Source organism: Scomber scombrus, chromosome 1 (assembly GCF_963691925.1).
Source record: "Scomber scombrus chromosome 1, fScoSco1.1, whole genome shotgun sequence".
Classification (NCBI taxonomy): Eukaryota; Metazoa; Chordata; class Actinopteri; order Scombriformes; family Scombridae; genus Scomber; species Scomber scombrus.
In genome coordinates this window covers 20,869,488-20,941,576 of record NC_084970.1, presented here as the reverse complement: position 1 = coordinate 20,941,576, position 72,089 = coordinate 20,869,488, and the positions used below count along the sequence as shown (strand labels likewise).

Below are 72,089 nucleotides of genomic sequence, written 5' to 3'. Positions count from 1 at the left end.
TACAATAAATCATTATGGAAAGCATGGCACCCAGCCAATGGCTTTTATATCTGTTAGGGCAATTGTAGCTCACTAGAATCCAGTTTATTAGTTGTTATTTTGATTTGAATGCTGTATTTTTGTTCATATTAGGGCCTTGAAGGAATGGTCACTCAATATTTCCAGAATGAACCGCTCAGTCTGTTGCCTGTTTATTTATTTTAAACCAAGCTTGTTAACTAGGCACAAGTGCAGGAAAGGTCACCATGGTGATCAAAGTTAACTCACATTTTAACTTTATATTGTTATGTATGTTTAGTGTGCTCATTACTGTTGATTAATAAACAACAGGGGGAAAAAAGTGAACCCTTACACACTGCTGATATCCTGACCCTTCACAGTGTCCTCTGATAATTCTTTCTTTACCAAACTTTTAAACTGTAAATCTATTTTTCATTCATAAAAACCTCATCAGCCATTAATAATGGGTGATCAATCATCAATGAAGGTTTCAGAGAGCAGAGAGGTTTTTTTTATTTTTTTATTTTTATTTTTTTAAGTTTTACAATATTTGTTAATGAATCCTATGGTGGTTTATATTACATAAAACAGGAAAACATAAAGGCCATAATGATTTCAATAAAATTTTACTGAATGTGAAGAATGCAACAACAAATTTGAAGGTAATTTTTTAATAAAAAAGGGTCAAATTTGTTTTTCTCAAATGCAAAAATTGGTCTGAATAAATTAAATAAATTAAAGACCTGATCAGTATGTGAGGGTTAAGTCACTTTTCCAGTAAGTTCACTTAATGGGACACTGTACATTTCAGAAGCAGTTTAGATCACCATGGTAACTATGGCTGTGTTGCTAACCTACACCACAGCGGGTTTTGTTTAGAGGATCAGATAAAAATGTGCACATATTGCTTCTAAACCAATCATCTCTCTGGATAGTTATTACTTCAACAGAGACTTGCAGAATTCCAGCTGAATTCATATTAAACGACAACTGTGGTCATCTCTTCATCTTCCAGTAAAGTTTTGTTCCAAATGCTCACTAAAACTGGCAGATAAGTAGCTGACTATAGCTATTTGTTGCATATTAATTGGAAATTGGATATTTTCTTCATAGAATAATCTTTTTAATCCAAAAAAGAAGATATTCTGCTCACCGGAAGCACTATATGGTAAAGTGCAGACCAAAATAATTAAGTTTAGAGTATGTGTAAATTTGGATTTTAAAGACTGCAGCTGGACTGCAGCTGGATCCTCAGTAAGACTTCTTATTGTTACAATGTACCATGGGTTTAAAATGAATACATGTGTTTTATAATGGCTTAGCCCCATTTTCTATAATTTATTGTACATAAGTTTCTTATCAAAAATGTTGTCAATTGGCTTCATGAAATACACAGTGTTGCTTTACAATCTAAATTTAGCAATGATTTCTCCTTCTTCGTTCTAATTATTTAAAAATGTTTTTATTCAAACTGAGTAAAAATGAGTGTGGCGGGAAGCTTTGACTGCAAAACTGTTGATATTACTTGTTTGTACTTGATAGTTGCATGTATTTTAAAGAAGCTAATGTCTTGCAACATGAAGACAAAAGGAAGATCCTTGAATGGAAAAAAAGATTATCAAAGCTTCTGTGGCCCCTGCATAAACAAAAGCATCAAAGAGGGTGTACAAGCACATGGGAGATGAGACATTTTTATCTATCATTATAATTCATTAAGAAGTCATGTAATTGCACCAATGTATTTATTTTATTTTATTTGAATGCTTAAAGATTTTTGTATTGCTGTAACCAACCATTAAAAGGATTTGAAAATATCCAAATGAAAACTGTATCGCTGATAGGATAAGTGGAGCATCTTAAATGCAATATACAATATGTAATGCATGATATGTAACATGGCAATAAAAAACAATAAAGCCCATAATAGCCAATTCCACTGAAATCTCTATGAAGAAGCTACAGGTATTTACATTGGACTGTGAGCAAATTTCTGATCTGCCACAAGGGGGTATTTCCAATGAACCACATTCGAGACATTTCAACAGTAATAACTTTTTATTAAATCATGCCAAAATGATGAGATATTATTATTATTAAATGTGCAACATACAGACATTTCAGACCACTGTTCTTTATTTTATTTGTGTTTTAAACATAATCCAGGCTGTTATGGATCATACAGAAACTAACTTTAAATTGAGCTTTTTCTAAATATCAAAAGTATAAATACACAAAATAACAAACATACAACAAACAATGTGTATGAAATAAGCGGAACCTTTGGTAAATGGGATGTGGGCTCCCCCACTCCTATTCATTTAGCTAGTAAGTGGCCCTCACTAGTCCTTCTCTTATCTCTGAATAAAGCGAATCAGTGTGGCTGGCTGAGCAGTCAAAACAGAGAGCCAGGGAAGCACCTGGCCTTACACGGCTATCTGATTAGAGGAGGGTGCAGGCCAGGCTGGACCAGAGCAGGCAGTGGCAGCGGCAGAGCAGATCTGGAGTAAAATGAACAAAACCAGGCTAATTCTATTGCACCACGACCTCCCTTAGAGGCACTGAGCAGCAGGTTCAAATCAAAGCAATGCCATAGCACAGACCAACAGTCTCTTATCAACCCTGGAGTCACAAATGAGGACTTCAGCAGTTGAAAAACTATAGCTTCACTCGTTCGGAACAGCTGATTTGTGTTCTCTGAAGCATGTATTTCATGATTAAGCTGCTTTTATCTATGGTGTCCCAAAGCTCCCAAATTGGTTTACGAAAAAGAGTCCTCTCACATATTTTATTTGATTTGAAAAACCCCCCACAAATGTTGAGAACGACACAGTAGAGTGAAGGTATTAGTGAGTCAGTTCTGCACACAAAAAAATAAGGATTACAAAAAGGTTTGGAGTGTCTTCTGCTTTTATCTGTTTCAACTTATTTAGAAAGAATGTCTTGTATGACAAAATGAAAGGTCCAAACAGGATGGGCCATATATACATGTAGTATTCATACAGCATAGAGAGGCTTGCACCTCCCAGGGGTGATCACGATGAAAAATGTGCAAACGTGTTAAGAAGAAGTTTGGTTATTGACAAGAATTAGATTCAAAATAAGTGTAATGTACAGCATGCTGCCGTCATCTTGATACATTTGGATGTCATAAATGACTGGAAGCAAGAATTAAAAGCAGGTAAACTGAAGTCAATCATTTATTTCTTTACTTGTAACACATTTTACCATGAAAAGAAAAACAACTAAGCAGAGGTTAAACCATTGCAGGTTCAATGCGAACAAAGGTGAGAAATATAAAGATACAGTACTTAATGCATGCTGTCATTAATAGAAAAAGCACCATTCTAAGTCATGACCTTTTGGGCCCATTATAAACATTATTTAAGGGATAGCATGAGGAAATCTAATCGGTACAGGGGCACCTGAAAACAGCAGCCTGTTGTGCAAACAGAAATGGTTTATTATTACAGTGTTAGTCCTGAACAACTATGAAGCTGTTTAAAAGCATGGTCAAGCCCATTAGCCAGTTTTTGGTCTGTTTGGGGAAAAAATTGACCATTTGTGAGCAAAGTGCACACACAGTGCAATGTAAGTGCAGAGCTGGCGAGTGCAGGTCTGAGTAATGCAAATGTAAAATCTGGGCATGATTTGCACTGGTGGGAAGACTGACAGCAGCCAAAAATGTTTTTGTAACCACATCATATTTGTCATTTTTTCAGCTGCATATTAATTACATTACAAGTCCATTAGAAAAGGTTTCATAAAAAAAGAATGGATTTTTCATTGCTCTTTTTCTTTCTTTCTTTTTTTCTTTCTCGCTTTTTTTCTTTCTTTCTTTCTGGACAGGTCTCCTTGGGCCTTTGAACTCTACGGGCCTCGGCAGCTCTAGGTTTAATGTGTGTCAACTGGTTTGTGCTAATTTAATTGAACATGTGTTTGAGAATTATCACCACTAAAGCACAATGTTAACTGACTGGATATGGACCTTCAAGTGGGTCATGCTTTATCAAAGTCAGACTTTATTCACCAGCTATATGTGTACAAGGAAATTGTTCTGTTGCAGTTGTCAGAGCAGCAAAAGTGAAGAAATATAATAGCAATAAGTGTAAAAAAATGGATGATATACCTTAAAGAACAGAAATATATTTTAAAAAAACATAGTTAAATGGGTGAAATTGTAATAGACAGCATACAACAATATACAAATACACAAATACTGTATACGTTTCAGAGGGAAGTAAGGTTTTGTGGGAGCATCATATGTAAATGGTGTGCATATAATGTTGTCAAATGAGTCCAGTGCAATGAGCACTTTAGATAAATACACAGTGCAAGCATTCATAGAGTGTAACTGTATTTTATTTTTACTACTTGATCGGGTCTGTCACTCTGAAGTTATCTGCCTGACTCTGTGGTGTGCTTGATAACTTAAGAATAAAGATATGACTTACACAGTGGTAGATTTAACTGATGCTTTATATCATAGCAACTTTTTGCATACAAATGACAGCTCAAATAGTTTTTTTTAATTACATGACAAACAGCAAAAATATGCTGTTGTTAATAGGACACTACTCAGCTTGATTTATTCAAAACAATACACCCTAAAATGATAAATAAATAATGAAATAACGTTGACACAGTAGCATAGCAGTATGTAGGAAAAATGGTATAGGTTTCATTGTACTCAATTAATTAAATTAATTGCTTTTGACTTTTCTGTGTGTATTAACAGAGGCGTGGACCTTAACCACCTGTCTCTAACACAGTAAGTCGAACATGCATTTGAACATTTGCTCACTTGTCTATTCTCTGCTGACACATGTATCTGTCTTGTCTCATTTGCCACCTATACAGCTTATACGACTGCACCGCTCATGTGGCCACACCCTGTTACACAACAGTTGAGCGGCTGTGAATGAACAGGGTCGTCGCAGAGTGAGCAGTTCAGTGAATTTGAACAGTGAAAATACAACGGCTGTATAAGACAAGAACATCAGAAATGATATGTCCATAGCTTAGTTGTGAGCATTTGGCTCAGTAACCTACAAATGAGGTCTCCCCTGGGGGCTCTGGGCCTGAAGTCCTAAAGGCATGTTCTAAATGTTGACACACGTGTGATACGTGAAGCTCTGCTATGAATGAACTAAGATATTTTACAGCTTAGTCTTTATACACACACCTACTGGAGAGCTTTCAGGATATTCAAATCTTGTGGTCATCATGCAGCTTTCAAACACTGTCAGCTGATGAATAACCACTGTTACAGTTGAGGTACTGTCGTAACATACTGCTGCAGAAATAAGCCTGGACAGCTCACTTCAGAGGTCTTAGACACAGCTGCCTTTTGATGATTAATAATTTGTTTTTGAGGGAACGGCCAACACCCAGGAGAATAGAGGTGATATAACAACTACTGCTTAGACAAGTGGCTACCAAACTATTACCAGGAAGTACATATCTGACACACTGTGCACTAAAAAGTGGGACAGTTAAATGAACATGGTGACATGAAAATGTATTGACAGACAGTCCTATATTTAAATCATACTCCTCCCTGTGCTTCTCTCGCACCCAAACGTGCACAGACAGGTGTTAAAAGGTAATGATGGATGTCCTCCTAGGGGCAGTCGTTCATCTTCATAGATCCCTTTCTTTTGAAGGATTGGTGTCAAAACACTGGCTTCTAATGGATGACTTGTTCAGACAGGACTGCAGTTGTGTTTTTGACTGGGATTTCTGTCTATAACTGTTTGAACTCTCAATTGTAAATCTGCCTGACTGTACCTTTCTACACATTTGTTGAATGTGTGAATATTTTGAACACCTAGCAGGTGTTGTTAGAAATGCATGTCTCTTATCTGAACTGGTTGTTTTTTTGGAAAATATGATAACATATTTCTGTCAGGTATGATTTGGCAGATGACAGATCAGAGTTTTGATAGATTTTAAAATGACATATAAGGTCACATTTGCAATTAATCCATAGCATGGTACATAATAAATATACCATAGTGCTAAAGAGAAAGGTTTGTGAAGAAAAACGTATTAGTGCACTTTAAAGAATCTACAATTGGTTTATATATATGTGCAGACAATTATACCCAAGTCCAAATAACAAGTTTAGACTTGTTATTTAGACTCATTATGTTTGTTTCCTCACACCCAATCTGCATGTAGGCCTGCTTTTAACACTCCCCTCCTCTCCTGTTTGATTTTGCCAGTCCTGTGAAGTCAGCTGCTGCCTTTAAGTGCTGTTACAAATATTGCATTCCTGAACTGAATGCATGCGAGTATGGTGACGAAGAAGTGAACATGATCAGAAAATAAAGAATTCCCCTTTTCATCGCACTTAGTAGAAGGTGTCTTGAGGGAAAATGACAACAGAGAAACCATGTCAGCAACATGATTGATAGTCTTTGGGGACTTAAATTAAACATTAATCTTTTTTCATCAGCAACAGGTCATATGGAAGTTATCAAGTATACTCATGTAAAACTACAAATACAATTTTCCTCAACATTTAAGTGGTAATCATGACTAGGAGTCTTGTAATCTACCTTCACTATATCCAAGTTGGTACTACACAATATTTAGCAAATAGATTGAGAAGCTTAAAGTCTGACAAAGACCATTATTAAATGTAACTATGAAGCTAATTTGTAAAATGCACACTCGTCTTTTAAACACACATGACCAACACTGCCTATATCATACAACTGTGTCTCAATGGTAGACAATTCATTTAGTGTGTAAATGATGTTCATAATTGGTCTGGATGTCTTGAGATGATGTCAACACTTAATTAGTAAATTAAACCACGGAAATCCCTGAATTTATTACTTTACATCGCACATTGTGCAAATGCACAAATGCAACAATAGTTTTAGATTAGATTAGATTAGATTAGATTAGATTAGATTATATTAGTTTAGATTAGATTAGATTAGATTATTTTATTTTGAATGTGTAAAACAAGAAAAAACAAAACAAAAACAAAAACAAAAACAACATATTAAAAAAAAAGAAAGCACAATGGTCTCACTGAAAACAGTGAACTTACACCTAACAGAAAACGGAAAACATGATGCAATGCACTTTCAACAACATCCGAAAGGGAGTGGGAAGAAGTCAAAATTTATTGAATCCCACCCCTGCTTCCTAAATCAATGCTTGCTAGCTCCTAATTTAATTACTAATCCATAACATCATACAATATCTTACTAATATATATTATATGTAATATCAATATATACATCTATATTTATTATTATCAATATATAAATCATTGCTACATTTTTCCAAAAAAATAGCTATATACATATACATACATACACATATACACATATACATATATATATACATACATACATACATACATACATACATACATACATAATACATACATACATACATACATACATACATACATACATACATACATACATACATACATACATACATACATACATACATACATACATACATACATACATACATACATACATACATATATTCATATATACACATCCCCATATATACATCCACATCCACATATGTACAAATACATACTTAAATAGACATACTTACATACCCACACATACAAACAACATGCACCTAAGTCAGTTAAAAACCTCCATCCCTGTACCTCATAAAAATAATTTCTTTATACCTCTTTTTAAACTGTATTATGTTTGGACATTCCTTGAGCTTTAGATTCAGACTGTTCCATAATCTCACCCCACAGACAGAAATACAAAAACTTCTCCTCGTCGTACGCACCCTAACACAGTTGAATTTAAACAATCCCCTTAAGTTATAACAACCCTCTCTTTCAGTAAACAATCTTTGAATATTTCCTGGTAGTTGATTATTTTTTGCCCGAACCATAATTTGTACAGTTTGAAATTCTACCTGGTCTGCAAGTTTTAGTATTTTTGACTGTAAGAATAGTGTGTTTGTATGATCCTGAAAACCAGCGTTGTGAATTATTCGAATTGCTCTCTTCTGTAGAATAAATAATGGATGTAAAGTACTTTTGAAGTTATTACCCCAAACCTCTGCACAGTAACTTAAATAAGGAGAGACTAATGAACCGTAAAGAATGCGGAGTGATTTATTATCTAGGAACTGCTTTGCTTTATTTAATACTGCAATGCTTCTTGAAACTTTAGAATGTATATGTTTTATATGTGGTTTCCAGCTGAGTGTTTCGTCTATTATAACCCCAAGAAATGTATTTACGGCAACTCTTTCAATAATAACCCCATCAATCTGTATCTTAGCTTGTGAATTCATTCTGCAATTACCAAATATCATTATTTTAGTTTCGTTCAAGTTCAGTGATAACTTGTGTATGTCAAACCACATCTTTAGTTTGCATAGTATGTGCTTATTTAGAAAATAAAACAAATAGACACCAAAAAGTAAAAAATTAAAAAGTCACAATTAAATAAAAAAGCTATTTCAGTTAACTCAGTTATAACTGGGTGATTTTCCGCCAAACTGGATGTTTAAATCTAGGATTAAAAATGTTGTGTGTTATTGTTTATATGATATGCTGTCTGCAGCTAAGAAAACTATATTCTCTATCTGGCTTATTTGTTGGTTTGTCCGTCATAAAAAGTTCAATTACTAAATTAAAATTCCTTAAATGACTGAAAAATCCAGATTATTAATATGCAAATATTATAAATTGATTCATCTTTCACTGTACGTGCAGAGGAGGCTTTAAGTTTCCAAATCACTGCTGTAATAAGTTTCATATGGACCACGATAGGCTACAGAGTAGTTGTGATATCACAAATTATCCTCGTAGGTAAACAGAGAAACTTCCCTCCTTCAGCAGGTTAATGTGAAAACAGCCCACTAGTTTAAAATCTACACATCATTATGTTGACGCTTTTATGTAAGCATTATGTGAAGCTCAAACATCCAACTAAAGGTACAACATAGTTTTGAGTGGAGGGGGAAATTAAAAGACAGGTTCACAATTTTTCGAGCCTGTCTTAAAACAGATCAGGTGCCATTAAAATACTGGCCATTAAAATATCCCTTCAAATATGTTTTCAGTGTAAGTTGTGGGAGCCAAAATCCAGTGTGTCCAGTTATTTTGTGAAAAAATGTATATAAAAGTTTATGTGAAGCTTATATGAGGCTTCAGCAGTCTGAGTTAGTAATGATAGTAATGGATATCTGCCACGTTTACAGTCTGTTTAGCATCAAATTCACTCTTTGTGTTTCCTTGGACAGTGTTTCCCTGTATAGAAGTCTTGCAATACCAGACAATCGGACATTTCAACCTACCATAGTCTGGGGGTTTCTAAAAAGTAGTTGCTTGAGTGGTGGCGAGCATGGTAAAAAACCTATAGGCCCCTTACATTTTGTCAAGGACATACCTTAGTAGGAATGATGCTCTCCCCCCATTCTCCTCCATAGTGAACTACGTGTCACCGCCCCAATATGAAGGGCCGCCCTAAAGACTTTGGATTGGTTCTACAATGCAGTGTGTAAAAAAAAAATTTATTTCCTCCCAGTCTTAACAATGAAATCTGGTTAGACTGTCCTCAGTATCTATGAGCGAAGCTGATCTGTAAATCTAGAAGTAAAATAACAGAAGGAGGCTTGTGGATTTTGGCTCCCATAATTTAGATTGTAAGTGCAAGTATGAACAGGAGGAATGATTATGGCGATAATACCCTATTTCAATCTTCATTTGGGCACATGACTATTTTTTTTTAACCCTCTTGTTGTCTTTCCATCGACTGTGCAACTTTTGTCCTCCAGGGTCAAAATTTACATGATTTGGTATGACTGTTTATAAAGCATAAGATATAAAATATCACCTAATTCTGTGTTAGACCTTCTTAGTCCACTTTATTCCGACTTATTACCACAGGTTTTAGACATAGTTTTGGAAATTATGGTCAATAGGCCTCATTTAAATGAATGGTTTGACCTAACATAACAACAATTGTGATTAAGAGTGAAACTTCTGAAGACATTTCAGTTGAGGCAGTGTTACTGAGTGAAATGTAATCAAAAATGAATGTAATATTGTTTTTTCCCCTTTCTATCTAATTTGTTATTGTTATTTATGTATTTCTATGTGCATTGTTTTTGGAAAGTTGTTCTGCGCATGTAAAAAATAGGCCCTGGCTCTGGGTGCTCTTAGTTTAGCCCCGAATCCTGTCAACTCTAAATTCGCCCCTCCGTGACAACCGGAGGGTTAAGAAAGACTTGAAAAAATTGTGAACCTGTCCTTTAAGGAATTTTGTGTAACGTTATGACTTGCCAAGGAAATCCAGGTGTGATACACATTTTATAATATAAGAATATCAAAGTCAAACATGTACACACAGTACTTCGGTAGTCAGATACTGCTTGTATTGCACTTGTTTAAAGGTAGGTGTATTGCACAAAGAAATAAATAAACATTTCTACTATACACTATATGCCTAAAGCACTGTTGGCTCTGGGAGGGGCTTTGTTCTGCATTGATAACTAAAGTATGGATCGATACAGGTGGAGATTAGGTGCTGAGAGCTGTGAAGTCTGACTTTCGTCGTGTCCCTGAAGGCCACAGTTCCCGGGATGTTCTTTAGCCTGCTTGCCCCCGCTGCTGCTGGCTGCCTGCTGCCCGCTGCCCAGGCTGGCTGCCGGGGCTCGGGATGACGCCACCTCTCGCTCCGCCCCGGCGCTAACTCGCTCTCTGCGTTCATTTCATTCCTCTTCTCATTCCGAGCATTCTTCGCATCTCTGTCAGTGCGCGAAGCGATTCACCTACACCTTCCTGGCTGGCCCAGAAACACCAGAATAACTTGACAATAGTATTAAAAATACCCAGTAACATCACATTACTAAAAAAAGGGACATTTTTTTTATATGAGATATCAATAACGAGGTAAGTTTCAAATGGTAGTTGCAGGTATTCAAACTGGTTGTAGACTTCTGTTTGTGGGGCTTAGTTGACGTCTTTGCAAATGCGGGACAATTTATTAAAAAATGCTGGCTTATTATTTATCCCATGGCGTGAAGTAGCGTTAGGTCGTCTTGTTTCCTCGATGATCTGATGGCCGGGTCTCTGTTTCAACAGGGTGCTCACTTTGGTGTAACCAGCCTTATGGCTTTGACATAGCGGCTGAAAAATCTTTGACATTTTTTACATTTTTTGAAAAGAAGCCTGCTCATACGCCCCTATAAAAAGCCTCAGATGCCGTGTGCTCTTGTGTCAGAGCCTCACAAACTCCCGGCGGGATTCAGGATGAACTAAAAAAAAATATTACAGCACGATAAACTAACATTTTTTTTGGACAAGATGACGGTTGAAAACGCTGCTGTTTTCCTCTCCGTAGTTGTTGGCTCAGCCGGGACTTGTTGGGAGATTTCACCGGAGCATTTTCACACCAGCTCGAAGAAAACACGGCGGAGAGACTTGTTGCTTCAACACGTTGGACGTTGCTTTTTTAATCGTCGGCGAAGTTTTGAGTAAGTATATTTATTTAGTGTGTGTTTGTCACTGTTCTCCCCTCCGAGCTACTCTCCATGTTACTGTAACTCCTCCGGCTGAACTGTAGAGGGAAAGGTTAGCTTAAACTCCTTTTTATTGTTTCATGTTGCAGGCTGGATTAAAGCTCCTCTGTAGCCCCCTTGCACGAATAATTTACACCCCCAAAAACTACCCGTTTAGTCAAATTAAAACAACATAGTAAACTGCATGAATGTAGGTTCTTGTTATGCTTTGGGGAGGCTTTAAAAACAATATTAGAAACCTCCTCCTGTCTCAGCTGTAAGTCTTTGGGTATCGACCCTAGGGGCTGTGGAGGAAAACTAGCTTACATTTGTGAGCTTTTTAAAATGTATTACCCCGCTATAACGTGAACTGTAACAGATAATGTAAAAGACAGTGAGATGATTGTGTGGATTTAGAGCTGCTCAGTGGAGTTTATGGAGCTTTTATGTGCTGTTTCCTTCATTGTTTTCCCTTCCTCTAGTTTGGGAAATGCCTGCTCAGCTAAAACCTCCCAATCATAGGCCAGCTGTGGCAGCCATCTGTGTGTCAGAGAGTTTTTGCTCCTTACTTACACTGCTTTCATCCCTATAACTTTTTTTGTGGATGCTGGGAAAATTGCACATGTTGTTATTAAAGGCCAAAAAACTTTCATTAGCTACAAGTTAGTTAGCTTGAGAAAGTGGGTGTTGCAACAAACACCAGAAAGATCTTCTCTTTGTGCCAGACTTTTGCTGTTTCTAGTTGTCAGATTTGGTTTGCTCGGAGCAAACAGTCCAGTCGGGTCATGGGGTCACAGTTTACACAACTCAGATATGCAGCTGTGATTCAATCAAGAGTGTCTTTACTTCATTAATTTAGCAGAGGGTTGTTAAAATGAATCTCCCATCTCACCTCATTCATTTCTATTCTTCACTCGTGTGTTTTTGTAGCTCCGTCAGCTGTCCAGCCTCACTTGACATCACATTGCCTTTAATAGTGTTTCATGATCATCAGTTCGAGGGGGAGTAACTGATAGATTTTTGCTTCATGAGTTTAATAAGCTCATGAGGGGAAGTGCTGCAGCCCGGCAATGGGGTTAAAACAGGAGGTTCTTCAACAAAATCCACTTTTCCTCCATTACCACTAATACTACAAGTTGTTGGCTGCAGCAACTATACAGCGTCCCACCTCCTATATATTTTTAATAGGAGAGCTGCTGCTTATGGAAATTGTACAAGTTCTTTGCTGCTGTCACTATGTAGAATATGCCTTTTTCCTATAGTTTATAACTGGTTTGACATGTTATGTAACTCTGTGCAAAATAGAGTGACAAAAATACATGAGAAAGACACAACACTTTTCATTTAATTAACATAAAAAAGGGGCTGTTATTATTTCCAGGAAACAGTTTGAATTCAGTCAGGCGTAACCTCAGACATGTCACAGTGTAAATCTGCTTGCCGGGAAGAAAAAAAAAAAAAAAAATTAGGGGTAGAAATAGATGCTTTGTTTTCAGCTTATGCAACCAGTGGACCTGTTGGATGGAAGCCTGCATAACATTTGAGCAAGAATAGGATGTTGTCTTTGTTTGGCCATACGAGACTTTACTTCTGAAACAAGGAGTTCCCAAACAGCCGCTACGTTTTGATGGAGCATAAATCAGAGCAATATGCATTACTTTAAGTTTGTTACTGAGACTAAAAAGAAGTCTGAGAAGTAGAGAAGTTTACAGATATGATTATACTCTTTTACACTATATTATTATTATTATTGTTATTATTTTTCTTTTAGTAATTTGGATTTACTCCTTGGATTAAGGGGACACAATTACTTGAACTGAGTTATGAAATGAGCGGTTAAAATATGATATTATCTGCAGTAAAATTACTGGCGTGTGTGTGTGTATAATCTACATAGATAATGTGCATCATTTCATTCTTTAACGCTGCCTTGTGGAGGTTTGAGAGCAGGAGTATTAGTGAATGTAGTCTTTCCGTTTGAAGTGTGGACAGAATAATGTGCTTTTGTGAGCCACTTGGTGGACTTTGTTACTTCTTGAAGCAAAGTGAGACTCTTCTTTTCTTCTGCCATCCACACTAAAATTGTTTAAGCTGGTTGTCAAATGGATAAAAACAGTATTTTAGGTGAAACTATTGCTCATTTTGCGCATCAAAGATTTGATCTCTCCTGCCAGTAATGGGTTATTCTACCATTCATATCAATCCTCTTACTACTGTATATTGATTTCTTTGCATTTAAAATTCTTTTAAGCTAATGCATTTCAGTTAATTAATGATATGACCATGTTTTCTTGGTCACTTGGAGATTTACTTACCAGATGTATAATTTACTATAAGGATAAAGGCTGAAAACAGTACAACCACACCTGGACTCATAATGATACTACTATGTGCATAAATCTAAGAGTAATGCCTCAGTATTGAAGAAGGAACCTAAACTTTTCCTCTTCCTGGCCATTTTGATTCACAGCATGTCAGGAGATACAGTCTGTGTGTGAGGGTCATAAATGAGAAGCACCTGTGTACTTGCTGCTCTGTGCAACAGGTGCCATAGAGCTGTGAAGCGTTTCTTTTCTCATGAACTTTGAAAAATGGCATTTTAATTCCACTAATATTAGTGTGAAATAGATTATTTGTAAATCCTGCTCGAGTCTTACTGTGCACAAATCTTTAAGCTTGTATTCGGCTTAAGTTTTAGGCTATATTTAGATTTGCATTTCATACGAAGTCTTAATCATTACATGGTCAAAAATTGCACTTGAAGAAATCTGGTAAATTTGGCTTTTCAGTAGATTTGGTGTACTGTAATGTTGAGCAGTCTTTTCTTTAGTGCCACAATGTAATTATAGTTTTTGTTGTTGTTTGTGAGCTCAAATTAAAAAGAAAACATATCTGCTATCTAGATATAGTCAATGCTCAGTTAATATTGTTACAGTCAACAGTGAAAACATTGGTAGTTTATGTTTTTTGGAGAACATACCATAGATTTATTGGCAGGAAACTGATGTTAGACCCTACATGTACATGCATCAAAGCATGTTTTCTATTCGTTGTAAGGGACAGTGGCATTCCTCATGGGAATGTGAACACATTATGTGTCCCACATTTTAATTAAAATGATGATATGCAGTATTATTTTTTGTTCAAATTCAGGGCTAGAAAAAAGATCTGTGATCTGTAATTGAATCTGGACACAGAGTCGTTAATTGTGTAATTAGATGTGATGTGTGGCAGCGGTAGAATCACATCAAAACATCAGTGTTCACCACGGTCAAAGCACGTTTTTAAAAAGAGGACACTCCCGCAGACTTCCAGACTGTGTGTGCCCTGAGGTAAACCCTGGTCTAGAAAGGGAATTTTAGAGTATGCGCTGCGGCTCAGCAGTTTGAGCAGGGCCCATTGAGGCCAGTGGAGAGTGCCACCAAAAAGGAAAAGCTGGCTCAAAGCCACTGACGTCATCTAAGTAAATCTGCTTCAGTACTGCAACCATAAAATGACTGCCAGCTACCGAATGCACTTTGGCCCTGTCAACCACCTTGGTTAGTGCAACACAGGTCTTTTTTTTACTTATAGAAGCTGCGTTTAGGTCGACTCTTACTTTCCTTCAGTGAGATTTTGCCTATTCATTCCAAAGGAACAAGTGATGTTTGAGCCTCTCCAGTTTTACACAAAGCACCAAATGATTGAGCCTTTCTGACTGTTTGAAGTCATACCACTTTAATATTACAGCCTTATAATTTTTACCATGTGGGAACCTTAGTCATTTGTGCTGGAAAAAAAACATTTAGACAACTTAATGCCTAAACCACTCATTATTGAAGTGTAGTTCTTCAAAAGTTATTAAGACGCCAGGACATCATCTTACTTTTTTGCTGCGTATTCTTATTTGCACAAAAAGGCAAATAAATGAGCTGCCACAGACGCAGATGAAAAGCAATATGTACTCCATGAATCATTAGATGAGTCAGTTTCTGAAACCACTATAAACATTTTGAGTTCTTAACCACAATGAAAGCAGGAAATCTCGTCTTCAACAACTTCCTCTCTCGGTGCTGGACATAGTAGTGGTGGTGGTGTTCGGCTTCCCACTAGTGAAAGGAAACCGGTGGAACAAAGGCACACAGTCACTTCATTTACTGAAACTGTGTATAATTTGTGGCTTGTATTCAAATGTGGGTTATTCAAGTCTCTCTGGCACTGTATTCTCCAGTCGTTGCCTCTAACAAATTCCCACGAGACCTTTAATCAATGGTTGCTGTATTGTTATCATGGCTGACACAGATCAGGCAGGCTCTCTCTGGCCTGAAGGTGCCCTGGATTCAGTTGAGGCACAGATAGACTGAAGGGTAAGCTCCCAAAATTAATATGCAGGCTGTGCCCGGTAAATTAGTTTGGAGTCCTAGTTGGGACACGGCTACGGAGCTCTGGATTGTACCAACTCAGTTCTCAGTGTAGTCTGTTTAAAAGGCCCGTAGCAGCCATTTTCAATATAATTACATCATAAACAACAAGGGTTAGCTGTTCTGGCAGCAAACAAAACATCTCTTCATTACACAATATTTTGAGCATATGTATCAAATTAAAGGTTGAGGCTTGTGATATTCTATATTTTTGTCAACATATGGCAAAAAACCCCCTTCAAATCCAAAGGTGTGTTGGTCTGCGTCGCCATAGTTTCCGACTTCCCAATGGGTCACCGTTACATGCCAAGGATACATAATTTCCTAAAAGAGCTGGGCACTGTGATTTTTAGCAAATGTTACTCAAACAGGACTAAGTAGTGTATTTGTTGGTGGCTGTTTCCATCTGTGGGTTTGGAGCGTAAGCTAACGTTAGCAGCAGCGGGACAGCGTGTGGGGGATTGACTCAAAATAACTTGCATGTTTATTATAAAGAAAGAACATGTCATCAAGTGGCTCCTTTTATGTGTTTTTAGTAGTTTTTTTGCACCACAATGGATCTTTATGTCACAGAGGATTAAAGATATGTCAGGTTTTGGCTACAGAGGCTACTTGTTTAGTATCAGTTCATTGTTGGTTGTTTCCTTTTCTTTGGATCTGTTGACAATAAGAAAAATAAACAATATCAGCAGAATTATCCTTAAATCCTGTAAATAGTGTCTTCATTTTACTGTCTTGAGCTTCCAAATGTCAGAATTTTTTATTTTCACCAAACAAGGATATTGATTTTTCAAAGTAACCAGTTCTTGGTTTTCAGATATTTAAGAAAACGGTGTTGACTGCAGTGTTGAGGCTGTATGTCGTGTCCCAACGTTTTATTTTCTCAGTCTTAAATTCGTATTTCTCATTATCCATGATTGCCCAAAAGATACAATGACTGACTAATTATGTTTTCATGTTTAGTTAAAGTACAATGATCTTCAAAATCTACATATTTTTAGATGAATTAGAAATCCTAAAAATAAAAATTATTGTTACTTTGTGTAATATTTATGAATAGTGAATGGCAGTTCTCAAACTCCTGATAAATTATTTGAGCTAAATTATTATTATTGTTTTACTGACTGCTCACATAGTTTGTACATACCATAATTGAACAATACGTTTTAGATAAACATTATGCAGAATTTGTGTAAAATGTCTTTAATTGTTCATTACAGTTCTTATTTTTATGCTAAATACATAAACATTTACAAAATAAATATATGTCCTGTGACTCTTTCTCTTTATACACTAGACTTACAAAGTATCTTTTAATAACATAGACAGAACTTTTTCAGTAAACTGAGTTTTGGTCAAGTCTGCTTTGTCGGTAACTGATCTTCTGAATCATAAAAAGCTAATTTAAAAAAATAAACCATGCTCAACTTTCTTGCCCAACAGTCTAAAGCTGGACTTTATGTTAGTTAAAAATACAAAACAAATGAACAATGAATGCCTTTTACCTGTTGGTCTGTCATATCTGCATCACTGGTGATGACATCTGGACCAATGTTAAAATATAGTCACTTTATTGGTGATTGGTGGGCAGTAAAAAGAGAGTAATTGCATCATGTTTTGTAAATGTAACCTGGCTCTGTCACCACCTCTGAAGAGGCTCTCTTATGATGATAGTGTGATATGCAGTAGTTGCCAAGAAAAAAAAAAGAAAGGAGAAGAAAAGAAGCACGAGAAAAAAAGAAATAAGTACACAAGGGGAGAAATGATGGCTAGAGACGAAGAAAACAGATGAAAGTCAGTGTGAATTGGCAGAGCCAAATGCAAATGGTGGCCTTCATGCTCATCACTGTGATTTGTTTTTTCATGCCCATCCGCACGCGTCCTGAATGAGCCAACGGCCAGCCCTCGGCCTGCTCTGCTCTCATAACTGTCAGGAGATCCTTTATCTGACGGACCTTTATTTACAGCTTTAATTTCCTGAGCTTTATGTGTTCCGCTCGCACTCCACATCGCTGTGACATGGGTGTATGCTGTTTGGAATGCACTGCAAATTTTTGATAGGCAAATGTCCTCTGAGCTTTCATTACATTTCATGTTTGAATGGTAAATTGTATTTTTTATATGTTTTGGTATTACTGGAAGGACAGAGATGTATCCTCAGAAGGAGATTTTTGTCTCTCAGATTTACAGTCAATTTTCCCCTCTGTTGTTCAGAGTGGAGGACCTTTAGCTATGTCTCTTTTCTGGGCTGCTGACATATCTGATGTTGTCCAGGTCATGTTGTTGCTACCTGTTTCTCAGTCTGAGGCGGGTAGAGAGAGAGGGCTGCTTTGACAGAACCTGTAAATCAATCCCATTCTCTGGCAAACAAAGATTGATCCCACAGTGGCCTGATGGTTGCTGAGCGGTGGGATCCAGGCCTCAGATTTGAGTGGGATGATATCAGACAGATTCACGGCACCTAAGCCTGCCGGTTCAAAGAGGCATGAAATAAACACTAGGCCATTGCCAATAACAGAGGCAGCATAAGTAAGCTTTCTAGCCTCTCCAGCGGACCTTCGGAAATTGGTATTGAAAACCTTGTTTATTCATTCATCTGTACTCTGAAATTGTAGATGTATACATGAAACCTAAAGGAAAATCCAATACAGGATCAATAGTTTTGTCCTGAAATTCTTGCATAGTTAAATAAAATAATGTAATGCTTCCAATGTGAGCGCGTTAATTAAAATATTCCCTGCCATCCAACCAATTTTGTTGTTGTGTCTGAAATTGCAGCCGGTTAAATATGTTCTCCACATTTTCCTTTTTTTAAAACTGAAAGTAGGGATATTTATCACCTCACCTATTTGGTTGATTTTTAATTTATTTTAAACAGTGGCTGCATGCCTGAACTTTACATGAGAAGAAAATATTTCTAAACAAATTAAATTCAAAAAGATATTTCCATAGATTTTAGGTTAAGTTTATTTTTGTGTGTGCCCTCCATCCTATAACTGCATCTCAAGGTCCTCAAAGACGTTCTGTCAAAGACGTTACCCATAAATGTGCTTTTTCCCGAGGTAATTGTGTTTTAATGACAAAAGCTAAATGGAATTTGAGTTATGTCTGTTATTGTAAATGTCCATAGTTTGTTACGCGTTGCTCAAAATGAAATACTTTTCACATTGCTGTTCTAATTATGCAAAGGCCAGGATAGTCTTTACAACATGTGGAAAATGTTGAGTATTGAAATCACATGGTAATTATAGTTTTACACACTGTGGCCTTAACTACTGTGGGCCATTATGGGGTGCACAAAAGTCATTCACAGAATCATTATTGCACCCTCTGAGATAACGGCACAAAAGAACTCCACATGGAAAATTACATTTGAGACCTCTCATCTGCTATTTCATTACCTTGCTCTGTCTGATGGGTGAAATGGGTTCTCTTAATTTAAGGAGCTGGATTCCAGCTTGGTGAGTGGTTTATGTAATCTCACGGTAAGTGTAATTTCCCATAATGCCATGTCACAGCTACTACTCTGCTTAGCTACCACATTCACTTATTGCATCGCGGGCCATCTCCACCCCGCATCTCACAAATAAGACCATTTCTATGGTGTACACCCTGCAAAGACAGAAGTATGCAATTATCTGTAAGCCACAAGTGTTTCTATGGGTGACATTCTTACCTTCTTCTGACGGACATAATTAGTCCACAGATTCTGTGGCACTAAGAGACCGCCGTCACTGACAACTCTGCCTGGTTCTTCACACGTTGAACATGGCAAAAGCATCCAATTGATGTCAATGGATGCAAAGAAGCTAATCTGGTGTGGATGGATGTCACTTTTATTCAGACGTTATTCTTTGTATGAGAGGACATTAGATAACACGTTTATCAGTTTAATTTGTCAATACATAGGTTGATGTTATGGTTGATATTTAAGAGGAAAATGCGTGTGCTCACTGTCTACTGTGCACACATGAATAACCCTACTCCACATTATTTTCATCTCTTAATGCATACACCAATTCCCTTCTTTAATATTCCACCACGCCACACATTGTATTGGTAATAATTTGACATTTTGTAGTTTGAACAGTAGGAGAAGGAATGAAAGAGGGAGGGATATTTATGCAAGTCATCCACACTAAAAAAAAAAAAATTGGAACAAATAAAAACCGATGCAGCAGTACAAAATATGGTGGGTCAGTTATCACTTCATAGTTTAAGAACAGGATTAAGCATCATTTAATGTAATAACATATGTACTTAACTTGTCATAACTGTTTGCAGGAATGTTAATAATTTATAATCATATGTGTTTGTTGCTTAATGCTTAAATCTTCCAGTACATTATTTATGAATGATAAGTTGTTGCATTAGTCGATACTCATGTTTTAATCATGTTAATATATATGACGTATTTCTACCTTCTCTAAACGTCTGTTAGCTAAAGTTGAATTTAACATTTGCCAACAATTTTTGAATTTGTGGAACAAATTGCAAAGTCCTCCATATCTGAATTCAAGACACTAAATATTACTCAGATGACAAAGAAGCAGATGGAAAAAGGCTGTGGGGAAGAAAAGTGCACTTAAAGCATACTTTGATATCTAATGCTAGACTTATCTGGTATTGAGGTTTCTAAACATCGCTTGGATAAAAAAGTAAGAACTAGTTTGTGATCATAGTTGCTTTAATAAAAAAAGAAAAAAGTATGTGGCGTATGACGGGAGCCTGAAGGAATTTGTTGATTCAAGGATTAAACTGTATGACACACCAGAGGATATTTGTTGGCCAAGACGTAAACATGATTTACGCTGTGTCTAACTTTAACTGCGTCAGTCATGGCTGAAATTTATCTTCAGATGTATCCGGACAGCTTGAATGTTGCTGGTCTTTGGGATTGTTGCCTTGCATTGACACCGTGCTGGGAGCACATGAATGGCTGCCCCTACAATGTGACAGTGTGTGGACAGTGTGTGATTACGTGATAATAAAACCCAATCAACATTTGTTGTGTGGTATGGAAGTCAAAAGTCAGTTGATGCAGTGTTGTCAGGTTTATTGAACTATTAGTCGACTTGTTTAATTTTCCCTCAGATAACGATCAACATCCTGAGGAGAAAAGCTCTCTGGAGAAACGCTGTTTATAAAATCATTTCTGTTGAGGAAAAGTATTAATGTTTGTCTGTTGCAGGGTGGAAGAGTGCTGTGTGATTTTACACATTACTCCGTGCTGCATCAAGTTCTTGTCATCTTTTTCTCTCTCCTCATTAATAAAAACCACAAACAGAGCTTTGATTTTCCTATTAGTAAAGATGAGAACATTTTATCCTTTCACATCTTTTCAGGCGTCTGTAATTAAATGAACTCTATTCTCTCCGATACAAACTCTGGCTTTGACAAGATGAGTACAGTGTGCTTTAGAGCTTTACGTTGTGTATGCGTTACATTAGTTTATTCAATATTCTCATAATTTTGTGAAATAACACTTTTCATCTACTGTAGTTCTTTGGTGTTGACATCAGTTCTTTTATGTGTGTGTTTTGTTGTCAGACAGGGTATAAGGTGGAGTTAAAGGAAGTCTCTTGAGGGTACTTTTATTACCTGGTGTGATGTTGGACCCTGGGAAGAGAAGAGAAATAACAGGTTGTACGAATCAAGTCGGTGTGATTGCCAGAGCCACTAAAGAATGTTTAAAACATCACAAAAATTCAAGAGGAAAACTTTAACCTACGGTAACTATAAAATAGAGAACCAGTAAGCTGATAAAATAATCTTATGTGCTTTTTCATAAGACATAATAGTGGAGTTGTAGTATTTGTTTTTTTTCTTGGGTTTCTTTGAGAACTCATGTGGATGATTTTGTGCTTTTAAAGGGTTTAAAATAATGTTTTAGTAGATTTGGCATTATAAAGCTTTATTGAAAAATACTGGCTGCAACATTAGAGAAAAATATCCATCCAAAGTCATAACATTTTCAACAGTACTTAAGCTTTTACAAACACTGCTGTAATTCAACTGTTTGGGCTTGATGAGGACAGAAACAAATATTTTCTTCAGAAGCCGATGGTGCTACGAAAATGTAAGCTGGAAGTGATTACCAGCGTAGTTCATCATTCGGCTGCGATGAGAGGAGCACATCTAGAGAGTCCCGGCCTTTTAGTGGTTGAAATGGGAATTATTTTCCCCTCCCTCATCAGTTTGTGAGTTAGATTTGCAGCGTCAGCAGTCAGCACACAAAAACGGAATTCAGTAAAAGCTCTCTCTGCTCTCTGGGAGTTTTTTTTTTCCCCCCAACAGCTTGCTCCCATCCCCCCTTTCCCCCTCATGAACTGACATGCTGGAAGAAACATATGCTACTATTCCCACTTCCTGACAGCTTGTGCTGCTTGAATAGGATCCTGCTCAGGGAGGAAGCAGTTGTCTGGAAAGAGGGGAGAGATTAAGTATAGAGAAAACCTCAATGAACTGTTAGTAAAGGAGGCAAAATATGGAAGTGTTTTTAATGGTGAATTAAAGGTAAGGAAAGTAACAGTTTGACAGTTGACATAAACTCTCAGATTGCTTCTTATTAAAAGTCCAGTCTGTTTTTTTTGGGGGGGGGGTTTGGCTTGTGCTGGACCAGAGAAAAAAAGTCACAAGTAAATCGGTTGTGGATGCATGGGAATAAAGCGGAGGACGGTGTGGTAGTTTCACCTCACACCTCATCTACGTTGGCTCTGCAGGGAAAGCAACGCGACACAAACACAACAACAGCTGCAGTCCTCTGCCAGTATGCACACTGGATCTGTTCAACCACAGCAGCGATGTGCATCCAGATACAGTTGTGTACTTAAAGATACCCTGTGGAGTTTTTTTCTTTATTGGAGTGGAGTTTCAACTACTGTTTTGCAAGCCTGGCGCCCTGCGGGAACTGAGTTGACCCCCACGTCAGGCCTGAGCCTTGGGGAATTAAAAAAAAAAAGAAAGTATTTTTAGATGTTTTCTAAACTGTGTCGTTCAAGTACCAAATCTTTAAGGAATAGCTCAGTATGTAGAGAGTGTGCAGTCGAGAGGATGAGAGGGAGAGAGACTGAGAGAGAGAGAGTGACACTGAGGCTGTGATGACCAGAGCAGAGAGTACGAAGTTAGCAGTGTAGCTGTGAACAGTGTAGCTGTGAACAGTGCAGCGTGTGTACAGTTTATGTGTTGGTGAAAACATAATGTAATGCATGTAATCGGTGCATGCCCGTCTAACACCAGTAACCTGGTAACATACGGTAAAACATTTTGCTCAGCAACCCCCCGCCCCCATGGTGTTTATTTTTTTTAGATGTAATAAATGTGCTGAATTCATTTCCTTCCTAATGAAACATTTGAAGAGATAATAGTTGGAATACTTTGAAATCTACATTATTTGTATATTTGCTTGAAGCAGTCTTCAGTTTTTGCTTTTATTGGTGCATTGCTACATGTACTGGCACCATACCACCACCAAAATTAATTAGTGGACACGGCAGGGCCATGTAACGCTCGTCCTCATGCTCCCACTTTTTGACATAGCATCATATTGGTTAAAAACTCCGGTCAAACATAAATGTATGCTTCAGTTGCACATCCAAAGTCTAAGAGCTGCTATGTGCCCAGTATAGACAGGTATACGTTTTGCATAGAACAACAGATAACTGCTAGAGACACAAGTCTGGAGTATACAGATAGTGCAGTCAGAGACTTTTTCTCCTCAGCAAGTGATTCAATGTTTAAATAATCTATTCTGTGCAGTGTTAGAGTGTGCTTCATACACAGGCATTTACAGGCAAGTTCTGAAAGAGAACTTAATAAGGACTTCTTATTTTTTAATAGTATGATAACAATTTATAACCTTTGGAAACCAGCACGTCTCCGCCTTAAAAATCCTAAACATATAAACTTAATCAATCTCTACATAATAGGTGGTCCAGGTTCTTACTGGATTTCTCAACACAGAACCGTATGTGATCTGTTTCTCATGTCATTTAACCACCGTAATAAACTCTTTCAGCCTTTTGAAATTCTGGGTCTGACTCTGCGGCTTCTAACGCCACATTGTGCAGAATGCTTTCAGTCTTCCAGTCCGCACAGTCCATACCGACCACAGCCCTGCTGAATCTCATTTTACCACACACACTGCTGTGTTTGCTCACTTCTGTACATTCATGAAGTTTTAGCTTGTAATGGTAATTTCCTGTAATATGTGGGATAACTGTTTTATGTTACTGGACATGTAATGTATTCTGCTCTTTATGCCAGTTCAGTTTATTAGCTGCAGATTCACCCAGGAGCTTGTTGATCTTGTCAATAGCTGCTGGCGAGATGAGACTCTTTCCTGCTGTGTGACCAACTTGGTAAGATATACAAAGGGGGGCTGGTCCTTGGATTGTGCCATTCTCTGTAAGCAGTGGTCTTCTTGTTGTGCCTGTAGGTTTACAGCCTCTGTGCAGCTTGAGTTTCTGATTTTTAAATGCTGTCATGGTGTGATGACTGTAGCACTGTTTTTTGTTTTATTTCATTTATACATGATAATCTTGCAGGACATGAATGATTATTGAGGAGATTCTTGCCTCACAGTTGCTGTTACACAAATGTATCCCCGGAAGCTTCCAAGTACGACCACAGTCTTACCTGCTGGCTATTGAGGAGTTTGGGGTGGAGTACCTTTGCTCAAGGGCAAGTGCTTCAACTTTCATTTCCCCTTCGGATTTATTCTGCTGCTCCAGGAATCAAACTGTCATTTTATGAACAAACTCCTAATGTCCTTTTGTTACAGTTTGTAGAAAGGTATGAAGATAAAAGCAGTTACACAGGTGATGAATTACAGTAAAAGCTTGATTTTCGAGCAGTACAGGCTTTATAAAACGTTTACATAGAGGTTCAGTGGAAAATCTGTTAATCACTCCATGACCCACTTGTGTTTAGACCAACTGATGGAGCTACTCAACAGTGCTACTGTTGAATGGAGACAAACCTCACACACCGGGTGCATTTCCCACCATAAGAGGCATTTATTCGCTCTCTAAATCAGTTTAGAATGTAACCATCTACTGCATGTGCTGTCATTTCATTAGAAGTTCCACAAGTCCATGAGAGAAAATGTTCAATTGATTAAACCCATAACATCCATTGTAAATCAAGTCAACAACATTCTTGGCGATGTCTATGCTTGTTTGGCCTCTTCTCTCTCTCTCTTTTTTTTTGGAAGCAGATGTCCACTGTCACAGAGTGATGGTTTGGTTTGTTTATTGGGGATTCCAGGTCTCTCCCTAATCTGCTCCAGGCTTCAGCTTGGAGAGCCCAACCGCCACGATTGATCCCAGCAGCTGGAGCGGCAGCGAGAGCCCTGCCGAGGACATGGAGAGGATGAGCGACTCGGCAGACAAGCCTGTGGACAATGATGCCGAGGGGGTGTGGAGCCCTGACATTGAACAGAGCTTCCAGGAGGCCCTGGCCATCTATCCTCCTTGTGGACGCAGGAAGATCATCTTGTCTGATGAGGGAAAGATGTATGGTGAGTACAGATGGGGAGTGTGCATGCCTAAGTTTAAATCCAGTCTTGATCTGTGTATTTGTGTGTTTTTGTTCAAGCTGGAACTGGAAAGAGCTTAACGGGGGAAATGCATCAGTACATGAGTAATGTAATACAAGACTCAATCTCAGATTAACCTGTGATGTGTTCTCTGATGGTGGCCTTACAGACGCCACTCTGGTTCACAGAAGTGCAAGTTTATAAGTAAAGCAGCATGAACTATTAGTCAGTAGCAGATGGTACTGCGGCTGCCACCAGCTGTGCCCCCTCTCCTCCCTCCACTTCCCCCATTCCTGGCTGGGTGATGTCATGGAAAGAGGGAATATTTTCTCTCTGTGGTGTTGGACTGTCTCATAGCCTGTCAGTGTCAAGTGAAAGCAGAAAGCCCCTCAGAGCATTCGCTTGCAGCTGTCATGTGACCCCTCCGGCCAAACAAAATGTAAATTCTAGGAGTTGCAGTGAAAACCCCCTCAGCTGCCACTACAAAGATGTGGGCTCAGACAACAGGACCCTCCCCACTGTTTTCCCCTGTCCACATCCGGAGCGAGACGACCACAGAAGCCGTCCCTCTCCTGTGGATTAAAGCATGACAATTCAGTTTTTTGTAGTTAGAAATGAGCAGCGTTAAGTGCAGGCCTCGCTGTTATTCAGTGGACATCTTTAATATGATGCAAATGTTCAGCTCTCTAGTAGCCTGTGACATTGACATTATAAATATTCTCTCAAATATACTATTTTTGTCAATTTTTGGATAGTGTGGGAAATTAAGCTTTTCTCATTAATCAGATTAGGTAGATAAATAGATGAAAACTTATTTTAACAGGCATTAACATACACTAGGATAAAAGGCAACCAACATACCTCATGAAAATAGCTTACAGACTAAAAAAATAACTCAAACTGAATCATGTTTTCTTTCTTTGGGCTATAAAAGAAAAAAGCAGGTATACTGTGGGTCTTGATTGCGTAAGATGCTGTGGTTTTAAACACACAATAACAAAACCTTTTTTTTGTTTTTGTTATTGTGGCTTTAAATCTCTCTTCAAATCTGCTGCAGAGACTGCAGGTTTTAACAGAGGTTCATCCTCCCAGATGTGTTCTGTATCCGTCTCATCAGTATCCTTGGACTGTCTCTTACTGTAACTCAGTCAGACCTGTTAGACACAACAGTGAAATGATTTTCTTACATTTTTAGGTGTGGACACAGAGAGGATACTGAAACACATGTTTTCATGCTGTAAGATTGTGGCAGAATGTCTGTGTTGTCTGTGGAAAGAGCTGTAGGAAGACAGGAGAGCTACGTTTTATTTATTTATCTTTTGGAGATTAAAGGCAGATTTGTGGATGCAGTCCTGTTTCTTACCATATCTGAGTTTGTTGGGACCATGTAACAGGGAACAGATTGAAATCAGTCTGATGTATGTGTGCTTTTTCTGGATGCTTGTTGTTCAGCCACACAACTGTTGCTGAAGCACAGTGCCAATCCCATCATAACTAACAATTCCCCAAAAACCAGGAAGGCATAAAAGATGCCACAGGTCTTTCTAGGAGAAAAAAGCAGCCATGTTTAATTTAGAATAGACAGTGTCAGGGCATTACTAGACCACACTGTTTAAGAAATATCAAATTAGAGGAACAGTACAGGCAACCTTGCATAGTGTGATGGCTTATAAGTGTGTGTATGTATGCACAGTCACATATGTAAATAGTCAATTGGTCATTTTAGATCTAGAAATGTTGAGCTGTTGAATGTTGTTTTGTGGCAAAGTGACATTCAGAGGCATCAGGACTATCCAGTAGTATGGTGTTGATGCCTTTACCATTGTGAATTTATTTCAACCAAATCCTATAAATCACAGACAATCACAATAGAGCCATGGCCACTTAAATTACATTTTTTAATCCATTGAGGAATGATAGGAATGTGATTGAACTCCTTTTTTCCCCTTTTCAGTGATCTTACACAATGGGCCAGATGCAAGAATATGTTCGTATTTTTCTTCTTAAATCTGTCGTACTTTTCTCGTGAGGTGGAATTTACGAGTGTGCAACGTCGGATTCACCAAACACTCGTATCACCAGGAAACAGCCGTAAATGACTGAATCCCACCTGTTCTAAATGAACGCGCGTTCCCGAGAATAGTAAATTAACATGAATGACGCCCCCAAAATACCATATAAGGTCAGACGACCCGCAGGTTGTGGAGAAGCTCCATTCATGAAAATGGCACTAAAGACTAAGAATAAGAACTTTACGAGCTCTCAAACTGAGGTCCCGCTCTCAGAAATAGATCAACAGAAACACATATTATTATTTAATGTTAGTGGTGGAATTAAAGGTCCTGAGAAAGACAAAGAATGAGGAAAAATGACCTGTGCTGTGAACGCTGTCTCAGCTGTTGCGCGCAGCATCACAGAAATAAAAACAAAAATGACTGAACATGAATTATGCCAGAGGATGTCATCAGCCAGGGAGTTAAACTATTACTTCGATAAGCAATATTTCAATTAAAGGAATAACAGTTATTAATAAATAGTCAGTTTATATTGTGGAAAAGTAACTGTGGAAAAGTAACTGTGGACAAGTCGCTTTGTAGTTTCGGCCGCTAATATTTATATTGTACGCTTGCATTATATCATAGTTTCAATTGTCAATTCAAATGACTGATATATCTACCTAAATTGTTAAATAGCCTACTTCTTTATACTAAATAGCCTAATTATTTTACAAACAGAGTAATGTCATCATGATTATGGATTCAGAAGTGCAATTTAATGAACGGGACATAGTATACACTTTCCCCCCCTTCTCTACATCCCCTGTAGCTCACACCCATTACTCAGGGGTCTCTAAAATACTGACAATATCTGCTGGCGGATTGCTGTCAGCACAGACCTGCTAACACCCGGGATGACAACGCAGGGCAAACCGGCAGAAGAAGCTGGAGATGAGGGTACCCGTGTGGAGGTGTTATGTGTTCATTAAGTGATTATCATATCTTGCTTATAGTATATGATGTCAAACCCCCCCGGAAAAAAATTTCCCCAAAAGACATGATATCGTTGGCACACTGCCATTAAACAATTAGACAGTAACAGTCGTGCTTTATTGCTTTGGAGGACTGCAGGTTGGTTGTGCGTGAGAGGTACAACAGGCCTGCATCACTCGTAAATTTTGTTCGTACCTAAGAGAAAATCCAAAATACGAGGAAATTGGTGAATGCGGCAAATCCTCGTAAATCACTCGTATGCATGGTTTAAGAACGAATCTGTGCGTACAAGTGGTTCTTGCATCTGGCCCATTGTTCTCTGAAGGTATATTTGACTCAGGTGTTCATTTTCTTACTCTTCTGTTTGTCAACATAAGCAAATGAAAAATAAATGTTGTCACATTCTTGCTAGGACAATATTGACAGTGTTAGATTTTTTTTAACCCCTGCCTCCCTCTGAATAAAAACTTTCAGTTATCAGTTGCCAAAACAAATATATGGTTTGTTGTTTAAAGCGGTTATGTACCAAGGAAAAGGGCGTTTTGCATCTTACTGCTCTTATAGTATTTTTTGCTTTTTCAGAACCACTGTGTCTGACAGATGAACCCAATCTCGTACCTTCTTTGCTTAATACAAGGCTTTGAGTATAAAATCTGTTATAAGAAATTAAAAACAAAAATCAGTCCGATGTATAGAGGTAGCTTTACTAGTTAAAGACCTAATAATAATTTTAAAAATGGAAATCTTACCCTGGGTGCACGTCCCTATAAAAACCAAGATACTTTCATTGCCATGAGAATATATATTTTTTGGTTGTATGCCTCAGATTTCCATCTATGAGTTGCTCCTTAGCGATGTATGCTGTGCACTTCTTTGGAATGCCATCAGAGATGATAAGTAACCAATTAAGTGGTCCTCCATGCAACTGCAAGGGATTGATTTGTCTAAAACATCTAGTGATTTGTCTTTTAAAAGGCGAAGGGCCCTGCTAACAGTGGTGAGGCTGATATGACGCTTTAATCCAGGTCTATAGGGTTTATAACAGCCACAGACAGACGACACACAAAACCTCTCAAGGCATCTAAGATGAAAGTTGGCTACAAGGAGACCGGTATTTTGTAGTTGAGAGACTCAGGGGATGGCATAGTGTTCCATACACAGAGCTCATCACAAGAGGAGCTGCCCTGAGTGCCCTTAAGCCCTTTGTTATCCTGGGCTAGAGTGCAGTTAATTAGCAACAGTCTCTATAGCAACTGTGTAGTGGTATAAAACAATTTCTAATTTCTGCTTCTTAGCTTATTGTGGTGTTTACCTGAAGTGTTTTGGATGTGCTGAGACCAGTGTTGACTGGCACTGTGCCCATTCTCTGAGGCTAATTGTAACTGCGATTGAAGACACTACATCTGCATAGTCTACTGCATCACCCGGACACTTGCCATGGCCCCAGAGTTTACTTAGGAGAATATTTTAGGAAAAGGGAAATAGGGGGCACTGGCCCCTAGCCAAAGGCCTAAGACTCTGCACTTGCATAATTCACCTGCTGTGCTAGGCTGCATTCATTTATCCCAGAAATAGAGTTGATAAATGAAACAACACGCTTCACTCAAATTGTATGTTTATTCATTGAGTTATGTATTTGCACTTGCCCCGCAAGCTAAATGACATTGGTAAATTTTTCTCAGTTACTGTTGGAAAAAAAGGCAAGAACTGATTTCTATTCCATCTGCTGACAAATAAATATGTAAATACATACTCTACTTGTAGGCTATACCACATGGTGTTTTTCTTGCTTTTCCTTCTAAAGAGGCAAAACCACCATTTGTATTTGATGCCAGAGCTTGAAAGTCCTTTCTAACAATTATGATGGAGACCTTTCATGGGAATTTCAAACCACTTTTTTTATGCCTGTGTCACTGTGTCTTATCTTGTTCTGATAAATAGCAGTGAGGCTGCAACTAAGGAGTATTTCTCTGATTGATTAACTTGCTGATTAATTTTACGTTTGATCGATTAATCATTTGTTCAATAAAACCGGAAAAATGCTTATCATTACATCATGGAGTCCATGGTGACATCCTTAAGGTCTTACTTTGTCCAACCAATCCTAAATCGAAGCAAATATTTTGCAGTTTTACTTTAAAAATTACCTAAACGATTATTCAATAATCATAGTAGTTGCAGATTAATTTTCTTTCCATAGATTAATCGATTATTACAGCTCTAAATGGCAGCATACCATTAAATGCATATATTTATTTAAAAAAATGAAAAATGCAGTCAAATCCCTACATGTTGTAATGTTCACCTTACAGGCGACACGATGCTTCCATCCTCACGTGTCTTTTGATGTAAAGCTTTTCCTATTACCACTCTACTGTTTGCTCTGCCATCTCGTCAGTGATCCAGCCTAGACCCCTCCTGTGGGAACTAAGTGGCACTTGGTTTGCAGAGATGCCAAGGATGAGTTAGATATAATGAGCAGACCTGGCTTGCCCCCGATGGCCCAACACTGTGCTCCTCTGGGGCTCGTCTCACCGGGCCGAGCATGCTCTGAGACAGAGCGAGTGGACCTGATCCTCCCTGCTGGGCGGATAATGAGGAATTCTGGGATCAGCTCAGGCTCCCCGAGTCACCTGCATTCACTCAGAATGGAGTGTGAGGAACTTCATTGCAGGAGAGGCATCACACACCTCCAGAATAATCCCTCATTTGTTACCCTGCCATTGTCAGTGTAAGACTACCGTGTTTTCACACACGGTAGTGAAAAAAGTCCAATTATTGTATTTCTTTCTAAAAAGGAGAAACTGTCGAAAGTGTAAATAGTATTGATGCAGTTATGATGAAGGGAGGAAGAAGTCATCCTGAATAAGGAATCAAGATTTGAAGGTTGGGTTGTGACAAACTGGTCTTATTCATTACGGGTCGCTATGGAGATGTCTTATACTTCTCTCAGCCTGACACAGTGATGAGGATCAAACATGTCTTTGGTTTATCGAAATGGGTCAACAAGCATGAAGTGACCTGGTTTTATGTCCCTCCTTCTGACTAGGGTGGCACATGTCAGACAATAATGTGCTGAAAAGGTGTATCTATTAATGACATTTATACATTGTTTCATGTACAGTAACTGACTAATATTTTTAATAAAGAGAGACGGTGAGAGAGCTTTTGAGCAAAAACTAAATAGAAACTTACACTCAGTTTTATATTGATGTTATTCTTTGTAATGTTCCAGTTTAGCAGGTGATTTAAAAGCATGTTCGAGAAAGAGTGTCATTCATGAGGTATGAAAGGTTTGTCAGTTTGTGTCTTCTTGTCTCTATTATTTTGGTCATCGATTAATCTGATGATTGTCCTTGATAAATTGATTGTTTGGTTTAAAAAAAAAAAAAAAAAAAAAAATATATATATATATATATGATCACCTTTTCAAAAAAGAAAAGTTGCTGATTAGTTTTCTGTAAATCGACTAATCGATTTATCAAGTATTTGTTGCAGCTCTAATGTGATCTTTTCTCTTTTTACTGTTTCTTGTTACTTTTACTTTTGCTTCTGTTGTTTTACACCTCTGGCCAGAGAGAGGAAGACAAATGAGATGTCCAGTAGACACTAGTCAGTGTTTGGACAACAGGTGACAGAAAAATCCAGATTATAGATAATATGAGGTCTAGTTGATTTCACTGTACTCGTTTTGCTTGATTCAGTTTGTTCATATCTTTATTAACCATGTGTGTTTCCGAGATGCTCCGAGAATGTGCACTTAATGAAACTCAGCCCCAAAATGGATCCACATTTAGAGCTGTGCTGTTGCTGAGCAGCAGAATTGATTGTGAAGTGCATATTAGATAGATGGATGGATGATGTACTTTATTGATCCCAAATTGGAAAATTCTTGTGTTACAGCAGTAGGTTATCCATGATTTGCACGGACACCGTAAATACACACTAAACTTCAATACTAGAAGAGAGGAAAATACATCTATCGAAAAACAAACAAACCACAACAAATAACAAAATAAAATAGCTCAATACAAGAATATAAGAAAAAACCTTAGCGCACACACTATAAATATTATAAAATATAAACATATAACATATACATCGGTCAAGTGTGCAAAGTTGTCCAACACGCCAAAATCTTCTCGCAGAATACAGGGGTTGTTTAACCGTCCTCTTCCTCCTCAAGTCACACACTCTGTGGTCTTCGTTAAATTCAGAAGCAGATGATTTCTTCCAGACCACTCAACAAAATCGTCCACCAGTGCTCTGTACTCCTCCATCCGCCTATCACTTATATACCCAACCACTGCAGAGATGTCAAATGACTTATGCAAGTGGCATGACGGAGTTGTACTGAAAGTCTGAGGTTTGCAAGGCGAGAAGGAAGGGAGACAGCACACTCCCCTGGGGAGCTCCTGGACGACTCTCCATCATTTCAATCAGAGCCCTGGACTTGTTATCCCTCATTGCTGGAAGCTTCTCCCTCAGTGGCCAAGACCAGTCTCTCCAGCACCATCATCACAAGAGATGTGAGGGAAACTAGTTAATCGTTGTTGAGGCCAGATGGAGTCATCTTCTTGGGATCAGGAACCAGGCAGAATTTCTTCCACAGCACTGGTATCTTCTCATGGTTCAGGCTCAGGTTGAAGGTGTCGCAGAGTAGCAGATATCTGACTACAACATATCATTTCATGGCAGTCTGATCAGGGGTCAGATTTCAGCTCTTAAGTTGTGTACATGTTGTGATGACCAACCAAAACATGTGGCTCGTGTGAGATTCCTGCCCACAGCCTCATGTTGTGGGGGGTTCACGACTTACAACATGAGGCTCAAAGTGTGAGCAGCACTGATGCTGACCAGGCTGCGAGATGACATCACTGGAAGAGGGATATAAAGAGGTGATGTTGTGAGGCAGAGATTTTTGCTTTGAATTTTGGGTGTTCGGTATTCATGATTATCAAATGACCAAAACGTGCAGTGCATCATTATCTGAAAGGGTTGAAGTGGCGTCATTTTACACTTTGAAATGCAAGAAATCAAAATTAATTTTTCTGGCTCGCACCATGGTATCACATTAAATTGCTGCCAAATCAAATGTGTTGCATGTTTCAGATTATATATCAATTGTTGTAGAAATTGAGTCCTAGTAGATCTCTAATTTTTACAAATTTACAGAAGTACTATAGAAAGAGCCCGGACTACATGATTAGTGAGTCTGATAGTGACTTTCTGACTGTGTGAGTAGAAGTGTTTGCACTGAACGGTTGGATTGCAGGCCTCGGCTCTCTGCCTGCCTGCCTGAATCAGGAGTACACGGGGTGTGTCCCAGCTCTGAGGTCTGTGTGAGGCCCTTTGAGCCAGGCTTCTGGTTTCAGGTTGCATGTTCCCAATTGGCTGCTTTTGTTTGACTAAAACACAGTGAGACACTGGGCTTCTTAAAGATGCAGTGTCACTTTCATGCTCTCTTCAAGAAATCATCTGTTTCATGCTGATTACATCATATCCCATTGATGAAACACTTTTATTCTGATGAGATCATCTCACACTGATGGGACCATTTTGTGTAATCAACATATGAATGGAATCTGAATGCCAGTGTTATTCTCTCATCCAGAGCACAGGGACCTCACTCTAGTGCGAACAGAGACTGTAATCTCTTTCTTTGCTGTTTGTGTTACAGAGAAAGGTCTCTCGACACTGAACAGCGTCCCTGGAAACAAAGGAACTGCAGCCACAGCCGTAAAATGATCATACTCAGTGCTGTATTATGGTCTGACCTTATATCCTATATGTCCAATCCTATTTCTTTGTAATATATAATAACATTAAGTGCTTGTTTATGATGTCGTGACTAGCAGGGTTGTTTCCACTGTTGAGAGGCATTAACTGTTTGGGACCTCTCCTCTCTTCAAAGTTGGACTCAATTACAACTTTCAGACAAGACTCCCCCAGCTTGTGCTCAGGATGACAAAAGAACGTGAGTCATGCAGCCCATCATGACCACAAAGTTTGACTTTTCATTTATACATATTGGCCACAGCCAACATGTCTTCCTTTGTGCTCAGATGCTGAATTGATTCCAAGAGATTGAAAATATTGATTTGACTCAGTTCCTTACTTTGTTGTGGAGAAGGGGGGGTGGGGGACAGTGCACCTTACTGACTGTTAGCGCCATGTTCACACATTGGAGTTGCCACACAGCTAGTTCCTCGGGAGACCCATAATTACAGCCGTCCTTTCAGATTAGTCCAGCAGCCTGTCCAACTGTGGCTTCACTCCCTGGTCATTTATTTCATCCCTTTCCCTCTCCTGAGAGGCACACCTCAACACAATGACCAGGCCATCCTCTACAATAATGTATGTGATGATAAACACAGTGGCTCCTAATTGATAGAGTGATTCAGACAAGGGCTGGCTGTGCAAATTGGTCCCCTGTGAGTATATTGCACAGAGTTGGGACTAGCAGGTTTCTGCTCTGGCCTCATTTGAGAGGCGTTGAGCAGGGAGAGAGGAAATAGAATGGGCTGGACCTGCTGGGTGATAAAGAGGCTGTCTTTGCCTGCTCAGCCCCGTCTGAATACAGGCACAGTTCAGCAGAGGTTGGCTGCTGTAATCCTCTCAGTGTCTCCAGGAAGGCTCAGGTTAGTGACCTGCTGCTTTGTGATGTCTTGTAAGATTTTGAGACAACACCTCACCTTTAATCCCCCACTGTTCAACTAACACATTAGCTCAACCGCTCCTTACCCTGCCCCTGCAATAAAACCTTTTATCCAGCTCAATAAGGTCATTTGAAGTTAAGTATTGATTTCTTTTGGTGTCCAGAGAAAAAATGGATTCTTAAAGAGCTGTTAATTACAGTTACACACTGCTTTATAAAAAGATAACTTTAATTTTTTGCCATGGCTGGATTTTTAAATCCTCAGTGAAATTCACAATTGTCAATTACCTTAAAGATCTAAACAGCAGCAATGTGTGTCGGCAGAGCTTCATTCAGCATACTAACTCTGCAGCTCACAGTGCAACAACATGACTTGATTTGTGTTAGTTCTGTCGCTCTGTAAGCTAACACAATGGAAAAAAGCTCTCTGCTCAACAGAAGCTGTTCTGCTTTCTTAACCAGTAATGCACGATGAGACAGGGCCTGATGATATTGCCAAACATGTTAGGGTTAGGGTTAGGGTTCTACATCAATAATTATTACTATATATATATATATATATAAATAATCCTCAATTTACAGTTTTAAGACTATTCTCTTTTGGACAGAACTATAAATAAACTAGTTGGTTAATTATGGCTTATAATATACAATTATTTATTATAAACACAAATGGGTGATTGATGATGGGTATTCAACAGAACCAACATGGCTTTATGTTAAACACTGAATAAATTGTGATTGTGCTTCCTGTGTGATTCCCATCACATCAAACATCATGTTTCAAGTGTCTCAAACATTTTAAAGGTAATATACTGAATATTGCAGATTCTTGGCAACGTCACTACTAAGTTTTTGCAAGAACGACTAATCTGTCAACTGTCTCAATTGAGGAATTGTTTACTCGAGTAGGTAACATCGTTAGGTAAACCAGGGTGTAGTCTTGCCCTCAGAAAAGTTTGTGAGAAATGTTTGCATAGGTCGTCCATTCTTGGTGTGAGCTAGCATATTAGCATGCTAGCCACAAGCTTGTTCACTCACCCTCTCCTCTCCTGCATCTTCAACCATGCACTGCCAGCGTTTGTTCAGGAAGACGCCGGCCTCCTGAACGGACTTAACCTTCTCCTACCGCCGTCTGTGGTTTGAGGAGCAGTGTGGCTGGGTAGTGCAGAGTGGGTTTTAAGCCAAGGTTGTAGAGGTCCCTCATTACCTCTTCGGCACAATTTCTTCATCTCTGCCGACTGTTTTCTCACACTCGGGTTTGACTCTAGCAGTTGCTCTTTTTTGTGTGAGTACTACTACAGACAGATGGTCATTCTGCATTATTGTAAGTGGGAGGGGCCAGAAACATGCGTCAACCACATGCATTTGTTTCTCTGCTGTACGATTGGTTGTTAGTGTAGCGTTTTTAGGAAAGATAAAGGAAAACAAACAAAAAAATAACTATTGAAAATAAATCTCATAAATGTTTCATCATTATCATCGAAGAGTTTCATCAGGAAAATAATCCTTTTATCGCCCAGCCATACTCTGAGACCAAATGCAGTGGCCCTCTGTGCAAATAAAAGCACATATGATAGAGAATAAAACCTCTGTGTGATGCTGTCATGGTCTCAAAAGAGATAAGTTTTCCTTTTTATCAAATGTACAAAACGTATTCCCACGAAACAACCCACTCAGTGTCTTGTCTCTGAAATTCTCCGGCCTCAGGGAAATGATCTGCTCTTTATTGTAAGCTTTCTTTTGTTTATGCTTTTCTCGTCTAAATGAAGACTGAATAGAGTTGTTTCCTGTGGATATGGGAAGGAACACCCATGTACATGTGAGGCCAGAAATGAAAGGGCCAGTGAGAATTTTATGAGACATTAAAAAGACTGCTCGGTGCTAATTACACTGAAAAGATTACCATAACAATCACCTTCCAACAAATAAAAAAAAATGTGTGCTGTTTTAACAAGTTAACAGCCAAAATACATTTTAAAATGCATCACCACCACTCATACTGCAACAATGAGAAGGTATATTTATGTGTGCACAGTGTACTTCCTGATTATTATATTTACAAAATCGGGACCTATACATAGATGCCAGTTTTATGAGAAGATAAATGGGCTTGAACTCTTATGTTTCAGCTAGCAGGCACTGTGTGTGTGTGTGTGTGTGTGTGTGTGTGTGTGTGTGTGTGTGTGTGTGTGTGTGTGTGTGTGTGTGTGTGTGTGTGTGTGTGTGTGTGTGTGTGTGTGTGTGTGTGTGTGTGTGTGTGTGTGTGTGTGTAAGGAGGGATTACTATTGTGTCCGAGAGAATAGCTTTGGTGTTTGTGATCACTGTGGCGTCACGCATGTGACGTCTGGCCTTGAAGTCTTTCTTATAGACCCACGCTTGCAATGCGAGGGGCCGACAATACAGGAAGTTAAAACACTTGTAACAGGCAGCTGGTGGGTTGGAGTCAGATGTTGTGATTAGCGAACTTTATCTTCTGACTTCCACAAGAGATCTCGCTGATGAGTAACTCAGACCTGTATCATTATTATTGTTATTATTATTATAATTGTTATCGAATGAAGAAAAAAGGCTCATAAATGCTGGTGCTACACCTTCCTCGGGAAACACCTGCAGGGTCTGGCCAGCTGCAGACCTTTTTATATTTAGGTGTAATTGTTTGAGCTCACTGACACATTGTGTTCTTAACACAGCAGCTGTGCGTGATTTATTCTTGTGATTTTATTTATTAGACGGGAACCTCCTTGTCAGCGTAGTCTTTGGCCTCTCTCAGCCCAGACTAACATAATGCTAAACTGATATCACGGCGTTTTCCCTCCAAAAAGGGCACTGTCAATTTTCTTTCAAGCCACAAGTCACAGGTTCCCCTCCACTTGGCAAGCAGTGGTTTCCCATTGATACTGCAAGTAAAAGGCTTCCTGCCCTTGCCTGCTATTCCCAAAACCTGGGACGAATGCCTTCATATTGTTGGTTTAGTCTATTGTGATGCTAATGGCTGCCTGGGACCCTTGAGTCATCTATCACGGATGACAGGAAAGCTGGAGCCATTGTGTTGGCCCGCTGCACACACAAACACATACACACACACACACAGGAAAACACAACACACACACACACACACACACACACACACACACACACACACACACACACACACACACACACACACACACACACACACACACACACACACACACACACACATTGGGCAAACTGGTATACATAACTTTAAAGTGAAAGACACCAAATAAGCAGATTATTGGAGCAACAGTGTAAATGAAATGTTTATTAAAAAGAAACATTTGAATAATTATGAACAATTGGAAGTTACTAGATTTGGTTTGATTGTATAATTCATTTTCATTATAGATTGTTTTTTTAATTAATTGATTCATTGTTTAGTCCATTAATAAGAGTAAAAGTTCCAAGAGTTTATGGTAACATTGGCATTTTGCCTGTTTGATATGATCAACCATCCAAAACCCAAGAATAGTCCATTTGTTATGACACTGATTCAGTGCATAAAAAAATGAATACAGTAGTCAGGTGTGAATGGGAATATACACCAACAATACGAAATAAACTAACATTCACAGATGTTAATCATAATTACTCTAATAGTAAATAAATGTTCTTTTTTCATTTCAAGAAAAATAAGTGCTACATTGATAAATAAAGTGGATCGATCATATTTGGCTCTTAGATCGTTTATTTTCTGTGCCTTCAGTTCGGATTTGAGCGGGTATGTTAGCTCCAAAGATTTGTGCTTTGTCTGTAGGTGCTTCACAATTGCCACAGTCTTGGAGAATAAGAGACAAACTGTTTTTTATTGGAAAGTATATCCTTTGTTTTTTGCGCTTAACCTTTGCTCAACAATGTACCTGCAGTCACTTGCTGCTATTGCTGATCTGCTAACGCTACGCTCTCTTTCCAGACATGGGGTCAGATTGTCCATTTAGATTTGTCTCTTTAGAGATCTTTTCTCTGACTCATGCCACACCTCGTCCCTGGCCTCTCCCTGACGTGCAGGAGTCAGTCAGCAGAGCTCTGAAGCTCCACCCTGCGCAGAGCGGAGCAGCTAACTGATCAATGGTTTATTTAAACTTTGTTAATATTAAATATATTGTGGGTCCGAATTGCACCAAATTCAACACTGCACTCTTTATGGTCCTCAGCAGTACACCCTTCAAGAGTGGAGTCAGATCAAATGAAAAATTCAAGAGATATACGAAGGACAAACACACAGACAGAGATTCCTTCCTTTTGATAGAGAAATGAAAGAGAGATGAGCAGCAAATCGTCACACTCAAGATTCTTGAACCAGCAAATACTTTGTATTTTTCCTAGATAAATGATCATTTGATTGAGTTTTTGTTTATGAACTAAATTATTCATGGATCTATTTATAGATCACTTGTTTCAGAAATTAATTGTTTGTCTTTGGACTGTTGGTCGGGATAAAATTAGACATATTGCATCTTGGCATTGAGGAAACAACATTTTTCACCATTTTCTCACATTTTTTTGTGATAAGTTTAATTTAAAGAGTGAAGAATTGAAACAAAGCGTAGTGACAGATATGTCCTTTCAGTCCAGGCAGTGTGCTCTCTATGCTGTGAGGATCTGTGTCTCAGGCCCTGCAGAGAGAGAGCGAGCAGAGTAGAAGAAGCCACACACTCGCAGGCAATCTGCCGACTGATTCTCAGCCAGGCCCTGCGCTGTCTCATGGCAGAGTGCTGGGCCAGATGTGACTGTGGTTGTGCCTACATTAGAAAAAAAGTGCTGTTACAGGAAATGGATGCTTTTAAAAAGAGGAAAAGAAAAAAAAACTGGAGCAGAGCAGTAAAGTACATGCAGCTCAAAGGACGTAACCAAGCCAGTTAAAATGTTTAATATGCCATTACTTAAATGAACCTCTGTTTATGTTCCACAGGTGCTTGCAGGCTTTAATACTGAATTCAGATACAAGCCTTTGACGAAGGACGAAGGGAAAAAAGCAGTGAAAAATTAATCTGTTGTATGGATTTGCCTGATAATCCCCTCCTTTTCTTCTATATTGATTTTAAAAAATCTATTTAAATGTACAAATTAGGTAGTTGAATCATCACAGGTATTTCTTCTGCAAGACCTGCTGTGGATGAAAATAAGCCTTTGATTGTTTTAGCTTCAACCTTCAGTGTATCTTCAGATTAAACTGCATTACAATAATATAAAAAGAAAAGCATTTACAAATATACTTTGTGTTACTGCGTGTACATCTGATTGTCTGGTGGTATAGTTTCCCACCAAATGAGATTAAAATATTTCCAGTGCAGCTACAATAGAGTTTGATAACACCATCGTTCCCAACTATCTAAATCATCAGCTGTGAAGGTCAGATTTTTGTGTCAGTCCCTCAGAATTGAAGAGCAAAGGCTTCTAGCTACACTCACCATTTTAAACTGATGTTCAGTGGTCATAGGTCTAATCCATTGTAAAATAGTCAGGATAAACCAGCCTTAATTGGCTGTGAACCAGAATTTAGTGTGAACACAGAATATGTCATGTTCAGAGTAAACATCATAAGTCACTTTTCTTCTATTGGATATACTGAATCTTTCATACATTTTTGTGCCACAGTGAGGCTCAATATCAACAGGATGATTGAAGGAATTGCTGTAAAAGCATGAAGTAACTAAAGGCCCTGTACTGGCTCTAAGAGCTCTTACAGTTGAAATGACTGATGCTTGAACACAGTTATTTGAGGGCATAAATGTATTCTACAGTTAACTACATTGAAGCACACCTTTGTCAGAGAGAAGATAATATGCTATCTTTTCCCCCTCTGGTTCTTTATTACCACCTCAAGATAGTAGTCAAGAAGAAAATAAGTCAAGGACATGAGCCTCATGTTTTTTCTGTTTCAGGTGGCTGTGTTCACTGAAGAGCAACTTCATAAATGTCAAAGTTTGGTATCATTGGCAGCTCAGATGTCATTGACTTTTTCCAGATTTCTGTGTGTGTCATTGTGAAATATAACAGACATAACACACAAAGTGTAGAAAGTAAGCAGCAGCTACCTTGGCTTGAGGCTGAAGCCAAGGTAGCTGCTGCTAAAATAAATCCTTCCCCCAATGCAGAATTACCTTAAAGAGCAATGCCACTGACGGCCATGAGTTTCATTCAAAAAGCAGCAATTTCTCTGTAAAAATACGAAGTCAATAATTCTTTTGTGAATTTTCTTTCTTGGTCTCAATTACTAAATTCAGGTCCTCTAATCAATTTACCGGTGGTCATTTTGGAAAAGATTTCTCTGTAAAAAAGATTTGAAGACCCATAGTAGCTGCTGTGTGGGCGTTAATTGACAGTTTTCTCACCTGCTGCTCTATCTGGCTCCAGGACTCACACTCTAAGCACTAGTGTCGCAATATTTCAGTAAGTTTACTTGATTATTATAACCCAAGTTTGCACTGGTCTGTGTTTGCTAGCATTAGCAATACCGAGGTGGCAGGGTATGTTTCTAGAGTGAAAGGGAGCACCCTTTATGGTAGAAAGACTGTGTATCAGGTGAAGCCATTCAAAGATGTTAAATATTGTAGTAATCTACCAGTATGTACCATTGTTTACTTGCTAAATTATCAGCTCACTGTGCTTAAGTCACATGACTAAATCCTCTTCAATAATCTTTTTAGAAAAAATGACAGTTCTAACATCTCTTCTCTCTTCGTGATGTTTTGCTCTGATATTTGATTTAATATTTTGGGTTTTGGACTGTTGGTTGAACAAAAGCGATCTGAAGACATCATCTTGTGATTTTTAAAATTGTAATAGGCATCTATCACTATTTACTGACATTTTATAGAGAAAATAATGAATTGATTAATCAGGAAGATGATCAGCGGTTTAATTTATAATGTAAATAATTGTCAGTCGCAGCCCTACTGCAGATGGATATTTAGATCCTCCCTGTATTGGAGGGTGGGTCAGCGTGCAGATTAGAAGAAAGGGCAAAAAGACAACAGCTGTATAAAAAGTGTCACATTTCAAACTAAGTCACTGTTTGATGTGTTATGGTTGTAAAGTTTAGTTCATAAAATGTTCATTAGACACTGCTGGTGTTATGGTAGCTTATGGGATGTTATTTCTGGAGGTGGGATCTCTGAGGTTGGTCCATAGCAGACGGAGACAATACACTCCATTGTTATTCACAACAGAGGAAGGATGCTGACGGCCTAATTGGATTTCTGACTGAATGAGGAATAAGCTACTTGGGGACGGTCTAGGGAAAGTTGAGCCACCATCTCTTTGTGGGGCTGCTGCTGGAGTGCCATTCATATGACTCCTTTAGAGTCATTGAGGTCCAGAGGAGAGTTCACTCTGGCTGGGTGGCAGCTCCTACAGCTGCTGAACAGCATGAGCCTGCTTGGGGGTCACACAATATATATTGAATCCTTTTCTTGCTGCTTTGAGTGACAAGAACACCCCATAAAGAGTTCGTTTTCTCACCCCTCTCCAGGCCGTGCTGTAAGTGCAGGACTTTATACAACCTCTGGGAACTGACTCACATGTAGTGGTGTAGATCTTTCAAAAATAATATGAGAAAACATTTTAAACACAGAAAGTAGAAAAAGTGTGTTACTTTCATAAGGAGAGAAGTGCTACATCATAAGCCTTCCAGGATTAATCCATTATTTCCTGCAGAGGGAGGGACAGACTAAGAAATTACCTGTGAAAAGGGGGGTGTTTTCAAAACATAATTGTCCAACTCCACCAATATTTGGGCAAAAGATGAGCTTTAAAAATTGTCTTTAGACTAAATGAGACAGGATGGCATTAACCTGTTTATTTAAGAGCCATGTATAAACTATAAAACAGAACCACAATAATAATACAAGGGTCTGAATGATTTTTAGTATAGAAATTTGCATTCTACCTTTATATAGCCTCATATATTGCTGATACATGTCGACACCCTGCTCAGCCTCAACAGGGCTACCATTTTATTTACCACTATGGGGAAAAAAATCTAATACTACCGTATTAGTTTGTGGAACAATGTTACAGATTACAGGTGGGAGAAGCAGAGTTATGTCTAAAGCAGTTTCAGTCCCGAATGTGGACGGTCACATTGTTTTCAGTAATAGTTGTTTTGCTGTGCAAACACAGGCAAGAAAAAGAGAAAGCAGGCTAGCCAGGACCCACTGAGCTTTTTTCCAGCCTGGTGAAAAGAATGAATTATTCAACAGTAAGCAAGCTTTCAGCTGGCCATTTGTGTGCTTTGATCTAGGAATCAGGAGTTTGCATGAGTGCCTGTATTGTAATGTTCAGTTTCCACAGTGTGTGAATTATTGAAATCTTTACCCATCTGGTAAAGTTTACACTGCAGGCACACTGCATCAGTAGACTGCGGTTGTTAATCCCCAGATGATGTTTATTTTTCCTGGGAGGTCATGTGACCTGGTTCTCTCAGGCTGGCCTCGCCTAAAGGTTCAGTGTGAAAGAGCTTCAGGGTCAACCTTTAACAAACTCCAACTCAATGTCAAATCCCACTCCTCATCACACCTCCCCTCCCCTCCCCTCCCCACCCCTCTGCTTCCCTCTCTACTCCATGTAACAACAAAATGTGTAGGTGTGGCACGCAGCCAGGTGCTGCATGTTGTTTTCATGTGTATGCCTAGTATACATAGTATCTCAGTTACCAGGTGATTTGGTAGATGCAGCAAAAATGAATGAAGCCTAATACAACAGACCTACAATGAATCCTATTTTCATTAAAGTTATGATGTTCAGTTTCTGTTTAAACCGTTAATTTAATTGTAGGGTCATTTCCTGTGTAAAGTAAAGCTATCTTTGAAGCTTTCATTAGAAATCTGTGACCCTTAATCCTTTCATTGTTACAATTATAAGCCCCTTTCATTTTGAACAACTAACATCAGTGTAAAAAATAAATAAAGATATTTTGGGGCTGTTGAATTAGACTGCACCCTCTTTTTTTAGCTTGGTGGATCTAATAAACTGGCAACTGAGCTTAAACTCAAAGACATTTGATGAAAGCTAAGATTTTTTTCAAGAGCCTTTACTATAAAATATTAAATCAGACTGAAGAAAGCAAATTATAATAATTTTCTATTTTGACAGGGATTATTTTGTAAACTCCAAAGACTTCTAGCTTCAAAAAATGAGACTGAAGGAAACATACAGCCACACTGCCATACCAAGAGCAGCCATGTTTTTTATTTGGCACACAATAGCGTTGAAGCCTCAAAAGATGACACTTTCATGCTAGCTACCTTTTTATGTTTCCATCAACAACAAGCAGAAATCACACCATGTCAGTCTATTCTCTTATCCATCCAACATGTCTGTTATGTTCTGCTCTTTTATACCTCTGAGACTTACGCTTTTGCTCGATCACATTATGTGATCTGTTGTCATTGATTGAAAAAAAATGCCTTTCCCTAAGATACGACTAATTAGCACATGTGGGGTACGTTGTGCTTCCATTGTGTCCTAATAAACGTAAGACCTTTAATTAATAATGAAGAGAAAAATGCTTCATTGTGTTTGAGGTTTGGTGCATTTCACGGAGGAGTCGAGCAAATCCATAGCATTGGATGGCTACAGCTGGACACATAATTAGAGTGCCTCCTTACCTATAATTTGTGTAATAGTTTTGGTTGGCGGCATGTTATTACCATATGAAAGGGCTAAGCAGGGGTCATGTGCATTGCTACAGCAATTAGAGCAGAGCTGAGGGCAGAAGAATGTTTGGAGCCGTTGTTAATTGGAAATCTCTACAAAGCTATGCTTTAATTATAATTTAGTCAGAGCTGCACTGTTTTAAACCCAATATATTCAGTTGCCATTATTTACTGTAATAGTATGAACAGCTAGGTCTGTTTCCTTTCAAAGCGTTGGGCTTTGAAGAGAATGAGATTGAATTAGATTAATTTGAAAGGCTGTGCTGCTACGAGTTTTTTTTTTTTTTCATGCTAATGTCACATGGTGTTTTCATAGAGAAGCAGGATCTGGTTTGTTTAGGACATGCACATATCGGCTGATTTGCATCCATTTGAAATATAGATGTTATGTTATAGAGTTTATACTTCACATATTGGCTTTGTGTTTGATTCTATGACTACAGAGAAACGTAATTATCACTTGGGAGTACATTAATAATACATTAGTCAGGCAGCTAAAATCTACCTAATTCAATATTTTTATTCCCAAAGTTTAAAACTGTAAATTGAATTGTGGTTAAAAATATCTACATGAACTTTCTAACAGTATTTTCTTAATGTCAACATAAATAAAAAAATTTTCCCTACAGCTTAAATTCATTCAAACAAATTTTGCACGCTAACAATTTAATTAACTATTAAAAGGAATAAAATGCACCTCACCAAGGAATTCATTTGTGTTTGTGTTGATTGTGTTTCAGTGTTAATAAGTTGAAACCATGAATAACCGCAGTTGACGACATGTCACTTCACGACCACGACTCAATGTTTAGACGAGATAATTGTTTCCTCATTTACACACATAGCTACAAACCTGGTGATATGATGATTTTTATATTCTTTCTGATTTTATTCAGTTTTTATCCAACAATACCCTCTCATTTGATATTCTGATTTTCTCTTTTGATAGTTTTTTTTATGTCTATTTTGTCCTGTTTTTAAAATAAAGTAATTTCTCTCCTTTTTCCTCTTCCTGCAGGTCGTAATGAGCTCATTGCCAGATACATAAAGCTTCGGACCGGGAAGACGAGGACTCGGAAGCAGGTAAGACGAGAGCGTAAGCGTCTCGATTGCACGAATGTCAGAGGGCTGTCAAATCTCAATGTGTCCAGACTGTTGCCTTTTGTTTCTTCAGGAGAGAAACAAAGCTAGACATAGAATAACACAGTGCTTAGCTGTCGAGGGGACTTCTGAGGCGGACAAATCCCCCGTCACTGCTGTGTTGCATGAACAGATGTCCCTGGATTATGACAACATTGTCACTCTTAGTTGCACTTAAAAGCATCAGAGCTATAGTCAGTTTGTGGAAGAAAAAGTGATTGTAGTGTACAATTCTTTGATTTCCCCTTTTTCAAAGCTTTTACATACAGTGAGACCTTTTACTTAAAACGCAGCCTTTCATTTTCACAATAAATCAGTTGCATACAAAAAAAAAGAAAAGAACATTGTGGAGATATCCCTGAAAAAGAGAGTAGCCACTGTGGCTTAAAAGTACAAGTATTCTTCCTCATGACTAAATCATGGAGGTCATGCACTTGGCTGCAGTAGAAGCATTTATTAATGGGAAGGTGGAAGCCTTAATAGATTGGTACCATCTCTGATCAAAGAGACAGCAGAGAGTTTTTACTGTAGTCGGAGAGTGCATCCTGTCGTCTGTAGCATGCTCTTTGCACTGCACACACAACTCTTAACCGCAGAGTTTAATCTTTATTCCTAGATGTATGACTTCTAGGATTTATGGAATTAAATAAATATAATAATATTAATAATATTGTAAATAAATCAAATAATACACTTTTATTCTTGTATCTAAATTGTCTGATAATGAGCAGCTCTGACGGCGCTTCAGTAACAATTTAAAGCCACTGATTGGCCGTCTGAGCAGGAAATTCATTGTATGACCACTGACTTGAATGACAATGATAAACAAGCTGGTGTCTTAAGTGACATTCGATCACTGTGTGTGAATTGATCAGTCTGGACCTGAAAGGCTGTGCGGTTTCTCTCTCAGCAACTCTTAACACAGAATCAGAGAAAGAGAAAAAGAGGAGGAGAGTTTCTTCTTATTGTTGTGGCTATTTTAAATGCATGACATCTATGTAAGTGCTGTGTTATTTATTTTAGGGCTGTTTTTGTCACAATCTACTAATCTGAAGATTATTTTCTTGATTAATCAAATACGTTTTAATGAAAAAATGCCTGTTGCAATTTCACAGAACCCAAGGTGACCTCTTCAGGATTGTTTTGTGTGACCAACTTTCCAAACCCAAAGAAATTCCATTTACACTGACACAAAACAGAGAAAATCATAAAACTCTCACATTGGAGAAGCTGGAGGCAGAAAATATTTGATTGAAAAATTATTAATCAGTTATCAACATCGCTGCTGATTACTACTCAATCCCTACTTGAACACTCACCTTGGGTGTGATTTGCGTTAGTGGTGCTAGAGGAGAGCGGAAATCCTCGCTGCAAATATCTCATCAGCACACATTACTCCTATGTCAGACTGCTACGGTATTACACTGCTGAATGTTTCATGTGAGAATATTAAATAATTTTGAACTGTGTTAACGTTGGAAGTAAACTTGGCTGGTGAAATGCCTCACCCAGCTCCCATAAGGATACTAGACCAGCCAATTGACATTCAGTACACAGCAGATCACATCTGTGTGCTCTTAATGTGTACTAAAGGGGCCTGCATCCTCCTTAATCAGTTCACTTAAGTGACGACAACACACGTTATTGGCTGTTAGCTTGGTGTGTGGTTTGGACATGCCTCTGTTATGCACCTTATCTCGTTCAAGTGTTTTTAAAACAAAGAAATGTGTAATCCACTTTTATGTTTTTGTTTTTCTTGTTTTTTTTTTCCCCCCTTTCCTCTTTTTAATGGAGGTGTCTAGTCACATACAGGTCTTAGCAAGAAAGAAAGTTCGAGAAATCCAAGCTGCCATTAAGGTACGTCTGGCTTTGCCCAGTTGCAGGGGGCTTTTCATTGCCATGGTTACAGGCTCTTCCTTTGTTTTCCTCCCCTCCCCTACCCCGCAGGTGTCTAGTCACATTCAGGTTCTTGCCAGAAGGAAATCTCGTGAGTTTCATTCCAAGCTAAAGGTATGCGCTTTTCTGCTTTTGGGCTTGTGGTTGCTGTGCGTCTTAACTTCCTGTTTCCCGTGGTGACAGAGTGAATGCCTGGTGCTCTGATTCCCCCCTAACCCAAATCTTCTGACTGTAGTCTGTTTACATCTTCTAACCCCCCTCTCCCTCCACCTTCTCAGTCCATCTCTCACCCCTGATCAGACATGCTGTCACTGTCCTCTTTATTTCATCTACATATATTCATTTGTCATCGTGTGCCTTTGCTTTGAGAGCAGCTGAGCATCATAACTATAATGTAGTGTAAAAATAGTGAACACATTTAGTTTTTTTATATTCAGTAATAAAAAAATATAAAATGGATCAAAATCAAACATTCCAAAGAACTGTTAGGTACTGGTAGATTATACACTTGTTTTCATTTTATTTGAGCCTGACCTATACTAGATTTTTTTGAGGTTGATACCGATAATGATATTTGAGTAAAAAAAAAAAAAAAAAATTAACTATATACTGTCTAATACTTAACTCAAGACATAATGTACAAACAATGTTGACAATCATACCTTAAATCTGTTTCTTTAGATATGCAGGAACGTACTGAGTGAGACTAAGAAACTGTGAGGTTATAATTAGGCACAGTGGTTCTTTGAGCTAAATGCACTGACACTGACAGTGCTAAAATGCTGATGTTTATCAGGTTTAATGTTTAGTATGTTGAGTCATAGTTTAACATGTTAACCTGCTAATTAGCAAAGAGCAATAAAGTAAAATAGACATTTTGATGTTGCTTAATTATTAATTTCAGTTAATCTCAGGGGCGACAAGAATGTGAGTAACAAATGTTATAGCATTCAATGCAAAAATGATTTAGATTCACTCAGAACCACAAATGTCAACCTCATAGTGGTCCTAGAGAAAACATCAGGGATGATAAAGACAGGCTTCATCCTCTGGGGACCATGAATATCAGTATTACATTTCATGGCAGTCCCTTGAATAGTTGAGATGTTTCAGTCTGGACCAAAGTGGTGGACTGACTGATCAATACTTCCGTCCCAAGATCCACACAGCTAGTGTTAAGTTGAAAAACAACTAAAATATAAATGAGGACACTGTTTCTAAATACCCTCAAAAATAGTTTCTGTTCTGCCATTTTGTGGAATCAGCTGATATGATGTATAATTGGTGTTGGCGTACTAGTAATCAGCAAACACCAGACAATGTATTAACCCGTTTTATTCATCGGTCAGGCTCTAATCTTTCATTTTATACATTTATTTTTATACATGTATTTAATAATCAAAACTGAAATCGAAGTGTGCAGGTGTTGGAAGCATGTTGGCATTGGCTGTTGGCGAGTGGCTGAGAGCTGAAGCTCTGAGGATATCAGTCTGCTTACATCTCTTAGTAAGCAGACTTCATAAATAAAGGGGGCATGGCAAAGGGGGTCTGTGTTAAAAAAAAATGAGGAGGAGATTACACCCCTTTGTCCTTTTGACAATTTAACCCAACTTTCCCCACTGTCAAAGGTGCAGTGGTGCACATTCAGAGTGGAGAATGGCCGTGAAGCTGGCTGTTTCTGAAATGCCCTTTCTGCTTTCTTGTTCTCCCTTCAATCAGTTGATAACTCCGGGCTCTCACAATGCTGCGGCTATCAGTTGCTTTCTTTCCTTCCAGTTCAGATGTCGTCATTTCAGAGCGTTCTTGTGAGTTATTTCAGCAATAGTGAAATCTGTTAAAATCACTGAAGAAAGCATTTCAGAATGGCAGATTAAAATGGAAGAAAAGCAATGTGAAAGTAGTAATCTTGAATATTACTAACCTGTAATTTAATGTATTTCTATGAAGTAATGCTTGTATATTAAAGGACACTCCACCCATTTGCCATTTTCTTCTTTTCTTGGGGAGCAGACTATACATTTTGACTTTCACACTTTGCTCCACTCCCAGTATTCAACAAGAATTAATGACCCCTCATTAATCTGTGTGTGTGTGTGTGTGTGTGTGTGTGTGTGTGTGTGTGTGTGTGTGTGTGTGTGTGTGTGTGTGTGTGTGTGTGTGTGTGTGTGTGTGTGTGTGTGTGTGTGTGTGTGTGTGTGTGTGTGTGTGTGTGTGTGTGTGTGTGTGTGTGTGTGTGTGTGTGTGTGTGTGTGTGTGTGTGTGGAGAGACAGAAAGTCAGACAGGCCGCTGGCCACATGAATGCCTGGTCTTTCAGGGGCACAGGCGGCTGTCTGAAGAAAAACAGACAGCTTTTGTATGAATCCCTGTCTTTTCTCATTTAAAGCACATTAGAGTTCAGTGGCTAAGAGAAATACAAGTGTGCCCTTCATTTTAGGGGGCATCAATGAAAACCTGCTGTTTCTGGTCTTGTCTATGGCATTACAGTCATTACGTTACTTTTGTTGTTTTGTCTCGAGTGATGACTACTGATCAGATTGTGAAAATTACAGAGAACAAGACATTCGCCACAGAGACTCAAATTTCATAATCCTTTGTTATAAAGTGTTGATTACACACGTTTGTTGTAGTGTGTGAAGAGAGCTGGACACACAAATTAAACTAGAAGGATTTTTAACTGATGTTTGATGCTGCAGTTTTTCATACCTAGATGAAACCACAGATGTCTTACAGTTTAAAAATGTTGCTTTGGTCACAAAAAGTCAACAGAAAATTTACAATGTAACCTTGTTTGTTTGCATTTAGGTTACAAGTATGGTAAGTATTTATTTTTTGTCTGCGATGCTGTTTCTGCTTTAATTAGGGCCTGCCTCATTCTTCAGCTGCTATTGTTTTATTGGCGTGTCTGTGTGTCATCATACTATTTTCATACTGTAGCTTGACTCTGCGACACCAGTATCTGTTGCCAGCATGCTTACCTTTTAGCTTCTGCCACCAGTGAGTCTGCATGGGTTTGCTATTGCTGTTTTGTTTGCTGAATGGTGCACTCTGCTGCAATATTCATTCACTGAATGAAGACTGGCCAGTTTTACTTCAAATCATTTTGTAAATGCATGTTGACAAAAGGACTGCGTCCACAACATACAATGTGTAGTCGTTAGTATTCCCTTAAATCAATAAGTTAGTCCATTCAACATTAATGTAAATATATCCCGATGATTTAAAAACCAGAGATTAAAGTAAAGAAACTAACAGCAGAAAGACTCTTAACCAAGTGGGATTGTTGTCCTTCAGTTTTACTTGAGAAATTCTTTGCAATGTTTAGACATACAGGCAAATGCAGCCTTGATAAAAATTCTACTGAATGAGTTTTTAGGAGTATTTTAGTGGTAGATGACAGTTTGCTTGTTGACTAATCTAAGTGCATACCACTGCTAACCATTGTATACTGGAATTCAATTGTCATTGTTTATCACATTCCTTAAAAAGAAAAAAAAAGCTTACACCTTAATAGCGGTGTTGATGCATCATGCCGCACCTCCTCTTTCTGTGCGAGCACTAAGCCTTTTGTGACTGCTGTTAAAGGACCAAGCCGTGAAGGACAAAGCCCTCCAGAGCATGGCCTCCATGTCCTCCGCTCAGATCGTCTCTGCCACGGCTATTCACAACAAGCTCGGCCTGCCAGGCATCCCGCGCCCAGCCTTCCCTGGAGCAGGGGTAAGAGAGCCTCACCGGCACCCCACTATTGATCCATCCTGTCCAGCTTTCACCCAGGGCAGCCATGGGACCCACCATGCCAACACCAGGGCCAAATCACATTACACACCACGGCTTTGCACAACTGCCCCTATCAGATAAGCACATGATCAAAAGGAGTGGTAGTCAAGATAACTACATTCACTGAACTAAGAGCCATTTTGATCTTGTCGCTAACAGCTGCTCAGAATTGGACGTTCTTTGTTCTTTGTTGTCTATACATATATCTCTTTCTCTAGTTATGGCAGGGTATGATATCGACCGGTCAGCCAGGATCCTCACAAGAGTAAGTACTTACTTTGTTGTCAGAAAGTGAAATTGTTTTTTTAAAAGACTACAGTCTCAGATAAATATGGAAATGTTTTTGTTTTTAATATAATTTTCTGTTCTAGTATCAAGCCTTTCACGCAACAAGCCTATCCCATCCAGCCAGCAGTCACAACAGCCATTTCAAGTGAGACTTTACCTGTCAATGATCTAAAATGAGCATCACACTTTCAAACATTGTTTGCTGAATCTGAAAACTTCGCACAGTTCATGATGTTAAGGTCATTGTTTTCCATGTGTGCATTTCTCTGCTTGTTATGAGGAATTTCAAAACAGTCATAGTTGTTACTTCTGTTTCTTTACTCGTACCGTGAGAAATGGCAGATTTTCTTGCTGTAACACACATACGATGATAGAGGTCTAAAACGCTTGGAATATAGTAACAACAACAATAATAAAGGCAGGTTTTGATACTTTGAACCCACCTGTCTTTCCCTCAGAGCACCTTATCGACTGTGCAGCTTCAGTAGGGAAGGAGTGAAGTAAATGTTGGGATTTGTGGATCTGGTCAGACACTGAAATCAAATCAGTTCCTGCAAGTCCAGTCTTTTGCAGATTGAAAAACTAAAATTAAACAAGCAATAAACCTTGGAAAATCTTGTCCCAACATTGGGCCTCATGCAGAAATCATTATCACTATTTTTTTCTTTAACTTGCTTGTGAAAACTAAATGACAGAAATAAGAAAACCCAGTGTCCTATTCATGAAATATGACTTTTGTGAATTAGTATTAATTGTATCGGGTGGGCATTCCTGTGTCTAAGTAAACATAAAAGTGTTTGTTTTTAAAAATCAGAAACCAAAAACATCGGCTATCAGGCGTAATTAACAAGTGGGACACTGGGGCTAAATAATCAAAGAGGGATGAACACAGTGGATACAAAACTTGTTGTTGATGTTGGAGATCAATTTTGGGCTTCTATTTCATGTCAAAGAAATCACTTGGCTTATTGTATATTAAAAACAAACCATTTTGCAAATGTGATGAAAAATTATGGTGAAAAGTGGTAAACTTTTTCTCCAACATTAACTGTGTTTATTTCATGTCCTACAACTTGACACAAAGCTTACTGTGTGCATATTGGACTCCCTCCAACCAGTCGCACAGTTTTGGCATATTTTACTGCATATTTATAATTTGACGACTGTTTTGTTTTAGATCATATCTGAGCTTACGAACGTCTCATGAATGAGTTCTAATGTATTGCTGCTTTGACCTATAAATCATTAATTTAGCTTGTACAATTTGTGAATTACTGGGCATTTTTGATGTTCAGTAATCAGCAGGGAAACCAGTAACCACATCCAGAAGATGTAAAACCTGACTTCCAACAGATCACAGTGTCTATTGCTAACATGACATTAAGATTTCATTTGTTAGTGTTTTAAAATGTACAGTAAAGCAACTCTCACACAGGATGAATTACATTGTCTTGACATCACTGCAGGCTACGAGCCCACAGCAGCTCCGGCTCCCACGGCACCAGCATGGCAAGGCCGCTCCATTGGTACATCTAAACTCCGACTGGTGGAGTTCTCCGCCTTCCTAGAGCAGCAGAGAGACCCAGACTCAGTAAGAAGAGCGTTATACTGAAGCATGAAATATCACTATCTCATGGTGTTCATTCCCACCTCTTATCACCCAGTCCTTTCCTCTATGAATACATTGGGACATTTTCCCAGGCACAGAGTCAGCTGAGAGGAGGCCAATACAAGCTGAGAGAGGAGAAGCTGGGCCTGTAGGGACACACTGCATGAAAACCTGCAGAAATAATGAATGATTGTATATTAATCAGTTCCTTAAAAAGGCATGCCAAAACTATATTTAAGCTGTAGACTCCGGCTCAGCAAGATAATCCACAGACTCGCCGAGTGTCATTTGACAAATCAGCAGCCTCAAATCTCACAAACTGTGTCTCACGTTTCTTGTTTGCTTTAGCAGAAAGCTATTTTTAATATTTTTCCACATTTTCCTGTGCGTTCTCTTTTGGTATCGTTACCGCATGACAACAGCCATTAATCCAACATTCAGCTTAAAATTGTTGAGTTTTTGCCTAAAGGCTACATGCTGGAAAGGCTGCTCTGTGAGCTTTTAAACTGAAGAGCAGCGTCACGTCAGAGTTTCATATGGTCATAATGAGGGCAACAAACCTCTGAAAGTCAAATGTTATTCTCTGATTTTCACTATTGGCTGACCACAGTTTTTATTCACTGTCTGTGAAACAATCCAATTAGTTTTTAGTGAATATAACAAAGCACCCACCTTTTGTTCCTCTAGTAGTTGCCTTTGATGTAGATTTTTTTATTTCTTTAATGTGAGTGAGGACTGAATAATGCTCATTTATGTTTTTTTGAGACAATAAATGTGTACTTAGAGATGGGCTCTGATAGCTGGTTCCATTGGTTTTATTCAGTTCCTGGTCGGCAAACCTGGATTTGCTAAGCTCAGACACCAAAGTATCTCTTATCAAACCTTTTCACCTCTTCTCATTCTTTTTTTTTTTGCGGCAATTAGAAAGGTAGAAACACTTCAAACGCAGCAGATTAGATCAGCTGTAGCTAATTCTGTAAAGCTAAATTAAAAGTTTGGCTGTTCTCTGGTTAATGTGCTCTCTACAGCCGGTGTCTGGATTCAGCCAAAGGTTGTTCGAGTGAAGATGCGTCACTGCGTAACACTACCGTGCTGCTGCGAGGTGGCCGTAGACTCTTCTGTAGAGAAATCAGTGATCACCTATTGTTGATTTAAGACGTTGATTCATGTCAGTATTTTGATCTCATCAGTTTAATAGTTCTGAATCAGGACCTTCAGTTTTTGGTATAGGTAGCTGATGAAGTACAGAAGGCCACAGTGTCAGATACATTTAATTAACATGTCATACATTTTGCTGATCATCTCATTTTCAGGTTGTAAACTTTAATAAGGCTGCCGCTACCGGTGAACAGTGATTGAACACCTTTGAGTCAAAGTTATTTTAGCTTTTAGTCACTTTCAAATGTTGAAGGATGAACATAAGATTTGATAAGGTATTTCAAAAGATTGAGATTTGATATAATGCTATTGAACCCCATCCCTAATGTCACTTTATGGCTTTGTGTAATTTTATGCTTGAGATGAATTGATCAGAAATTTGTTTTTTTTCGCCTTTAACAGAGTTTATAGACTTTGGATGAAGCAGTCTTGCATTCCAGGCTTAGTTTAATACAAATAAGGGGATCAGTTTGTTATTGGCTTTAGCGGACCAGAATGATATTAACTCATTTGTACATCATAAAATAGACGCCTGCAACCTTGCAGACAGCCAAATAAAAATAAAAAGCAATGTTGCACATGCCTATTCATCATCAGTGTAGTCTTGCCAATCTAATTCTGGCAGCCAATTGTTTGTTTGGACTAAAGCTGCTTTATGTGCTCAGAATTGGCTTATTTTACATCAGTAAACCTTTATGTGTTGAGTTTCTGAATATTGATGAGTAATACTTAAATAGATCATTTTTATATTACTTTGTATGTGATCCTAATGTTAAAATTCAAACTGGATATACTGACTGACTATTGATCTAACCTGAAGGGATCATACCTGAGAATAATTTTTTAAACATTCAGTGTTTTAATGATATTTGTGTTTGTTCTTTCAGTACAACAAGCACCTATTTGTACATATCGGGCAGACGAATCATTCCTACAGCGACGCCCTGCTGGAGTCGGTGGACATTCGTCAGATTTATGACAAATTCCCAGAAAAGAAGGGAGGGCTGAAGGAGCTGTATGGGAAGGGTCCACAGAATTCCTTCTTCCTCATAAAATTCTGGGTGAGTGTGATAAATAAACATTGTATGAAATTACCAGTTTGATCAAGTTTTACGAACATGTGTTAATGTCACTGTTACCCCTCTTGCAGCTGCACAATTTTAAATGTTTGAATCTTGTTCAGTGTGTTCAGGTTCGTCTTTAGTGATTGGGTGTAATTGGTCTACATGGAGAAGATTGCTCTCGTAATGTTTGCAGAATGCGTTGCTATATTTGGACTTGCATAGCAGGAGAGCTTTTGATCAAAGCACTCGCTAATTCAGTGTAATATCTCCAAACAATAGCGTGACCTGGTTGCACTCCTAATGGCTGTTTAAACATTGCATGTATTTCCTCCCTGATGCAAAATGCTAACTAGCGGCAGCCAACAAAGTAGGCATGATGCACTTGGACCAAGTCCCCTCAAATTCCTTTTGAAGTGACCGACCAATCTAAATTTCAAATGAAAGACAGAATCTGCACAATAATGAATGTATAACTGCTTTGCTTAATGAAGGAGGAGAACGTTGTAAGAGGATGTCTCCTCTTTTTGTATCCGTAATGAACAGGATGTTCAGGGCATAGAAAGGCTGCCCTCTGAGAACAGACCCGTTCAACCTTGTAAATCAGTCTTTTAACGTAACTTCATTTAATCCTTTTTACAACACATTATTATGCTTATTCAGATGTGGTAAGATGTACTCTTTTTACATGTGACGCACAAGGATGATCCGGACAGCTCTGTGATCAGACATTTAAAAAAAAAAAAAGAGATTCTTAAAAGCAGAATTTAATTTAAAATGTATTTCAGAGTCGACATGACAACATAATTCTGACTTCCTCCAAAAGGCAAACTATAGTAACCTGCTGTGTCCCAGTTCGATATTAACTGTATACTGTATGTACAATAAACTCATCCTCAGAGTTTGCTCTTTTTGTAGTTAATATACAAAAAGGAAATAATATAAAACTTGTCTATTAAACTGTGTCTTTAAAATGCCAGCTACACTTAGACAGCAGAATATTTTTCCAAAAGGTTTTTGGAGGAGTCTCTGGAGCTGTTCCAGAGACTTTTTTATTTTATTGTATTTTTTAAACATTTTTTCCAGCTGTGAGCAGCTCCTCCATTTCCTTTGTGCATTGCACTGCAGGATAAAAGTGCAATGCACAAAGGAAATGGATAAAAGTGTCCATCAACAGTTTAATATGCATGCCAACTGTCGATGAGAGCCGATTAAGTATGCTTTGTCAGTCACTTTTCTTACACGACGTCCTCCTGCTTAATGTAGTCTGGATTTGGATCACAGTGATGGAGTTAAGTAGAGTAACATCATTTAGTCCTCATGACATCAATATTACAGCCAGTAAATGTTTACAGTAAATGTTAATATGGGAGATTTGTAAAATAATGTCATTTAATTATTCAGTGTCTTGTTGTTTCTTGCTGTGGGTATATTATATTATAACATAATATAATAGTATTTAGGTTTCATTGGTGTTACTGATATTTTTTCTCTTCCTTCAACCCTTTCTATATTTGTTCTCCATCAGCAGTTCCTCAACTTTCTTTTTAGAGCAAGGCACCATTTCACAACAAATGTTCTGTCATGGATCCCCTCCTTTAAGCTGAGCACTGCCTTTTGTGTTACTATGACAACCAGTGACCATGTGTTGTCATGAGTTAGTGTTTTATCCATTTTTAATACCATAATTCAATTTTTTTTTTTTTAAATCTTCTTTTTTGAAAACCATAACATAATTAAATTAAAAGTCACCTCAGTTAAAGTTGGTGAAATTATATTTTATAATACTAAACAGATATAGAATAACAATCTGCTCTTTAATCCTTTTGATATCCGCTTTTTTTAAAATATTGTATATCTGCCTGTTTTTTGTCATGCGTTTTGTGTGTATTACCTATTTTGTAAATAAGACCATACGTATTATTTGCCACTGAATGCTCTCTGCCTCCCAGGCCGACTTAAACTGCAACATCCAAGATGATACTGGATCTTTCTACGGAGTCACCAGTCAGTATGAGAGCTCGGAGAACATGACCATCACCTGTTCAACAAAGGTCTGCTCCTTTGGAAAGCAAGTGGTCGAGAAAGTTGAGGTATGGACTCAAATCTTTCCAGTCCTGTAAATCAATGCTTAAAGAGTGAACTGTGAAAGTTTTAAGTTATTGTTATGTTTAGTTTTTTATATCATTAATACATTTTCCATGTGCTTTTGGGCATTTTTCTTTCCTTCCTTCCTTAGACTGAATACGCGCGGTTTGAGAATGGACGCTTTGTCTACCGGATAAGCAGGTCTCCCATGTGTGAATACATGATCAACTTCATCCATAAGCTAAAACATCTGCCAGAGAAATATATGATGAACAGTGTGCTGGAGAACTTCACTATCTTATTGGTAATCACCTCACTGACCTGAGTGGGCGAGTTCCCGCTACAGGACCCTCATTCTTCTTCTTTTTCACTGTCAGGGTGTGTTGGTGGCTCCAGCTGGCTTTAAAAAAAAAAAGGGAGGGAGTTGACTGGATCTTGAGAGGAGTTCCTCTCGCTGGTCTTGCATTCCTGTCATTCCACAGGGGATGAAACACATTGTCAGGAGCCTCATTATCTGCAGGGGGAGAGGGGGAATAAGAGGGGGCAGGAACCCCTGTTATTAGCCATCACATGGGGTCTTAAATTGTCATTCAACACCACTGAGAAAGCAAAAAATAAAGAGATGAGAGGCGTGGATCCATATGTTGCGGTGTGCACTGAAAATAGTGACCTGGGACCAGATGAATAAAGGATGCATGTAAAAGAAAAGTACCACGCATGTACCACGTCCTACATAACAGATATTTACAAAGAGTGAGTGGGCAGCAAGCACATCTTCATAAATACATACATTCTTTAAACCATGTTCACACAAGAGTTCAGACCCGTCAGTAAAAAAAAGTAGAGCAAAGCAGTGGTGAAGGTTCACACATTACGTTGCCAGAGCAGTCATTGTTATGTGCACTGATGCACTGTTACACACACACGGCTTTAGGCATCACTTGTTAAATGGGTGTGTATTGGTTATCTTTCAGTCATCATGATTAAATGTTGTTTCACAAACTTTACAAAATGCTTCCCTATAATGGATTAAATTAGATAAGTAAGAGGGGGAAAAATGCCTCTATTATGAATTAAGATGATAAAATTGAATTGATTACGGAAGTTTTTATTTTAATGTTTTACTTATTCTCTGACAATGGAGAGTTCATGAATGTGGCTTTGATTGGTATTTTAAAAAAAATCATTCTTTAGAAACAAAATATCACAATCGGTGAAATTGGCGACTTTATTTTTCCATCTAATCTAATACAACCTTTAATCAGATCATCTGTAGACATCTGGACGTATGATTTGACACCAGCACGAGCTTTCTGGGGTTGTTTTTTTTTTTTTGTGTCAGTCGTCTCTACTAGAAACTGACTGTCTGTTCTCTTGCAGGTGGTGACGAACAGGGACACCCAGGAGACACTGCTATGTATGGCGTGTGTGTTTGAAGTTTCGAACAGTGAGCACGGCGCCCAGCATCATATCTACAGACTGGTGAAGGAATGAGAAGCTCTGAGTTCTCTGAGCTCTCAGAGCTGAACCCCCCCCCCCTCTAAATCCCCCTCTTTTCATAGACTTTCCAACCTCAAAACAAGTGGCAGTGCCTCTACCTGAAAGTCACACCTACAATGCTTTTTGGTCATGGTATCGGCTTAAGTCGGTTGTTATGAATTTGTTTTTAATATAAGTGTTTGTAATTTGACTGCAGCTGTGAATTGCGGTACAGTTGTTTTATGTTTAAATACGGGAATTCTCATTTAAAAATATGTTGAGTTGCTCTCTGTTGGGTATAAATGTGGCCGTTCTTAAAGAATTTACTAGATTAATTTGGTAAATGGAAATATGCGTGTCGTCTTTTTCTGCTTTGTTATGTAGACTAAGAAAAAAAAAAAGTTTACTGGCCTTTTCTACCAGTGTTCTGATGTGGTCTGTGTAATATGTTTGAGTGTGTTTCGTATGTCTGTAGTTCATAATTTGTGAGCATACATACTGTAGATATACAGACATGCACCCACAGCAAATAGATTTTCCAAAGAAACAAAACTAACAACACTAAATACAGTAGTTGAGAGCAAGTGATCATGGATGTGAATATTGCTAAATTACTGCTATTTCTTTTATTTTTTTTAAAATCAGTCTTGAGTTGTATATTTATCCCTGTTAAAGCACTCCAAGTCTTAGACACTAACAACAGAAAGAATGCACTGTGAAAATATTACAAACGTTTTGCCTGCATCTGCTCCGTGAACGTAGGCGGTCCTGCGAAGCATTTCTGATTCTTTCCTCTGTGACAAGAGAATTTTAAGATTTTCGACAGGAGAAAGCACTGCTAAAATTACTTTAACCGGACTCTCATCTTGTCCAAAAGCACTTTGTTCCCCTCCCTGGACTTGCCTTAGTGATGCTTACTTTTCTTTTTTGTCTCCTTTTGAAGATCCGTGTTTTTTAAGACAACAGTTTAAATAATCATAACACTATAAATCACTTGTAGAGAGCAGGCCTTGTTCAGTATGCCACGGCGTCACCCCTGAAAGACTCTCAGAATATCGTTCCCCTCTGGGATCACGGTGTGAAATAACTCCAAGCCAGAGTGTTGCTGCCTTTGTGTTCACACTATGTTCACATGTTTCTGTGGCCTACACCAATGCCGAGCCTTAAACATGTTACAGCTGTGTGAACGCCAAAAGATGCCACTAAAACTGTGATCTCTACGCTGGAAAGACTCTTTATGTGTTTGCGTTATGGAAATAATTCACAATACAAATCTGCCAAAGTGTAAGTGTACAGTGCCTTAGAGTATATTCGAACATTACCAAACATTTCCCTTTGCTTTGTTTTAAGACTATGATCAGTTTTTTGGATGAGAGGCTAAAAATCACTCACCAGTATAACTCTTAGTTCATCTCCACATATGAAAAATTATGTTTCCTATGATTGGTACACTCCTACAAATACAGTTTTTTGGGGGGGTTTTGCGAGTCAGTACAGTTGTGTTAATTTGTTAGTTTTCAAATGTATGCGTAGAAACCGTTAAAAAGCATTATACAGTTTCTATTTTTCTCTAACTGTAATATGTTCATAAAATATCAGCCTTTTTCTAAGTGTGTACTATAAACACAGACTGACTGCCTTTCCTGTTGTAAAAGACCAAAAATACACAGATACAGTCAATCTCTAGTCATGTCCTGCATGGTAGCAAGGAAGTGCCTTTGGTTTGAAAATTTACAGCTTCAAGAACATCAAACTGACAGAAATTTTAAAAAATTAATGTTGCTAGACCAAAAATGAGACATAAGTGAAACCAATCACCACATTTGCCTTTTTAAAGGATTTTAATGATAGTAGGGGAAAGCTGGTTACTGGTAAATGATATATATTCATTTTATTATGATGTAAATTGATTTCAGAAATAATGTATTTGAAGAAGAACCTGTTTCTTTGCTCGAGGTCAAAGACTGACAGACCTGCTGATAAAGTACAGCAGCTGACTGCACGCAGGATGTCAACTCCTAAACACCGCAGCTCTCTGCTTCGTGCACACTTGCAGGTTCAAGTGTTGTTCTTTTCTTTCTTTAAAAAAAAAACTGTTTGGAGACATTATTGTTTCCTCTTTCCTGCGACGACACACTCGCATGATGTGAAAACCACAGAAACATCAAACTTTCACGATGTTACCTTTAATGACGCAGACGCAGCTGTGGATGAGGCAGGGACCAAACAAGCTTGTATCATTTATTATCTTTCAGAACAGAAAGTTAATTAATAGTAAGCTATAAATACATTAATTCACACCAACTCGAAAACTTTTAATGTGGTTAAATGTAAAATGTATCCATAGAAATTCTGAAATTGTTTCCAAAACCAGGTCCTAAGTGGGCTAAAAGATGCTGTTTCATAAACTGAACTAATTTTAAAACTACTAGTGTTGACGAGGCCGTCGAGGTTAATACTTTTCACCATAAGGACCATAGATACTCAAACATTTACCGTCTCTAACAAGAAATATAATCAAAGTATTTTAATCGAAGAAGCTCTAAATAATTGCAGACAATGTCTCTGGTGGATGCAGATAAAGTTCAATCATTCAGTATTTTGCCACAGTCCTGTGGACACTGTGGAGTTTTAATAGGCTTTTTTCTTATGTTTACCCTGTGTATCTGTTCACATTTATTGATTACATAGTGAGATGTTCCTGTTTTCTTATTGTACTTGTATACAGTTGTACTTGGTTTTGTGATGACAGTGTATATTGCAAGCCCAATAAGATGGTAATGATGTTACTGCTGCACTGCTGGTACATTGTGACATGTGGTTTCAACACTAAAACAGCAGGACTGATGCCTTCGATGGCACGAATGTCTGGTCAACTATTTCAATACAAAATGGCCACACACAAAATAAAAAAATAGCTAAGTCAAGGAATTAATGCTACAAACATATCAGCAGTTTGGCTCTTGTTATTTGTAATTTTGTCGAAGAGTAGGTACTGGTACCTTTTTTTTGTTTTATGACCATTTTCAGATGGTGGCTTTAAAGTGATTTTTCACATAGCTCACATAGTTGTCATACACACATTTGGGTTTTGTGTGCAGACTTTTTTTGTAAAAAGGTGCTTTGTACAAAAGGATATCTTAGCTTTTCTTGGTACAGATGTGTGATATCTTTTCATATCCATGCGTTGGAGCAAGCAAGGAAGAGAAAAGAAGCTCTGCTATGTTTGTGTGTTCTGCATATGGTCTTGTCTTTGCTCCGTAACATTATGATGCCTTCTTGATAATAGTAGATATTTTGTAGCTTTCTAGATACTTTGTATGTATGCAATATTGAAGTTAAATAAAAATGAAAAATATCGGCTTGTTTTTGTTGTCACTACAATAAAACATTCAACATAATTACTGTGCAGTTCATTGTTCACTCAGGCAGCCGAATGAATGAATCTTCATCCAGTTAAGTCTGAGCAGTAACAGGAGCCAGTTTCACATGACAGGAAACAGTTTAATGTAAGCCAATGTAGTAAGAACATTCAACACAAGAGGGAGACATCGTTCATTTAAAATAATTGCACTTTGATTTTTTGTCCCTTTGAGTTAATTCATGGGTTAAACCATAAATATAATGTATTCGTTTCATTAATGCAGAGTCATATATAACAATTGAAAGCAAACCTTTGGCATTGCAATCAGAAATAATAAACATTAAGTGTCTCACCAGTGATCATTTTGACCATTTAAATTACAGGTATAGTAACACATGAATTAACAGTTTCAAGTGATGGATGATAAATAAAACTAAAATGGGAAATATTAGTCTTTCTGCTGTTTTCACACGCATTGAAAATGAAAATGAAATATATCAGCCTGATACTGTGGTTTTGAGTTTTTTGGTTGAGTGACTCTTTGGAGGTAGTAGTAACCCTTTTTGTCCAAAGGAAAGTTCACACAATAAACTTTTACTCTGAAAACTGTGATAGTAGAATTGATTATTACACCTGGACTGCAGCCCAACTGCTGGCACAAATTATAGTCATGAAAGGACTAAAACTGGTCTTTCTTCAGGAGATCTGACAGATTTCAATGAAAGTTGGCGTCTATGGGCCAAGAAAAACTGGTTAGTTTTTGGAGTGGATAGCACCACCATGTGGCCATGTATAAACACTTTACACTCAATCAGCTCCTGAATTATGAGTTCTACAAGCAAATTCACATTTTTCTAGTTTCAAGAAAGACCATTTTAGCTTTACAACTGAGTGAAAGTATTTAACCTTCAGGTGGCACAACACAAACATAAATTTACTACAAATCTGACTCAGATGATTTTATCTTTGCACAAAACCATGATCCTCCTAGAATTGAAGTACTCTCCAAAAGTCAGTCCATGTGTATTTAATGCAGATCCAAATCTAAGTAACAGATACAATACATATTAAAACAGTTTCTATGCCAGTAAGACATTTAAAAGCCTGCACACGTTAGTGGAGGTACACGCTCTTTAAGTATGTTATATTTCATCAGGATGGCTGTGATCTGTAACAGAAACTGGTTCAAGCAAAGACAGTCATGGCTTCACCAACTGTGGATTCAGACAGGAGCAAAACCCTTACCCAACTAATCAAATGTTAGACCACCACAACACAGGTGCAAAAAACAGGCGCACTTCTTCAACCACACGTTTTGATAAAAAGATGTTCATTAAAATGTCTCGGATTTTGACTTGACAGTGATAAATAAATCTGCTGGGCGACACAGCAGCACTGTCGACAAAACACACACAAAACGAAGTCTGTTTAAAAGAGACGAGCAACTGTTTTCTTTTTTACTTCGAGGCTCTTACTTTCATCAAGGTTTAAGTCTGAAAGTAATTCTGGCATCAGTCAATAAGAAGAGGAAAATAAACTATTAGCTAACAGAGAGAGTCCTCATCGATCTTTAAAAAAGTGAAAACAGAAAACACTTTAAAAACAGAGTATGAGTTTGTATCAGGGACAGACCAAAGCTGCACAGAGCACACAGTTACTAATCAGTCACTCCTCTTGTTGATCATCTATAAAGCCTTTTAGCCTCCAGCTATCTGCACCATCAACTTCAATATCACTGACCTCTTGGGGTCATTTACCTTCTCCAGTTTCTGCCCTTTCGCTCACATCAACAAAACAAAACTGACCCTGAATATTCAGATCGCTGAACACCACTCCACTCAGATTTCTGCCTCCGCTGCACAATGAGTGTCTTTGTTTTCAGCTGTGTCTCTGCTGCATCCCTGTGATGACAGCAGGAGGTATAGACATTTGTCTCTTTGCTGTCAAATAATTTTTCGTAATTATGTGATTTGAAATTGTTTCACTGTTGATATTTTAGGTTACCAAATTACATTTTGCCCAAATGAATCTCTTGGTGGTGTATAGACGCCTGGTTATGGACGACATCTTCCTGTGACTGAGCTAGAAGTGCACAAAACGGTCACACAAATGTTACAGGACAAGCTTGTGTATAATCGTTATGGCAGCTTCAATCTTGACAAAGAAAAAAAAAAGAAAAAAATTACAGGCAGGACAGATGACACAAACTAAAACTCTCAAAGAACATGAACACAATGTCACACAAAAGGAAATGGTAATTCAGTCCGATTAAATAAAGTCAAGAATAAAACGTTCAGAGTGAGAGACAGACTAATCAAATAGTTCAATCTTTAAAGCTGTATTATACAATGCTATTTTATAATATTAAACGATAATTAAGTGGCTTCCTGTTGGTGCGAGATGAGTGTTGATTTGATGCCATTATGCTTTTCCTTATTGTCATATTATATATACTAATATATATAGATTGCTTTGGTTCATTTTTAAATGTGGCCAAAGTATGAGATAATGAGGCAAAGGTACAAAGAAGTTAATTCCTGAAAGCAAACGTAAACCTGCTTCAAACCACTCTGAACGCTCAGTTTCCAAGGTATTTTCTATTTTCATCCCAAGCTGACATCAACTTGTGATGGGTTTTTTATATGATCTGCAGAAACACAGCGCTCGAGTTAATTGCTCTGCTCTGCAAACATTATGGTGTTTTTCCATTATTTTGGGGGTAATCACACTGAGCCATGACTTAAGTCAAGCTGGCACGCTGTGAGTGTTTTTCCATTACACAGCAGGATAAATTAAAATAAGTAGTTTACCTGTTGGAGGTGTGCTGGTCATTTCCAACTCTTCAAACATCATCATCACTGTGACTTTCAGCTTTTACTATTCCTCCCATATGTTGTTGTGTAGACTGATTTTTAGTGCTGCTAAGGCTCTGCTAATTAGGTGAGGAACATGTTTCATTTCCTGTACATTTTTCATAATAAAAGGCTCATGTTATTTAGTCATTTGAAAGCTTTTAATATGAAGCAGTAAATGTTGGGTTTGCATCAGCAGTAACTTAATATGATAAGACTGCCTGTTAAGAGACAGAGGCTGAAGTGAGGGGCTGCATAAAGGGCCAGTATAAGATAACTATAAGATTAATCCGGAGTTTTAAAACTGTTAATCATGCAAAGTTAATGTAGTAGAGTCCCAGAATAAAAATATAGGGCTGGAAAAGAGCATAACCGATCCTCTTTAAATTGCATTAAAAGTCAAAAAAAGACTCAAAACAATTTTTTATTTATTTTTTCAAAGACATAATCTATACATATTTCATCCCCAGTTACTGTAACTCCTGATATCACTTGAGGAAATGATATTTGTTACTGTAGCTGTGTTCCAATTATAGTTTATTAAATTGCATTTTCATAATTTATAAGTGTTTTATTTTCCACTTGATGCACACTGATTTGAACAGAATTAAAAAGTACTTACCACATGCACAACATTTCTTCTTGAAACAATGGACACCATGAGTAAAGCCCCATCATGGCACAGAAAATACTATCTTGTGATCATCACTGTGCATTTAAAACTGAATCCATCATGGCTCCAGCTCACAATATGAAATCTTGCTATTTGGGAGTCATGTGATCACAGCAAAGCCAGCCCCGAGAAGGCAAACGCAAACGTGTTTCCTTGGCTTGGCCTCAGGAAAGTGGACCTCCCAACCTCCAGCCCCATCAGCAACTTCTCAGACGTTTCTGAGACGCAGCAGGCGCGCATAAAGGGGAAATGGAGACAGCCGCACTTGACTCCGGAGACGCGGATTTAAATCGATTTTAAGATGACTCTTTTCAAAATGTTTATTTATAAGTAGGATAGTTTGCTTAACAATGGAGCCTGAGGAGAGTAAGATATCAGTGTGGGTCTGCCGGGAGGAAAAGCTCGTCTCCGGCTTGTCAAAGCGCACAACCTGCGCTGATGTTGTCAAAGTTCTTCTGGAGGACCAGGACACGCAGCACGGCCTCTCTGGGTGCACACAGCCTTACTGCATCGTGGAGAAATGGAGAGGCTTCGAGAGGATTTTGCCGAACAAAACCAAGATTTTACGGCTGTGGATGGCGTGGGGAGAGGAGCAGAGGAACGTGAAGTTTGTGCTGGTGAAAAGCGAGGCGTCTCTGGCGAACCACGGAGCCCGGAGCGCAGAGGCTCGTGTGGTGCTCAGCAAACAGAGTCCCTGTGTTTCCAAAGGGACCGTGCGGTCTCCCATGGGTGGCATCTCATCCGAAAAGCAGCGCCGGATTGTCAGGAAAGCTTTCAGAAAGTTGGAGAAGATCAATAAAAAAAGGGCGCAGGCGGCGCACAGAGACGCGTCTTCTGCTGAAAAGATGGAAACTTTGGTGCATCTTGTGATTTCTCAGGATCATACAATCCGCCAGCAGATTCAGAGGATTACTGAACTGGACACTGAGATTGAAAGGTGCGAGGCAAAAGTGCATTTTGACCGAATTAAAAGGCACGGGATTAATTATGTGCAAGACACGTATTTACTGGATGATGCTGAGACTTCCAGCCGAGAGGGAGACAAACTGTGTTCAGCGGAGACTGTGGCCAAGTTTGAAGAGTATGTTCGGCAGTGTGAGGAGCTGGTGAGACTGCAAGAGGAGCTGTGGGATCAGGAGGCTCACATAGACATCATCACGGTGCAGATTCAGGAGGAGCTGAATCACCGCTGGATGCAGAGGAGGCAAGAGGAGCTGCACAAAAAAGACGCAGAGCCCGGTGAGGGCACACCATATGTCCCCGGCACCGAGGCTGACACATCAGAAAACCAGCTGCTTTTGGAAAGAGAGAGGATCAAAACGCAACTAGATGCGAGTTTATACATCGGCCTGCGCCTCAACACGGATTTAGAAGCTATTAGGAGCGATTTAGAGTTGACCCAGGAGATTTGCGAGGCGAGGGAGAAGGAGATGAGGGATTTGCTGGAGAAAGTGAACATTTTGGCCATAGAGGAAGGGACAGCCAGTGAGGGGAGATGTAGGCCTAGTCACGGGACAGATGATAAAATGGGGATGATGATCACTTTGGACAGGAAAAGCGAGTGGGTGGAGCAGGCCAGGGGTCTGTCCAAATCTCACAGTGTGAACGACGACGACTCAGACACTGGCTTAAGCTCTTTGCATAGTCAGGACTCAGACAGCCACCCGGTGTGGGAGTCACTTGTTTAGGATTTAGAGACTCTTTTCTTACTGAAAATTACTTTTACAGTCTCAGGGATCATATTCACTCAGAAGAAACCGAAAATTTGGGACAACATTCCCACAGGGAGGATTAGAGATTGGAGTATAAACTTTGTTTTCCAGCATCTTTTATTGCATCACTATTATATGGACTAATCATGATATTCCCTATATTTTTATAACATCCTTCTTAAACTCATCAAACTACTAAAGTTTTTTGTATTGGTTGTCTCACCAAGAAAATTGTCATGTTAAAATTAAAATAAACTGTTTTTGTAGCTTGTTGGTGAACCTCCTCTTTTCTCTTTGTTTTGGCACGAGAAGAATAACGTCATGATTGTCAAAGTCATTGCTGCGAGTTAAGAGATGACATGAGGGGAACCTGTGAAAGTGGGACATTTACACATCCTCTGCCTTGCACCTGCTGAGACAGAGCAGGGTGATGCAGCCAAAACATAAAGTCAAAGGTCTTTAAGATTATTCTCATCTTTCACTGTGACCCAGACACTGAGTAATAAAAAAAACAACCTCTTAGCTCTGAATCAAAAAGTCATACAGTAATAATATCTGAAGTCAAAACAGACACAAAGCTCAAATAGTCTGCTCGACATCCCGGTCGACCCACAGCTGTAAGCACAAATGACCGCTTACAGATGATATGCAGTGACATTTTACACACAAACTGACAGACTCACACACACACACAGAAAAATGTATGTGTTAATCAATACGGCTTCTGCTGAACAATATCAAGAATCAACTGATATCTCAACTTGGTTGTTTTTTTTTTTTTTTTCATGAGTCATTCACAGTTTCAGGACAGCGACACACAGCCTCCACATTTTATCTGCCAACTGCTAAAAAATGATAGCCTAAATGAAAACAAGCATGTTTAAGGTCAATTAAGGTCCTTGATGAATCTCTGCACGGTCTGTCTGCCTTTCCCCAAGTTTGACTCACTGACGGGGAGGAGCAGATTTGCTGGTGGGGTGAAAAGAAAATCTTCAGTCTGGAAAATCCCTTATGAAATGTTTTGGGTTTTTTAAATGCCAGATTATAAATGTTTGGATGTTGTGGACAATTTTACTGTGAGAATATTTACAATTTATGATTCATATTCTGCAAACTTTTGTGAGGTTGAGAAAAAGATTTTCCTCCCTTACATGTTTTTCTTTGCTGCCTCTAACTCCTGACATAAACTGACCAATAAACTGTGTCATATTTGCAGTCTATTAAGTTCCGGATAATTCATGCTCATTGACCTCAATTTAACCCATTTTAATTAACAACCCTGTTTTAACCTTTTTTATGCAAGATTAATGATTCAACAGCTAAAACTCACTGCGGCTCATATTAATAAATCAGGAATGGTGTGTGGCTGTTATTCTTTAGTCATGATCAAATTTGTGTCATGGCTCAGTGGACAACAGCAGCTGCCCTCCAGAAACATCAGTAACTACGAATCTTGTCTATATTTCTGGCCCTATTGCATTTTATAAACTTTGTGTCAAAGATACAGATGGTGACAAAAAAGTGTGATTCCAGCCTTTAACCATTTTTAGATCTAACTTTTCTTTTATAATGCAGCTGTCACATTACACTGTGTCCACGGGATGGCAAAGCTCTGAGTTTGATTAGTGGCCCTGACACATACACCATGTCCTGTTACATAAACAAAAATACTCAGTGTATGTGCAGAACAGTACATGACATCCCTGCAGCTACTGAAAAACACCTTTTATCTGGAAAAATATGACTCTACTGCTGCTCACTCCAGTCTATCTACTGTGAGAAAAGTTTCAATAGGTTTATGTCTTCATTTTCAGTAGTTTAATTCTTTACAGTTGTTTTTTTTAAAGATAGACGCCTTTATTTAGCAGTAGACCGACTGGAAACATGGGAGAGAGAGGGGGGTGTGACATGCAGCAAAGGACCTCCGATCGGGATTCGAACCAGGTCGGCTGCGTATGGCATATGCTCTAACCACTCGACCACCTGCGCACCCCTTTAGAGTTTTTTTAAACGATAATCAGACATCTAATTATCACTGAGGTGTGCATTGACACACTGTTAAAGTTACTTTTCAAACTATCAGCCAAACCCAAACAAAACATTAAGTGGCACACTTAAAGGGTTTAAAGAAAGGACACAGATGCTCAGCTGACAACACAATTTCAGCCTCGAGCCAAAACAAGCTGCCACTCCGATGGTTTTTAATGTCCTGATATTAATTTTTTCTCGGTCATTTCTTTCTTGAATGACAAGAAATTGTAAAATGTTTTTGAAGCAATGTGCTATGAAACTGACCACAACAAAAGGTATCGCAAATATCAAAATACATATAACAAATACATATAATTATACTTCATATCAATATATTTAATTAGATATTAACATACTTCATATTGTGCCAAAACATTTCTTCCATGGTTTCATATTATAGAAAAACAGCGTGCATGAGCCTCACAGATACAGTACCAGTCAAAAGTTTGGACCCACTTTTTCATTCAAGGGAACAGAAAGATGTGTCCAAACTTTTGACTGATACCTTTATATCAGCTGCAGTGACAGTTTGTACCCGTCAGGTTTTAAATGGTTAAAGGTTGGATGAGAGGTAGTATTCAGTGTGTTTAAAGGACAGCCCAACAACAACAAACTATCTCCTTAAATGATGGGACAGAGTGGGATGTAAACTTTGTGAAATGATACTGATGACATCTCTTTATAATATTCTGCCTACAAAGTGATGAAATGCTGTGACCACAGTTAAGGGGAATAACATTTGAGGAGTTGAAGGCTGAAAAAGCAGAACCTGCTTAGCTTTTTCTGATTATCATTAGTGAAGCTTTAGTGGGAGGTGTAGAAGAAAACTACTTTGTTAAAGTGCTCGGGGCTGCTCATGTTGACTAATGTGTCTACATCTGCTGCTTTTCTGTGGCTGTGTGCAGTAAGTTGTTATGCACTGCTTCGCAGCTGAGGTCCCGAGAGAGCTTTCTTTACGCACAAAAAAAGAAACAATCTGAGTGCAGACACGCTCTCGGGTGGCAGGGAAGAGTCGTGCACAGATACACACAAACGTGACACAGATTATTTTTCTGGGTGCTACTTTTCTACATCTGGGTCCCTCTCAGGGAGGATAAAACATAAGTGACATTCATCTAATTTATGGCGAAGACAGTTGAACACGATGCAGAAGGCACTGCAGCACTAGTGTTGACCAAGATGGGATTAAGAACCAATAACCACGATTATGGTTGAGAATTATTCTTTAAAAAAGGAAACTATAGACATGCTGAATAACACAATGTTCCTCTCTTCATATTAACACTTAATTTTTATCTAATGAACCTGTTTTGTGTTGGACTCCCAATACTAATATGAACACATTTTGGACCATTTAGCCACCATTGTTGTTTATGGTGATTTATGTATTATTCATAACTTTCAGAACCAACAACCTGCTGGATTACTTCAAAGTTTCAAATCTGAACTGCTGAAACTCAACAACTACCTGTAAACTACTGTACAGTACATATTTTCATTCAGTCAGCCAACTCTAACCACTTACTGTCAGAGTGGAGACTTCATGTCCTACACACATCAAACACAAAAGGAAATCTAATTACTTTTGACAAGTAATTCAAAAAATGCGGCTGCTGATTCGAGTTACCGACAAACCTTTCCCCATATGGCTTTAAAAATCATCATTTTTGGAAGAGAAATTGCACAAAAGACGACGATCACCAACTGAGAAAAAACGGTCAATCGTTTCAGTAACTGAATCATAAAACAGTATTTTTACCACATCTGATGATTGATCTCTTCACCCCTTATTGTTGTGTCACAACCAAAATACAGAGTGGTATTAAAATAAATCAGCCTTCCATCAACCCATGAATGAGGTTTTTTGCAGTAGTACCACAGTTCTGTGTCCTGAGGTTTGCATGTTCTACATATAAGACTTAATATATTTCCTAGTCTTACTGTGACTTTAAACCTCCCAACTACACGATGTAACATACGTATAGCTCCATTTAAAAACACTGTCACTTTCTAAAATGTCTGCCACACACACACACACACACACACACACACACACACACACACACACACACACACACACACACACACACACACACACACACACACACACACACACACACACACACACACACACACACACACACACACACACACACACACACACACACACACACACACACACACA

General features: G+C 38.4%; 2 protein-coding genes across 2 annotated transcripts; both read left to right on the top strand.

Annotated features, from left to right (window-relative positions):
• Window positions 1–25,206: 25,206 nt before the first annotated feature.
• Window positions 25,207–62,630, top strand: tead1b (TEA domain family member 1b). The gene is made up of 12 exons (XM_062423002.1): window positions 25,207–25,431; window positions 45,797–45,861; window positions 47,866–47,928; window positions 50,618–50,629; window positions 51,398–51,529; window positions 51,808–51,854; window positions 51,961–52,022; window positions 53,344–53,468; window positions 55,532–55,705; window positions 57,658–57,798; window positions 57,945–58,097; window positions 59,174–62,630. The coding sequence occupies exons 1-12, from the start codon at window positions 25,275–25,277 to the stop codon at window positions 59,285–59,287; spliced, it is 1,245 nt and encodes a 414-aa protein (XP_062278986.1). The 5' UTR covers window positions 25,207–25,274; the 3' UTR covers window positions 59,288–62,630.
• A 3,881-nt stretch (window positions 62,631–66,511) lies between these two features.
• On the top strand, window positions 66,512–67,849 carry LOC133980316 (ras association domain-containing protein 10-like). The gene has a single exon (XM_062419009.1). It carries the CDS (start codon window positions 66,512–66,514, stop codon window positions 67,847–67,849), a length of 1,338 nt encoding a protein of 445 aa, XP_062274993.1.
• Window positions 67,850–72,089: the final 4,240 nt, after the last annotated feature.

Excerpts from the sequence above, each read along its gene's own strand:
- tead1b (XM_062423002.1), top strand. The coding sequence starts at position 25,275 with ATGGAGAGGATGAGCGACTCGGCAGACAAGCCTGTGGACAATGATGCC. Across the intron at positions 25,432-45,796 it reads TGATGAGGGAAAGATGTATG|GTCGTAATGAGCTCATTGCC; the intron begins GTGAGTACAGAT and ends CTCTTCCTGCAG. Across the intron at positions 58,098-59,173 it reads AGAACTTCACTATCTTATTG|GTGGTGACGAACAGGGACAC; the intron begins GTAATCACCTCA and ends GTTCTCTTGCAG.
- LOC133980316 (XM_062419009.1), top strand. The coding sequence starts at position 66,512 with ATGGAGCCTGAGGAGAGTAAGATATCAGTGTGGGTCTGCCGGGAGGAA.